General features: G+C 41.8%; 4 protein-coding genes across 11 annotated transcripts; 1 reads left to right on the plus strand and 3 right to left on the minus strand.

Annotated features, from left to right (window-relative positions):
- Window positions 1-2,089: 2,089 nt before the first annotated feature.
- Window positions 2,090-8,115, plus strand: LOC306715816 (troponin T, cardiac muscle isoforms-like; the record flags this gene model as incomplete). The annotated part of the gene is made up of 11 exons (XM_079186293.1): window positions 2,090-2,216; window positions 3,313-3,345; window positions 3,496-3,517; window positions 3,622-3,685; window positions 3,790-3,906; window positions 4,009-4,086; window positions 4,177-4,278; window positions 4,364-4,473; window positions 4,563-4,653; window positions 5,585-5,625; window positions 7,658-8,115. Coding segments are annotated over 11 exons (825 nt in total), but the record flags the coding sequence as incomplete, so codon positions are not given.
- Window positions 8,116-8,687: 572 nt separating this feature from the next.
- Window positions 8,688-18,445, minus strand: pkp1b (plakophilin 1b). Its single transcript, XM_079156954.1, has 13 exons — window positions 18,154-18,445; window positions 16,869-16,963; window positions 15,772-16,193; window positions 15,527-15,668; window positions 14,309-14,516; window positions 13,556-13,724; window positions 12,062-12,179; window positions 11,550-11,726; window positions 10,757-10,927; window positions 10,381-10,534; window positions 9,982-10,165; window positions 9,726-9,810; window positions 8,688-9,310 (listed from the first exon to the last, which is right to left on the minus strand). The coding sequence occupies exons 1-13, from the start codon at window positions 18,347-18,349 to the stop codon at window positions 9,236-9,238; spliced, it is 2,196 nt and encodes a 731-aa protein (XP_079013080.1). The 5' UTR covers window positions 18,350-18,445; the 3' UTR covers window positions 8,688-9,235.
- Window positions 18,446-20,502: 2,057 nt separating this feature from the next.
- Window positions 20,503-34,541, minus strand: smpd2b (sphingomyelin phosphodiesterase 2b). 3 transcript variants are annotated; one of them, XM_079156957.1, is made up of 11 exons: window positions 34,043-34,541; window positions 26,704-26,818; window positions 26,498-26,594; window positions 26,233-26,309; window positions 25,234-25,327; window positions 24,093-24,182; window positions 23,919-24,001; window positions 23,589-23,721; window positions 22,979-23,083; window positions 22,686-22,869; window positions 20,503-21,854 (listed from the first exon to the last, which is right to left on the minus strand). In XM_079156957.1, exons 2-11 carry the CDS (start codon window positions 26,751-26,753, stop codon window positions 21,430-21,432), a joined length of 1,338 nt encoding a protein of 445 aa, XP_079013083.1. In that variant the 5' UTR covers window positions 26,754-26,818; window positions 34,043-34,541; the 3' UTR covers window positions 20,503-21,429. The 3 variants fall into 3 exon arrangements, with proteins under 3 accessions (XP_079013083.1, XP_079013082.1, XP_079013081.1); XM_079156956.1 differs by lacking the exon at window positions 34,043-34,541 and adding an exon at window positions 29,356-29,474; XM_079156955.1 differs by lacking the exon at window positions 34,043-34,541 and adding an exon at window positions 27,809-28,027.
- Window positions 34,542-43,718: 9,177 nt separating this feature from the next.
- Window positions 43,719-59,858, minus strand: tead3b (TEA domain family member 3 b). 6 transcript variants are annotated; one of them, XM_079156961.1, is made up of 13 exons: window positions 59,726-59,858; window positions 52,616-52,680; window positions 51,657-51,719; window positions 48,773-48,784; window positions 47,639-47,764; window positions 47,490-47,530; window positions 47,235-47,291; window positions 46,735-46,784; window positions 46,487-46,623; window positions 45,471-45,644; window positions 44,774-44,917; window positions 44,523-44,675; window positions 43,719-43,929 (listed from the first exon to the last, which is right to left on the minus strand). In XM_079156961.1, the coding sequence occupies exons 1-13, from the start codon at window positions 59,730-59,732 to the stop codon at window positions 43,816-43,818; spliced, it is 1,143 nt and encodes a 380-aa protein (XP_079013087.1). In that variant the 5' UTR covers window positions 59,733-59,858; the 3' UTR covers window positions 43,719-43,815. The 6 variants fall into 6 exon arrangements, with proteins under 6 accessions (XP_079013087.1, XP_079013085.1, XP_079013086.1 ...); XM_079156959.1 differs by having other exon boundaries at window positions 46,487-46,636; window positions 46,733-46,784; XM_079156960.1 differs by lacking the exon at window positions 48,773-48,784 and having other exon boundaries at window positions 46,487-46,636; window positions 46,733-46,784.
- Window positions 59,859-71,412: the final 11,554 nt, after the last annotated feature.

Below are 71,412 nucleotides of genomic sequence, written 5' to 3' on the forward strand. Positions count from 1 at the left end.
AGTATCGTTGCTTCGTAAATCAGAGGAGCTTGAGACACTCCTCTGTGTATTTGCTGCACACAAGAGGAGGTTTACAAGGATTATTTCTAACCTTCCTCTTGTCTGCCAGACTTGAGTTGCTGAAACCTTTTGAGAGGAATAATCCTGCACTGTTCAGCCTAGGTTTGGCCGTGTAAAAATAGACAATGCAAGTCCATGGAGGAGCCTGTTCTCCCATTCAAGTTAATGCCATCTGCCATCTGTTTGCAGGTATGTGCCCACCCATTGTAGACGTGGGTAGCTTGCCGCCATGTGATCCACTACTGGGTTTAAAAGCTTATGGCCCACAGAGGAGGGCACAGTATACCATTCCCCATTGAGCCCAGTCTGAAGCACACATCGCACTGTCCGGGTAAGTCTGTGTGCTCTTCCTATGTGTTTTTAATCAGTAAATTGAGACTTGGGTTCAATTTAGCGTCATCATATCACCTCAGGTTGCCGTTGGTGTCACTCCCTATCGTCATTGGACTTACTTGTGCAGGTGCTGCATCCTAAACATGTCCGACACAGAACATGCCACGAACGAGTGAGTAAATGGATCGTTTCTGTAAAATAGAGAGTGATAATAACAAAGTGATGCCGGCACCGGTGGAATCAATTGTAACAGAATATTTTTGGTGTGCGTTTTTTTTCTTCTTCTTTTTTTTCAGGGGTCAACGTAAGTTTTTCGGTTCAAGATGAGTCTTCACAGTTTGTATTTGAAGTGTAGTGAATAGGCTGCAGTCTCATGCTGACTGGCTAGATGCTACACAGCTGCTTCACCTGAAAAAAAAAAAGCATTAATATTGTGTCTATGCTGCATGTTTAGCTTCCATATCAGAAATGTCCATGATCATGTTAAATATGCATGTGAAGTACATTGCCACTTACGAGGATATTGTTGTTATGTACTTTAATACAAACAATATCCATGAAAACTGCTTCTAAATCTAAACTTTAAAGAGGCTGGTTGTATTTTTTCTGCAACCTCGTTACCTGCTTTACACACTTGAGTCTTGCATTTATTGTTGCTTAACACACTGCATCTGCTAAGCTGCTGGCTTCACCATACAGCATACTGTATTTTTGGCGCGTTGGTGCCACTGTAGAAGCAGCTGCCGTCCTTGAGCTCTTTGGCTAGATTGACCTTTGTCCTCTCAGTCAGTCCTCTCTATCTGAGACTGGAGACTGTTCACTTTGTATAAACATCCCAGTGGATCTGTCCTTCCAATTCAAGTGGTGCAACAGGTCACCATCAGAGAGGAAAAGGGCTGTGCCTCTATTTCTGTCTCCTTTGTGATGCTGTCCATGTGGGCCACTGTACAGCCTGGCTGTCCCTGAAACTAAGCGGCACCTGTGCCCCCTCTATGCGGAGAGGGATCCCTCTTAGAGAGCAATGTAGGTCAGCTTATGTTCTCAATATGGGACCTTGGGGAAGACAGCGACACATGCACAATACCCACTTTCATTTTTTATGCCTGTTAGAGGTCCTCTAAATGCAGGTTGGCTTACCTTCTTTGCAGTGGAAAGAGGTTGAGTTACCTAAAGGGACTCTGTCTAAAGGCTCTGTGTCACTTGTCGTTACAGAGGCCCACTGAGGAGAGAAAAGTCGAGAACAAAACATACAGCACTTTGAGTCCTTTGCAAATAGTGCAAAAGCTAAATGCAGCTGTGGGAAAGCTGGTGGCAATTATTTCCCTACTTCAGTGATATCCAAAATGTTGAGATGGTTGGAAAGGTGTGGGTGGAGGAGGGCTAGAGCCAATCCCAGCTGACATTGGGCAGAAGCAGGGTACACCCTGGACAGGTCGCTAGACTATCGCAGGGCTGGACAAAACATCCCAGATGGAATTATAAAATAAAAATGTGTAGTATATAACAACAATTTAAAAATACAATGAAAACATATGTGTACAAATGCTTTTCAAAATATAGCTGTAGGTTTTAAAGGCACTGTCAAAAATACACAGAAATAATTTTGAAATGAATGCTGTATGAGATTTGTTTGCTTGCTAACGATACATGCTTGCTTTGCACAGAAGAGGAGGAGGTGGAGGAGGAAGAGGTAGCAGAGGAGGAGGAGGAGGAGGAGGTGGAGGAGGAGGTGGAGGAGGAGGAGGAGGAGGAGGAGGTGGAGGAGGAGGAGGAGCAAGAGGAGGAAGAGGTGGAGGAGGTAGTAGAGGAGGAGGAGGTAGAAGGTAGTATTACTTATTCTAATATCTGTTTGCATGCCAGCTGTAAATAGATGACTTTATTCTTAACACACTGTTGTCAGCCATGCAGTCTAATGACAGTGTTAGGGTACATGTACAAAAATAATATATTGTCGCTGTCCAAGGAAAACCATGTTTCTCCAAAAACTGTTCATCAGGTGAGAAAAACAACCTTGTTCCCAACTTCATGACAATGCATTTCAATGCTGAGCTGCACTTCACACTCTAATTCATGAGGAGATTCTTGTTTTTCACTGGACAGTGATGATGATATACAAGTCTGGGAATATAATGTGATTCTATCTCTCTGTACTACTAATGTATCCGTATATCTGCTGAAAATTCAGTTAGTGTTTAAATTCCCAATTTGAGTTGGGCAGTAAATTTAACGCTTAAATACAAATCCAAAATCATGTAAATATTGCATTTCTCTGCATCTTCTGTTGTTTGACTTAAGGACAAATGACTCTGTTAGTTACTGGGTGGGGACTCAGGTAGAGACAACATATAGTTTATCTGTGATGATAATCTAAAGCCGTGTCCTCTAAACACACCTGCATTCCTCTCTGGATAAGTCCACCAGCACCGACAGGAGATGGTCGGCTATGTTGTCTCAGTCACAAAGCATTCGACTGAGGTCATTCCAAGTCCGATCATTATCGACAGCTTCCGTCAACTAGAGGCCAGCAGGATTGCAACCTGTGTCACTCAAAAATGACACTTAATAGCTAAAGTAAAATATTGGTAACCTAATTCTTTGAATTACTGAATGGATCCTATTCATTTTGTTTGGTCTCTTATTACCTTTTTTTTCTTTTTGTCTAATTCGAATTTCCAATTCATGTTGACTTTTTATGTCATGATATCGTGGTGTTTGTTATGTGTATTATTTTAACTGTATTAAATAATGATAGTAAAAAAAGATATTTGTCAGCAGTAATCCCTTACATCAAACTTAAACCTAATTTTGACAATCATATATACTTTTAAAATCTTACCGAGGATCACGTGTGTCCCCGTTCATCAGTGTCATAATCCTCTACATGTGTGAAACGTTTGACTCTGCACTGACCCTCTCATCTTTTCACAGATACTTCAGAGGACAATGACGCAGGTATGGACAGGTTATATAAGAAGTGTGTTGTGCAACAGTATATAAAAATGTTGCTCTGTGGGGTTTTTCATGCGTTTAATTTTTTATTTTTATACATTGCCTCATAAACTAAAGATTTGACTTCGCTGTTTCTTTTTTATGCGTATACAGATGAGGCAAAGCAGAAGTCAAAGTAAGAACAGAGTTTATATGTATTCAAATAACTTAACTTGAAACTAACTCTGTGAGAGACATATCAAGATGAAAAGATTTACATTTTTCCATTCTGCTCATCAGGCCTGGTTTTGTGCCCAGCTTGGTGCCTCCTAAAATCCCAGATGGAGAGAAAGTTGACTTTGATGTGAGTTCATCTCAGTACTGATCAAAGTTGCACCTGCAAGCTGTCTTTTTTGGAAGGCAGATTATTGCATGAACTCAGAATTCAACTTCTTGCTATAATTTCAGGACATTCATCGAAAACGAATGGAGAAGGACCTGACTGAGCTCCACACTCTGATCGACTCTCACTTTGAAAAGCGTAAGAAGGAGGAAGAAGAGCTTATCACCCTCACAGATCGCATTGTATGTATTTTAATTCTAAGATCAAGCGCTGTCTTTAAGTCACATTTTGATATTAAGTGATATTGTTTTGGTCGGAAAAATGTATTTTCTTTCCTACTTTAGGAGACACGCAGGTCAGAGAGAGCAGATCAGATGAAGATCAGGGCAGAGAGAGAGAAAGACCGGCAGAACAAAATGAATGTACGTATACGAAGACGGATAACATCCATATGTCACACATCAAAATACTGTAAACTAAGTGATTAAAGGTACCATAATGTTTTCCACCAGGAAGAGAAAGCGAGAAAAGAAGGGGAAGAGGCGAAGAAAAAATCAGACGTCGATGCAAGGAAGAAGATGATTCTGTCCAACTTGAGTTTCACTGGATACCAAGTGAAGATTTTCATTATCTTTAAAAATACACAAGCATACTTTGTAGATGTACAGAAATGGCTTCATGTGCCCTCTTCCTCAACAGCAGACACAGCCTGGCGCGAAAAAACCAACGGAGAGGGAAAAGAAGAAGAAGATTCTTAATGAGCGACGCAAAGAGTTAAATGTCGATCACATGAAAGAGGACAAACTCAGGTAAAATTACAACACATGACAAAAATTTCCCTCATTTCATTACAAATACCCTTGCATGATCGATCGCTTTCTTGTCTGTACTGATGCAGGGAAAAAGCCAAAGAAATGTGGGACTGTGTTCGCCAGCTGGAGGCCGAGAAATTTGAACTTCAGTATAAGCAAACTAAGCAAAAGTATGAGGTAAGGTATCGCGTCATCATGTGTAGCGTATATCCCCAACCTGTTTTGATTCTGGGATGCAGGCCAACATATAAATAGACCATGACAGAGAGCTTTATGGGAACACTTACTGACGTTATGTTTAAGACAATATCTAAATGGTCTGCCAGTTTATCAGTTATCATAAGTGGAATTCACCCAAAAATCAGTGTCTGATAAAGACAAAAGAGTAGAAGAATAATTAAAGGAGGAGTTAGAGGTTTTATATACAGTATATATATATAGCCTACCTAGACTGCTCTACAAAAGCAGAGAGACAGAAACAGGGAGGAGAAAAGAGCTACGTTTTAGGCTAGCTAGCCAAACAGTTTAAAGATAATAGTATTATTAATATAAGAGAAGTAATATCAATATCTTACCTCTTAGTTCAACTCAAAGTTCAACTAACAATTTGTACAATTAATTAATCTTTAATTTGAGTAATTCAAATATGTGATCTAAATGTGGTGCAACCATTCCACAAGAGTCAGCATTTGAGACCGCTACTCTTAAGCTAGGCTAGTTCAGCAAGTGTTGGCCTACTTTTTTTTCCTCCATCATAACGATGGGGCTCGACTGAACTCATGTACGTGGGATGTCAAACTGAAATACTAACATGTAAAATCACCAAAATGAATTTCTCAATTATAGAGAACAAGTTAGGAAAAGGTTGATAAATGTAGCTTCAGCTAACGCTAACTGTGGCTATCTCACCAGCTAGCTTTAACTTTAACAAGCAGTAGGCACATTTTAGGCTTCATGCTCTTTTTTCAGACACATTTCTGTGGCATAATACATTTTTAAATGGTAAAATAAATGTAGAAAAGTCAGATTTTAGACTTGGCCAAATATTTGCAAAATTGTGGCTTCAGTAGGCTGAATGTCAATACATTTTTTAACATCATTTCCACAGATCACGGTGCTGAGAAACCGGGTCACTGATCATCAGAAAGTGTAAGTCTATTGTATTATGGATATTCACATGATTTTAAGTGCTTTCTAACACTTGTAGGCTACTGCATGAAAGCAAGAAGTAGTGCTGTGGTTAATGAATGCATTTTCTTTGTCCCGAGTGTGACGAAATATTACTTCTGTATAAAATGCAGAATATCGCCTCTTTTCAGTGAGATGTAAGCAAATACATTGAATCTCATGAGATAAATAAATAAAACGTAGCCCCATCTTTACCAGTTGAAATAGAAAAAAATAAACACATTTATGCATTAACAATTATAATCCAGTGATATAGTAAACATAATGAGTAGTTTTACTTTTTGTATGTTTTGATGCTCATACTGTTGTTCTACTATTGATTAAGTCAAATTTGAAATGCCTGACTTTTACTTGTAACAGAGTATTTCTGCACTGTGGTATTCCTACTTTTACTTTTGTGAAATATCTGAGGAGGCTACTTCTTTCACCACTGCAACATAAGACATCTGACATCTAATATTTATCTTTGAAACAGAGGATCTTTCATCAAGACTGGTAGAAAGAAAAAAAAGAAAAAGCATACAGTAGATTTGAAAAGGCAGAAAGTAACTTAATTCAGGTAATCATTAATTTCCTGTTGCCAAGTCTGCCCTGATGTAAACCTTCACCTGGTGACCTCATTAAGTTTCCACCTCCTCCTATATCAACTTCCCCTCAGCTTCTCTCACTACACTGATCTCTGTTTGTTTGAAGCGGCATCAGTTGCAGCCTGTTTGTGTCAGCTGCCCGACAGCAGAACTAAAGTAGCCAAACAGGACCGGGAAAACAAAAAGGGGCAAACACACGAGAGGAGTTTAAACAAAGGGCAAGCTATCTGAACACCATATATGCACTCCGTCTTGAAGGAGAGATGGGGTTTAAATGCAGGTACAACAGCTGAGAGAGCTTATAACTGCTATATGATATCATCTGTAGCTCACAATAAAACAGTGACCAGAGCCTGCTGCCATCCAAATCATGTGGATCCTTCAGTCCTGATGTAGCCTACAATCAAGGATCAGGCTCTGAACAAAACTTAAACAAGCTTATGTTGTTTTTCCTGCAGAATATGACATTGCTTTTGCAATCCAGTAATACTATAATTCTGTAACTGATCATTTCAAAGAGGAATCCCTATGAAATAGAGGCTTGAGTTTTTTTAATTTTCAGATAAAAAAAGTCCTAATTCATGTTCAGAAATTGTATCATGTCAAACAATAAAAAAACATAATTTGTCCCAGTTTCACCTATAATGTATAAATATATGTGCTCATGGTGAAGCTGCAGGGATCAGGTACCTCGGTAGCAACAGCAGATAAAGATAGCAGTCAACTATTTGGTAGCAAATCCCCTTACAACAGCAGACAGCTATGACAAGCTCTCAGCGCAGTATCTGAGGCCAGCAGCAGAGCTCTGTGGAGCAGTGGTTCCCAACCTGGGGGCCAGGACCCCTGAAATGAGTCATCATGTCAAATCATGTTTATTTTTCTCTACTATTTGCTATTTTACAATTAGGAACCTGAGAAAGGAAAATCTCTCTTTGATAGAACTTCTCACAACTCATTGACTTGCACCTTGTCATTGGGGGTGGATATCGCTTTGTGGTTAAAGATTTAGGTCAACTGCTGTACTGGAATGAACTGCAATTGGGCCAGACTTAACATTGACCTGACGAGATTGTAGAAAATAAAAAAGAGAGATTTTGGTCTGCAGTGGTTTCATGCAAGTGCGAGAAAACGTCTAATGGCCAGATTCCAAACTATGAGGATAAATTGCTGCAAATAAAGGGTTAATGACAATAAAACCATAAAGTTAAGACTTTTAAGAGAAGGCTTGTTTCTGGTCTCATGATGTCTGAAGTTTCCTTTCTGCAAAAACAATTTCCCTAAAATAATTTAAATTTCAAATGAAGCCAGAGTGACTTATTTGCGCCACAAGAAATAATAACATTTCTGAAGTTCATTAGAATCAAAAGAGCGGTGAGACACACAGCTAACTTTTACTTTATTCTCAGATCAAAGGGTGGCAGAAGCAAGCGTGGCCTGAGGAAGTAACATGTGACGTCAACCTGAAGGAAACTGCCAACACCTGACAATAACCGCATCATAATGTTTTTCTAAATACTTGAACATGCATGGACAAAATGACAAATGCTCTTAATTATGGTATCTGTGAAACAAAGTGCATGCTGAGTTCATCTGCAGGAATGTAGCAGAATAGTAGTAGCAGACTGAGGTGTTACAGCTTGTGATTATTAAACAGGGATTTGACAGGGGATGTGTAACCGATTAAAATGACTTCACTGAAAGGATACCACTTTGACAAGATTTACAATGTAATCCTAGTTCTATGTCTTACCACCAAATCATTTTTAGACTAAAAGTGAAGTTGAGACTAATTGATTAGTTCTTGTGTGTACGAATTTGAGGTTGCAATGAATTAAAAGAAAATCTTTGTTTAACAAACCAGAAATGGTGGCCTCTGTCTCTTAAGTCTTTAGTTCCTTCACTTGTGGGAACTTTTTTTTTTAAACACACACACACGCACACACACACCTTTTTTTATAAGGACAACTTGTGTTTGCCAAATCCAGACAGCCTTGAGCCGTGCTCACTGTTGCCATACGAGACCATAAATCTATCAGAGTGTCAAATGAGTTAAAGTGTCACCCATGATCCCACAATTCACTTTTGGCCGTTGGGTGAATTACGTGGTTTGAACTGTTGAGGTCCAAAGTTCAAACCCGGTGAACAATTACATAATACACCGAGTGCGACAACAGCTGCAGCGTCTGGCCCTAAGAACTTGTTCATAAGCCTCAGAAAATAAATTAGAAGGGTGGAGTAAACAGAATTTGAAAGATGTGTTGCTCATCTGCCCAGAAGCATTTCAAACTCTGCAGCCAAAAGCCCAGAGGAGGTGTGACGAGATGTGAGTGACGTCTAATAAAACTCTATTATTTATTCTGTACAAGTGACTTTGACAAATAATAAACGGATAATTAATTCAAGTTCACGAATTTAGTGACACAGTTACAGCTTGGGGAGTAGAGCTCTGTCAGCTTTATTAATTTCACTTTTTGGGGACATTACAAATATTTCAAGATCGTACACATACATATGAAAAACAAATGGATACATCACCAACAAAAATTATCAAATATAAACACATATCACTGCTTAAGACAAGGTCACTGATTTTATAGCAAACTTATAAACTATAACAGAAAATGTCCTCCGTTAGCAATATTCATTTTACATAATCTTTTTTAACTTTTTTTTTTTACATCCGGTCACGATGTTAAAAAACAATCTTAGTGCAAAATGTAATCTTAACCCTCGAAAAGCAAACAATGACTGTCTAGTTGCTAACATGTTGCATCTTGGCCTTTCTTTCCCACAAAGGAAAAACAACCGTACGGTATTTACAGGGATACTGCCTGTTCATGGAAGCGTTATGTGGACACATGTATTACAACTGTAAGTCTTTGTGATGTTAAAAAGGAATGTCGCTCAGCCTCAGTGGATGTTCAGCAGACCTTCAGGGGAGTTTCTCTGTCAAAATGACTTCCAGACGTCCGTCTAAGCTGCTGTTAATCGACAACTTGAACCGACCTGTGTGCCGCCGTGGTGATGTCATTCACAAACGAGGACTTACTCATCCCTCGCTGCAGGAGAAATAGTGAAATGACAAATCAGTGCACCACCTCAGTAAACACACTCAACGTACAGTGGGTGACAAACCAGTGCACTTAACTGCACTGTGCTCATGGCGCATTTCTCAATAACACGCTTTGAGTTGGAGTCAAAAAGGGAGTCATGATGCATTGTGCTAATGTGAGGTCGTACATGTGCCAACAGAGCGACACTGAGCTACTTGATTCCTTGGCCGTATCGCTTTAAGAGCCTCGCTCACATTCAATGGGAATTCCCTGAGAACGTTTCCTGAACCGATCTTTCTCCCTCCGTTTCTCACAAATACCTGTCAGAGGCGTTGACACTTTCGAGTTGAAGGTGCGAAACAGAGAGGACACACCCAAACCCTGACATGTCTCGTCACTCGGGGTTTAAACTTCAACTCACCTTTTTTAGGACGCTTTGTAAATCTTTTTCTGACCACATGTTGTGGAGCAGCAGGCCTGCAGCTTTGCTGGATTTGGGTAAATATCTTTATGGAGGGAAAACAAATGTTAAAGATCCGTTTGGACTTCTAACATGCTAGAAATATAACATGTATGCAAATTATATTCCCGGTGAGTCATAGGTAATCCCCGTATCTTGAATAATTGTAGCTTTTCTTAAGAATACACATCCTCTCTCCGCTCACATGAAACCTTACCCATTCTTGCTGAGCTCTTTCAGTGAGTTAATCAGGTTGGAGTTTAACAGGTACTTGGTCATCGCAGGTTCCGTCATAAGCAGGCAGTTAGAAGTCTGGCAGGCCATGGACAGCGTGTCGTCAGACTCATTTCCTTCCTTGGCTGCGCTGAGGATGCCCAGTAGGTCTGGGAGGGCTTTACGAGCTTCAGTATCAGAGCAAACAAAACCGACAGTCTGTTTAACACAAGCAAACACTTGTAAAACCAAAGATTATTGTTGTAATGCATTTCAAGGTACTGACTCAAATCTGACATGAAGCAAAAAGCACTGTAGATTCTAAATACATCTGAGTACTATGCTTAATCATATTTGTGTTTAAAACAAGCAGGTGACATGGTTTTTGTGCCACGCGTCTTACCTATGGTGCTGTGCAAGTTTGGGTTTTGGGTCAGGTTTCGTACCAAAGCCACTGCGTTCCTCTGCATGTTGACGTTCTTTGATTTTAAAAAGGGACCAATAACTTCCAGGCCATTCACTTTCTGCACAATGGTCTGGCTCATTACACTGGAGACCTGTGAAGACAAAAAAACATGTGAATTCAGGAAAGTCTGAGTGCAAGCACATACCGAAACATACATATATAAAGTTGACCTAGAAGTTTTAATGGTAGGATCAAATATTTACAATGATAATTACAAGGTTATCCAAGCTAGTCTCCATGAGCTACAACTGCTCGTTTTCTTTTTTTTTTCCTGGTCGGTGTGTAACAAACAGCACAACTTATTTTTTCTTACAATGCTTTCTTGTGCGGTGAGGTTCTGCAGGGCTCCACAACAGGCCTCCTGTGTTTCTACTTGCTGGCTCGTCTCAAGCAGAGACAGGTAACTCTGCATAGTTTTGGAGTGGATCAGCAAACCGGCCCCACTAGGTTGTGGATCCTCAACAACCGGGAAGTCAAAGTGGTGCTGGACAAGAAAGGGGGCAGAAATGCTGAATTCGTGTCTGTGTGCAGGACAAGATGGAGGAAAGCTTCTGTGTTTAATGACAAGGCAAGAGGAGATTTCTCAGTTGAGAATGGATGGATGGCACGATTTTACTTTGACTATTCTTTTTAATTTCTATTTGTGTGCCGTTGATATGATGGCGAAATGAATAACTAATAAATATTAATAATCAAAATTTCACTGTAGGATTTCTGGAAACATATACGATGAATCTGAATGATTCATGGGAGGCCATGTCATGTCATGGGAATGCAAACATGCAACACACTGAATATTTTGTTATAACACAAAGCGAAAGGTAACGCCTACTGGAGTCAGAGCACAAAGTCTCGCACTGTCACTCCAAGTCTATAAGTACCGGCACAACCGCCATAATGTCGGTACAGTTACTAGACAAGTCACGCTGAGGAGTAAGATTAATGAATGCCAGACACACTGACAGATTCTGTCTAGACAAACTGAACCCTTGTGGGAAGTGTCTTAAAGTATTTTCGCCCGAACCATCATAATTCAAAGTATCCCTTGGGCCCTGTTCTACATCGGTACGCACACTCGTCTCTGTCGGGCACCCTCCTCGTCTCACCTCGTGTTCTGACATTTTGCCCTGGTTACTGAAGCAGCCGGTGGGGCCGGTGTCGCCCTGGCTGGGTCCCTTGTTGACCGTCTTGGTCAGCGCCGTGATCCTGCTGAACAGAGCCGGAGCCTCGGCCTGCAGCTGGAACGTCAGGTTGTGAAGGATGCACACGCAGTTTTCCACAGACTGTTTCAACAACACACGACATAAGGGCACGTTTAATAAGACTCAAGACACTCAAATAGCAGAGAGATATTTCGCCACTAATAGATCTATGGTAATGCTGTAAAACATAAATAATTGACTAGAGACGGGAAATGTGCCTTCTGTTGCATTAGAACCGCTCTGTGCAAAACTACAATAGTAGTTGGCAAACTTCAAACTGCAGCTCCCTGCTATTATGATGACTGCTTTTTTTCACGTTCCACTTGAAGGTGTGACATGTGAAAAGAGGGTGGAGACAGAGACACAGTGCAGTATGAATAAACATATTATTTTCTCTCTCTCTCTCTCTCTCTTACCTTATCGTCTGGTGTTCCTGCATCCACGCAGACTTTAATATAATTGACCAAAGAGTCGACCAAACCTCGACATTTTCTCATCGCCTGTCTGTTGCTTTGCTTCGTGCTGCTCAGGTTTCTGTTTGAAATGAAATATCACATGTCAAACTTCTGATCCATGAAAGAGGTATTCTTGGCAAAGAACTCACATTCTGTTTCATGACGAGTGACGACCATAACTATTACAGTCAGTGTGTAAATGTAGTTATGGAAACACCATGGCAGCAATGCAGCAATTTCATTGCCTGATATTGATTTCGCCGTGCCTTAAAGGTCAACAATAGTAATCTTGTTCACTCAGGGAAATGAATAAAACAAGTCAAGTCAAACAACTACAGCTTTCCCAGAATAATACGGGAAATCAGTCAATGTTTTACATAAGAGCCGTGTGTTTACTGATGTAGTAAGATAACTGACTAACATGCGGATATCACCTGTGCCTGCGGTTTGATTGATGGTGATGTTACACATTTACATTCACAAGTATTAAAACACCTCTGCAGCTCCTTTTTCTGTTTAATTAAAGCATCAACTCTGACAGAAAAGCGTATTTATAGGTGCAGATGGGCTTGTAAGGTTTTGGGAAGACATTGAAGGCATAAAGGAATAAAGTTAATATCAGTGGAGACACAAGATCACACCATGTACTAAAATGTCCTTAAAGTTCAGTCAACATCTCTGAAGGCTGGGCTGGTGTTTTAAAATAAATTATTTTTGTCTAAGTGTACCTAATAAACTGGCCGCTGAGTATATGTCTTATTGTGATGATATTCAAACTTAGTAAAATACGACATGTATTTCTCACAGAGGTGACATAAAAACAACCTTCGACTGTGTCGACAAATTTACATTTGTACTATTTATTTATCCTGGTCCCAGTTTACAATGTTAATTATAATGGTACAGTCATCATTCGCCTTTTTCCAGAGAAACATCTGCCTTGAACTCCGCGCGCCTGAACATCGTGTTAACCCCACCCTTTGTAAAAACAAGGCAGATTAAGAGCGTGCGACCGAGAGTAGTAGTAGTAAAAGCGGTAAAACTACTGCCATCAGTAAGCTCATAGTTTGCAGTATCGGTCAGTGCTCCAGTGTCATTTGTCTACATTCACATTCAATATATTGACTAATTCAGGCCTTTCATAATGTTGGAGCAAACCGATACTGAACCAGTTTTCTACTGACTTTTCCCTCATCACAAATCTTTTATCATGCACATCATCATATTCATATGAAAATAAATCTCGACAGGAAAACATTCCTAAAAGCATGTTTTACACAATTCCCTGGTGCATGTTTGATATTTACAGCTGTTGTGATGTAAGGACGTCATGTATAAATATGTATTAATGTGTCTACTGCTTGGTCCAGAGTTACACATAGAAGCTGAGCCTTATGACAGCTGAAGCAAACACACTGGCGTGATATCAGGTGCTCGGTTGGATCTTCTGCTTGCCTTAGACATCCGGTGGCATTATAGAAGACCTCGGGGTCCCGGCTGCTACTGCTGGTCCGGTCGGGACCTGTTGTGTACGGGAGGATCGCACGCTCCATTAAGACAGGCAGAGCACTCTTTAGCAGGTCTGGCTTCACGCTGTCGACGGAGGACAAATTCCACAGAAGACCTGGAAGGAACATGAAAACCTCAGCTGTTTTTAAATGTATTCACAGCACTGTGGGAAAAATATAAAACATCATTGGGATGTCAACTTTATAGGTTCAAGGTGTGTGAACATTTTACTTTTCTATTGCACGTTTGACTACGGGAAAATCTGAGTGTTGACCTGGTAACTGAAACTTGATCTTTTCCCGGATGTTTGTAATGTTCAGATTCAATCACAGTAAAATCATTTAACACTTTTCCGCCTAAAACAACATTTAGCTTCATCGTTAGAACAGCAGCGAGGTGATTTTGGCAATATGCTTCCACACTTGGCAGAATGAGAGCACTCAAGAACAGCTTAGTGATTGACAGGAGGATCTAAACAGGATTACGTATGCAACACACAAGTGGCTCTCTGTCTGACTTGTTTGCATGGATAGGTGTGTGTGTGTGTGTGTATGTGTGTGTGTGTGTGTGTGTATGTGTGTGTGTGTGTGTGTGTGTGTGTGTGTATGTGTGTGTGTGTGTGTGTGTGTGTGTGTGTGTGTGTGTGTGTGTGTGTGCACACTTATGTGTCGGGTTGCATCTTCCAGAGCTAACGTGTACCTGTCAGCTGTTTCTGTATCTCTACAGAGTCCGTATCTCTGAGCAGAGCCGCAGCCTCCGTGACGCCACCCGAGCGATGCACCTGCTCCTTGTTGTTGTTGCTTTTGAAGGACAGGTTACGGAGGGCAGCCGAGGCCGTCTGCCTGACGTGTAAACTGGAGCTGCGCAGCAGATCCACCAAAGGGGGGATCCCATTGAGCTCCAACACCTGTGAGACGAGAGGGCTTCGGGAGTTAGCGCAGTAATAATTTACCTTAATCCAAATGATAGGGATTTGCTCAACATGAAGCCTGTATTTTCTATGACGGATTACGATGAGTTCAATGATACTTCACGTCAGCAGCAAGGCTGCAATACAAACGGGAAAAAGCGAGCCACAGCCAAAGGCCGGAGACCCCCAGGGACCCCTAACAAACCCAGGTTTACTGATGGTTAAAGATACAATCATTAAAGGGACAGTTCACCCCCAACAATACGTATTTGTGCTCTTACCTGTAGTGCGATGTATCACTCTGTGAGTTGCCTAGTTTGGGAGATATTTGCAGTAGAGATGTCTACCGTCTCTTGAATATAACAGGACAACATGGCCCTCGGCAATGTCTCTTTTCAGATATCATGATCCGGTTACTGAAGATAATCCACAGACGTTGTTGTGAGCATCTTCATGCAGGAAATATTTTTATTTTAACCATAGTTAAAAACAACGTACTGTGAGCAGTACATTAAACTGCTCACAACAAATAGCATTACCGGTAAGAGGAAAGATATGTATTTTTTATTTTATGGATGCACTTCTCTTTAAGATTTTCATAAAACCAAAAAGATTAAATTAAGTGTTTTTGTTCATATTTAGGCTCAGCAATAGCCCATAAATACCGTTCTATCCTGTAATTACTTGTCTAAATGTTAGTGTTCCCTGCTGGAGACGTGCCAAGGCAGGATCCAAATTACAGATCCAAGCATGAGGAGCTCACGGGAAAGCTCAGATTTTATCTCACAGGTATCAGACACACTGTTTACCTTCACAGTGTCACAGCTGTATTAAGTTACTGCGAAATCAATCGTTTTGACTGTGAGTGGGCAATGAATGAATGTTCATTTTTGGCAGGACAGTACATTTACGACATTTGTCAGGATCTCCACACTGAGTGTGTGAAAAATGACGAATGAAATGAAAGCAGTGTGTCAACATGACATGAAGATAACAAGACAAACCACCTGCTCTTTAGCCTTGTCGTCGATGAAAGTGTTGTGCTGTATGTAGGAAGCGCCACAGTGCTGATATGTCTCGTCGTCGTTGGAAAGATACTCAACAGCCTCCTTCATAGTGATATCAGCAACTCCACTGTTGTCGTTTGACCTGTAAGAAAAAAAAAACAATGTAAATGCTATTTAAACACACAGAGGATGCAAGAGTCATTTGCTCAGTGGCACATTTGATTTGAAATTAGCGGCCAACTAACCCAGAATCGCCTTTGCTCAACGGAGCACTCTCAGTGACGGGAGACTTCGGGAGTGTTTTGGTCACGTTCACTTGGCTGCTTACGAACTGGCTGTTTGTTTTGGTCTGGCCTGTGCCGTTCACAGTGTGCACAGGCTGCAGTTGAGGCTGGGATGCGGTGTTCGTTACAAACTGAGTGGAGACCCTCTCTGTCTTGTAGGTGCCCCTGTTGGGAAGGAGCTTCTGCGGAGGAACGGAGCGCTGTGTCACAAAGCCTCGAGCGAGCAGATCAGAGTCGCTGCGGCTGGTGTTGTTTTGACCGACCACCATGGAGCCGAGAGGGGCGTGACCCCTGTTGCCCTGATAGGCAGTCGTGCTCTTCTGCACACTGGATCCCTTACCGTTGTTGACTACACTCCGGCTGAAGTTTTTCTCTTGGATGAGCTGCAGAGCCAAAGAGCACATGTGTTTGCAATGAAAGATAATCTTGTCTCGTGAAGGCTTATTTCACCAGCAACGAAGCAAAGAGTGACTGATATAAAGCTGGCAATGGAAAATGTAAATGTGAAAGAAGGTTTTGGTGTGCAGCCCTGTGGGTTGGTTATGCGACGGCTGGCAGCTTCTATGGGAGAGGCCGGTAAACAACATATTTTTGTGAGGAGAGAGAAAGTCTGGGTGAATCTGGAAACAGGTTTTTGAGGAAGAAATGGGAGAAAAGTCTGCTGAGGACAACAAATCTTTCCTATTTTTGGTATTAGGCCGCCACAATATGAGAAATACAGGGCCGTACTACGATTGATTAGACAAGCAATTTGAAGACACCATATCGGCTACTATAATGGGCATTTTCTTTACGATTTTCGGACACCTTATAGACAAAACAATCATCAAATAATTCCGATTGTTGTTAGTTTCTGCCCGAATCTATATCCAATCTATTTTATGGTGTTTAAACATTTTAAAATAATAACAACTCTAAGATATTAAGTTCTAATTAAGATCCCTCACTAAACACTGTCATTTGTGCATTCTTGTAAAATGATTGGTAGCTACGGCCCTGCCTCATTACCTCTGCGACTGAAGATAAACAAAACAATATTAATACGCTCCATAACTTACAGATTGAGAAAAGCCATTCCCCAAGAAGAGGCCTCCGTTAGATGTGCTGGACTGTGAGTTCAGAGCTTCTACGAAAACGGAGTCAAACGAAGGAGCTGAGGAGACATGAGGAAGGTCATCAGCTGTTATCATACACACAGTTCATGAGATCAATGTCTTCAATGTATGACCTTTGTTTAAGCAAACAGAAAAATCTGTTACTTATTCAGCTGGCGGCATGCCTGATCTTATTTTATTTATTGGACGGTATAACTTATTGCTTATTATACCTGTAAAGGTCACACTGCCAATCTTATTTCTATATTTATATTATATCTATATCTGTTGATATTGTTCAATCAATAATCACTTGTATCCTATATTGAGATAGAACTCTATTTCATTTAAAAATACGTTTTGACATGGTGGACATTCAAATAAAATCTACTAAATTAATGATTTTAAATTGTTTCATCCCAAATGTCAGATACAGACTGGTCTCAGGTTTCAAGAGTCTTCAGATTTTTTCTTTTTCTTTAATGAATTATTTTCCTGTAGGTAGAGTTAATGAGATTTCAAAACATATAGGCCAGGGCCATTAGCAGGACGTTAGAAATACAGAGTCCACCGACGACCCCTCGCCACCATAAACATTTGACCACAAACCAAAAAGAGGGTCCCTAAAACTGTCAATTATAAAGTTGTGTTATTACTGTTCCTATCTTATTTTTCTGCTCTCTGTTCAGTTACACTCCCCGTGAATTTAATATTCCAACATAAAAGTCTAGAAGGTTTTTAAAAGCCTTTTCCACACTGCCAGAGTGGGTGAAATGAAAACTTCCCCCAGGCTGTAAAAATATTCAAAACAAAAAAGGTGAAACGACCTCAGTTTCCTGCAGGACTGAGGCATATATATATATATATATATTGTTTTAGAAATAAGCAGTCTTGCCACGTTACTTATTTAGATTATTCTAAATGAGCTTTTAAATGAAAATGATCTCCACATTATATTTAAATGGAGCAGTTCTTTAAAAGAAATCCCCCTGAAAATCAACAACTGCAACAAGAGCTTTGTCTCCATTTTCTCTGAACTGTAATTATTGCCAGATTGCATCATCATCCCCCCCCCCCCCCCCAAATCCTAGAAAATTAAGGAAAGGTTCTACAAAGCATAACAGGGTTATGGATGAAAAATAGCTTACAGCAACCAAAAACAATAACAAGTTGTAATTGTATAATGTAAAACTCTCTTCAGTCCCGGGTTGTAGGCTATGCAGGGCCCTGGTGTATTGGCTGCTCTTACATGTTGGAGACAAAGAAGTAGATCCACTCCTGCTGCCGCTGCTGCTGGACATCCTCGACCTGGTCCTCCGGATAGTCTGCACTTGTTCCATGACGCGCTGTTGCGCTGATCGACCCTGGTGAACAGACGGCAGTGCCAGCGACGTGTCGCCCACATTCCCGATGGAAATGGCCGATTTCAGCGGATCCAGATTCATTTTGTTTCTGTACTGTCCAGGTGGTCCGACCGCATCCAGAGGTGGCTCGTGCGTAAAGCCAGTTACCTGTGGAGTGTCGGGAGTTGCCAGAGGAAATAAAAGCGCACCTTGCCCTGACCTGCCCCATTAGACCGCGCCCATGCAAACACAATACAGCACTCTCTACTGCACTTTCACTGGCTCGTCTTGGCAAATACCACTCCATCATGGAGCACATGACATATTCTCCATTGGCAAACAGTAGTAATAAAAAGTAACTATCCGCTCAAGCGAAACTATAAGGTAGTAACCTACTTTACTTGAGTATTTCAATCATATGGAAGAAATAATAACAAGACAATAAGTAAAGTCCCGCATTCAAAATCGTGCTCATTTAGAAGTGCAGAAGTATTATCAGTGAATCTAGAACTGGTTTACTGTCAGGCCTATGACATAACTAGATGTTGAATCCAGATGAATCAAAGCTATTACTTCCTGCAGTAGCTGGTTGAGGTGGAGCTACTTTACTTCATATACTAGGTAATTTAGTCCAGTGGCTCCCAACTCAGAGACAAATCTGACTTGAGATAATTAATGGAGCGGGGAAGAGAACAAACGTTAAGCTAAACAAATAGGAATTAATTTCTTGAATTTTTTTCGTGCAGATATTGTATAATGTTGCTGCTTTGGGTCATTCAACTGTTATAAAAAAACACAGCTCAAAAGACATCTGAAACATGATATTTTACACGGTTTTATGGAAATACAGATGCTGAAAAGTAACATCTGTGAAATCAATGGAAAGTAAAAAAATAATTTCCACAGTAAAAGTAAAAGTATGTAATTTATTAATTTAGCACAGTAATTAATTAAATGCACTAAGCTACTTTCCACCCCTTGTATATCTTATAAGAATGCTCTGAGGATGGCCAGTATGCTTACTGAGTACTTCTACTTATAATAACTATCACTTATAATACGTCAAATTCTCAAATTGTTTTGGTATATACTTAGGTAAAAGATTGAAGTACTTCTTCCACTACTGGAAACCAACAAGTCAATGAAGGCCTCATTCCCTCATGTTAACAAGTCATAAAGGCTACGACAGTCAAAATTAATCACTTGAACTATTAATCAAACGTCACACAATCAACACACAAAACGGACTACATTAGGACAGATAAGGGAAAAATAACACGAGAGGTGTAAATGTAGATAATAATCACGCAACCCAAACATAGTTCAGACCTGTTCACGGTGCATTTCATTCCTTCTTACCTGCCACGACTGCAAGAGTTAGAAAATGATGCCATCACATGACAGTACACTGCGAGGCAAAAATGGGATTCGTTTCAAGTATTTATTTAGCAAAAACGCAAAAAACGGGGTGATAGAATGTAATAGGATAATATGCAAGTAATATATGTGGGGTATGGATGAGTTCCCTTTGACCTACTTGGCCTACAATTTCACTTAAATGCCATGCAAGACAAATAAACAAGCCTTTAGTTGAAAATGCATGAGTAAAAGTAGGAAAACAAACATTACATCCATGACAATTTGAAAGGCCAGGGTTGCAGGAGAGATGTGTGGCAAACACCAAGTATTTCACTCAAAACAAATTCTATTCTGTCTACGACACACATTCATTATCCTCGCCTTTCAAATAACAATACTACATCAATCTTTTGAGAAAATCCAATGCCTGACTTTGGTTTGTGCAACTAAAGACTTAGCCTCAAGCTTATTTGCATATGGTTTAGTGTATCCTGATTTGCAAACAGCATGTGAGTTCATTGTGTTTAAGGGATGGCGCCGTGCAGTCTGAAATGCTTCTGCAACTCCAGCGATTTTGCAGCGTTCAGTTTTACTGCAGGCAATGTCACGGTTATGGTTAAAATTCTGGCCTGGGAAAAAAGATGAAATATGTACCACACCCATGGGTGCTCTTGCCCTGAGGGCGTACCTGTGCCAGCTGACATGTGCGATCTGGCAAATGTCTCTCCCAGGCTTTTGCCCACTTTGTCTTGTAATTACTTGTAAGAAAGCCAGTCTTGTGTCCCTGTTTGTAACGTGTCACCCGTCACATGTACTTACATCGCTCTCTAGTGGTGAATGTGTAAAACCCATCACACACTGACGTGACACATTTCTCCAGAGCCACAGAGTATGAAGTCTTTATTATTGCTTTCATAATCATGCCCGTCAGTTTTGGAATGAACATCAGGTATTACTTTAAAACTCATATACTTAAAGTTAAAAACTATCAAGTGCTTTTCCAACATCGAGGTGAAAGATTAAAGTTTAAAAATGTTCAGCCATTGTTCAGCTGCTGGTGAGTGATAATACTGGTTTACAGCCATTTAGATCATTAGGTAATTTCCTATCTTACATCAAAGGAAGTGGTTAGTCAACTAAGTGCACTGCACACTTTCTACAGTACATGATACACAAAGATACTTTGCAGTGCAGGACAGTGAACATGAGACATGCCGATAAAGTGACACTGAAAAGTCTTAACTGGTGCATAGGATCCTTGTTTTTAAGTGCCACTGGCAGCTCTCTACAATCTGTCCTGCAGAGGAGGAAAGGTGACTGACCAAAATGTAAATCTTCAACGTTCGGAGTGTCTGTTTCTTAAATAAATCCGCAAACAGTGTGGACCCACGACAATTCTGTCCAAATCATAAAAGGGAAGCATGAAAATTAAAAAACAGAAACAGCTGGTCCCGCTGAAACTACCGGAGGTTGGAATGCAGGTCCGACCTAGAGCTTAAGAAACACAAAAGGTCCCCTTTACGACCTTTAGGAACAGCAGCAGCACAGACGTTTGATAGTATGTAACAGGGAGAGTGTTTGGTGAGGTGCATTGAGGGTAATCTAGGGCTGAAAGCGGATGAAGACGAGTATATAAAAAGTACAAAAGAGGTCAAAGCATGTGTCCTGCACTACTTTCAGAAACGTTCTTTGGAAACTCATTCTGCAGTGCAAATCTAAATCTCAAGAGCATACAACACATTCGCCGGATAAAACCTCCTCAAACATCCATCTTAAAGCTCACTTCAAGGGCGGCCCCCCTCCCCCCCCGGTCTGCTCCTATTTTACTCCTCTGGATTAAAGGCGCTGGGCTCATGGCCCTCTGGGGATCTCCGCTGGGCGTTGTGGGGCTGAGCCAGAGGAAAACCCCTGAGCTTCTCTTGCAGACTTCCTACAGCCAGCCTCATCTGGTCCTCGGCCCCCTGAAGAGATTTCAGCTCCATGGTGTAGAAGAGGTACAGCAGAGCGGTGGTGAGCAGGATGGCGAAGCACAACGCAGCCAGCAGGTAGAAGGAGGTGCGAGGGAAAGGTTGCTCTGCTCCCAGGGCCAACCAGGGCACAGCGGCGATGGCCAGCTCCAGGAACAGCAGAGCCAGCCCCATCACTCCGGTGCGTGCTGCTGTGTAGCGCATCCTCTCAGCACAGTGCAGGCCCACTTTGACTTCAGTACGCGCCTCGGTCACAATGTCGACCAACTCGGCCACCTTCCCTGAAGACATGCAAGGGAGGGAAGACAAGGAGCGAGTCAACGATGATGATAGAGCAGTAAGTACCACAGAAAAAATGAGTTCACATGGTGTTAGCAGGTCTGTGAGGTTGTGTTTCAGCCCCATTCAAACAGGATTAACTTTACAATATAACATTAAATATTGAATGTGCTCATTGTTAACTAAACTCATCGTTGCGGACAGTGATTTTAGTTTTAAAGCTACCGCAAGGAACTTTCATTTTGTGCTGATTTTGGCGGTCCCTGTGGACCAACGTGGTAGTGTTTCCAAGCAGCAGATCCCCTTTAGAAAACCTCTCAATTCACTGCAGCAGAAATCTCACAAGGAACCTAACGTGGCATCGATGAAAGCATTAAGAATAACTAAATAGGAATAGACAGTCTTTCTTGCTGATTGTCTTGTTTACATGTGGGTCCTATAGAGGATATATTAAATTGAGACCGTGTCATAACCAGTTAAAAGTTCCTTCTTTAACCATGATGAAATTAAAGGATGTGGACATTCTGCAGGACTAGACCGGTACCTGTACCTAACAGCCCATCTGATTTGCTTTTACGGGATCTTGCTCTCCTCATAACTTTAGTGTCACTTGTCTTTTTCCCCGTCATCATATTGGTTCCCACATAGGCCTACACATATGTTGGTGTTAACATGTTTCCAACTGTTGGATTAGCAGTTATTAAACTTGTGACCGATGAGGGAACCATGAATGCCACAGCAATCCACCCTTAACCGTTGAGGTTCTTCAGTCTGGACCAAAGCGATTGAGCGACAGCTAGAGCTCCTCAGCTAGCATGGCGTAGCAAACATACCTGCAGCAGAGTCCCGGTTCTTTGACGTTCTTTGCCCGCCGCTGTCCGTCTCAGTTGGAGTTTGTGTCTCCACTCTCAATCCAGCGGTCAGAGCCTCGTGGTCCGAGTACGGGAATGGATGGTCGGGGACGGAGCCTTTGGTGGTGGACATGAAATCACAAGAAATGTCCGTTTTGGAAGATCCCTGGGAATTTAAAGAAAGGGAAATGCTTGGGGGGTCAAAACACATCACACATTCATCCGATGACTCCAACATCTAGATGTGAACATGAGGGGGTACACGGTTCACCCACCTTGAACAGGATGTAGTCGATTCGAATTCCTTTCTCGAAGGGACCAAGCTCCTTTTTACTGATGAAAGGGTTGTCAGCTATTAGAGTCATACCATCCTCACAGCCCTGAAAAAGAGTTTGTTTTAAAAACAAAACACGAGTTAAAGAAGGCGAAAGAAAACCTTACAACCCGACTCTTGCTTTCATAGTCTTGACCGTTATTACAGTTGTGATGACATCTGACTGCTTGAGTCATGGGGCCACAGTGACACTGCTCGATACAGAAGTTACAATTTTGCAGAACTACTTTCTGACCACCAAATGTTAAAGATAATATGATCACCTGACTTTTACATACACAAAACTTAATTTTCCTTTAATTAATATTAAAGTATTTAATCTGAAAAAAACAACCTTATTACCATTGTATTCAATATTGGGGTTGAACTATTTTGAAATAAATATGTAATAGCAATTATTTTTTACTGATATCTCAATTGCTATATAATTTGTAATCAGGTCAGGTCATGACAATATTTAATACAAATTTGTATTTTGACACAATTACTGCCTTTAACAAATATTGCAATTGAGAATCGCCAAGTTTTGTGCAGCCCTAGTCGCTACCTACGTCAAATTTAGCCGACTCTACATAAGAGTCTCGGAGTCCAGTGTAGGACATCAGTAGTCTGCTGCCGAGGTCCTGAGGGTGCATGTTGAGGTCGCCACCTAGAATCACCACATCTGCTCCAGCAGAGGTGTGGCTGATAGGCACAGAGGAAATACACCATTACCAAGGACACAAGCAAGATGAAACCTAATTGCCAAGTATTAGAAGTACACTTCAGTAACTCCAAACAAGCAACAGGTGAAGTTCACCTCAGAAAGATATGCAAATATACTCCAGAGTAGACAAATAGTGGCCCAAACTCTTTGTGCGGAATCAACAAAGACACACTACCGAACAAATTGCTGCAGCTCCCAGGCCTGAACCACTCGGTGAGGTAGATAAGAGTCCTTGTCTCTGCAGTACTCCGCATGCAGCTGAAATCAATACGCAGAGTCGGCAGCACATTGATCAATAACTGTATGTAATACACAGGCAGGGCTGAGAACAGACGTTAGGAAACCTCACGTGAGTCACGTAGACGTTTGCAGTCAGGCTGCCGAGTTTTAGGACCGCCATCCCAACAGCTTTACCTCCGAACCAGTCGCCATGTTGAGCCTAATTATTGGGAAAAACAATGTTATGTGAGACAGTTTGCCACACTGATGAGGATGATGTCTAAAGGTGAAGCTCTACATCGGTTGTCTGTATGTTTCAGAGTGGTTTTCACGGTTGTAATGATCACCTATACGACAAGCATGGGACTGTGCCCAAATGCAGCTTGGGACCCCTATTGGTCTCTATTAGAGGAAAGCTGGCTCTTTATCTTAGAGCTGCATTTCTTATCTCTGCTAAGGAGGTTTTGTTTTCAGTTCGGTTTGGTTGTCAGCTAAATTATAGAAAAACTACTGGCCCCATTTGCTGAACGGAAAAGTTTGCCTTCAGGGCTTTCTGCAAGAAAAGGTTTATTATAACCTCAAACATGATCTTTTCCTAAACCTGACCGAGTTAGTTTGGTGCCTAAACCCAAGGAGATTTCTGGCAGAATGCCCTGAGGGCAAACTTCTCCCATGTACAAAACTTGGTGGAACAGGCCAAGGAAGTACACATATTATTTGGAGCAAACATTATTTCTCAACGTGTGTAAATATTGAGTTATTAAATCATAGTGTTTTTTTCTATAAATGCAAATTTAACTCAAGTAATTAATTCACCTGCAACTGTTTTCGATAACAAGCTGCCATGTTCATGATGTTGTTTGGTTTTTTACAAATACATGTATGATATTTCCAATTTAGAAGTACATAATAAATGCACAGCTGAGATTAGCAAGCCACAACCACATTTTGACATAATTCTAACAGTTTTGGAAATATATACAGACATATAGAGTTTGTTGCACTTGCAGATTTGCACATCATTGGCCTTGGCCCTTCTTGTCTGAAATTGTGTATATTCTGTGCATTTACAGTCTTTTTTAAATTGTTCTGTATTGTAATCGTGTGTATATTCTATTGCACCGTGCATCTCTTGGTCTTATGAAGCGCTTTGTAACCATGTTGTGTAGCAGTGCTATGTGAGAATCTTTTTCTAACTCTTTTGTTTATCACTGTTCACTTCCATCAAGTCGTATTTGTAACGGACATTACGAAAGACTCTGTGGACTCACCATGTAAGGATAACCATTCAGTGAGTAGCGATACAGAAAGGTCTCATGGATCCTGTGCTTGGAGAAAATGGCCAGTCCACTGCCGATGACTCCACTGAACAAAAGAGAAACGGGACATTAAAAGAAGCTGCACGTTCCACACACCGGCTTCAGTAGTACGTGGTTATTGTCTAAAGAAACTGGTTCCCATTCAGATCTACATTATTCTGAAGTAAGTATGTATGTTGGGGAAAATCTAAATGACTAATTATAAGGTGTGCTTACAAAGTCTGGTGTCCTTATGTGATCCTCGTTGTGTGGACTTCCTCTGACATTAAGCACCACAGCTGTTTAGTCTATCCCAAAGAACACTCAGCACTGCTTGTAATGATAAATAGAGTTGTAGACGGCGTCACTACTTCATGGCGTCTTCCGATGATAAAAGTGACCTTTGTACTAGAACAAATTGTTAAAGTGTCCAGATACTTAGAATATGCTGTATGAAGGCAATTGGTGTGTGTTATGATTTTGTGACATATTGCCTGTGACACTGTATGTTTACTTAGTATAAATATCCAAGGCTCGGAGACAGATCTCCGAGCAGCCTTGATCCATGTATACTATATGTGAATCAACTCTGTCTCCTTCTTGCAAGAATAAATGGCCTGTTGTTTAATGATTTTTCATCGGTCTCGGGTGAATTTTTCTAACAATGTATGATATGATGCAGATGTGAGAACCTATCTACTAGAGATTACATTTGTGTGAGCTGCAAAGGGGATTAGAAAGGTAGGGCCTTTGATTAAGCCCAGTCTTGTGCTTTGGTATGGAGGTCAAGAAAGAATTAAGCCACTAAAGTTAATCCTTTAGGTACTGCCTAGGCTTCACTTATAATGTGGGTCTTTGGATCAAAGCCATGCAAGTACATTTTTTTTCTGACAGAGAGCCACTTCAGGAGCCTTTTGATAATATGAAATGTCAATCAGGAATTTTAATCTTGGATTGAAAAGAAGAAATTACCTTTTGAAGTGATGAGAGTGAGGATGACTACAGGCAAGTTTCTTCTTCAAGGAGAGATAGTCTTTCTCACTCCACACCTGAAAGAATGGATAAGTTACTTGAAAAGCCATCTCTGCACAATTAATATTGTTCATACAGGTTTACAAGAAGATTTATGACTTAAGGCAGGTTGGTCTTCATTGCAGAAATACATAAAAAACGGAGGTGCATGAGCTGAAAGAGTCAGTAGACAACTTTATAACTCTGAAAGATGGCATCCACCAACCTCTTGCAATAAGACAATATCATGCTCTTCCTTGCACAGCATATCTCCAATCATGGCATAGCGCTGAGGAGTGTGTTTGCTGAGGTAGCGGATCCCCCTGAAGAAGTAAAGGAAAACAGGGTTTTTGTTTACATTGTATTGAGACAAACAAACAAAAACAAAACAAACTGGTGCATTTAGAATCACTACAAACCACATCCACTGACCAGCAGTTCAGAGAGAAGACCCGGACATTGAGAGAGTCTGTGTTAGCCATGCTGGCAGAGCAGAGGATCAGTAGATGATGGAGTGTCAGATCAGGTGAGATGACTGGGACAGCTCCTAATGCGACACGTGAAATGGTTGTTGTTATTATTAATAAGGTCAATTGTTGTTATCTCATCCAACACACATTAGGTGGCATGTCTGAGTGCACAAAACGTTCCAATAAATACAAATTCTATTGTAATACAATGTTTAGTAATTCAGCACGGAAACTCAATTTGAACTGCAACTCTGGAACTTGCAGACGTTGATGTATTTATGGGATTGAGTATGTTAACTGACCCTGGCAGGCATTACTGTGTCATGCAGCAGGAGATGTTTGTTTTTCAAAAAGAGACAAAGTAAAGAGGCGGTTGCATTCCCTCCTTTCTCCCAGGAGTGCAACAATACACCGGCCCCACACAGAGTGCTGACAGGGCTTTACTGTCCGGAGAGAATAACGGGAAGCAGCAATGCAGTGAAAACCAAGCTGAAGAACTGATTGTTCATTGTGTATCAATACAGAAAAAGCAATAAATAAAATACACACTTTCCTTGCAATGATGAGGTTAATCATTAACCTAAAGCTGTACAAAGCATATGTCTGTGTTTACCTATAAAAGGAGTGTAGAGACAGTGTCGTAGCCATATTACATGTTAACGCCAGACACTGGACTTTAACCCAGAATGTGGTTACACTTACTGACACTATCTACACAATGTGGTAACATTTAGTCATGAGAGATTCCCTGGATGTAGCACAGCCGAGTCAGCATCATATACTGCATACGGTAGAGCACCCTGTCGTTAGCTTGCAGACCAGGTGGATCACGTGGTTACGTATGTATTATTACCACATGAGTTCATTATCATGTTACGTTTACGTTAGCCGTAATAATCGACCGTTAATCACTATAGGTAACTAGTTCAATGACGTTAAATGCTGAACAACTCTAGCTGTGGCCGTTTTACTAACGTTAGTCTCTGTAACGTTAACGGCTCCGGTTACAGTTGACTTGTTAGCAATATGGTTTATTTATGTAATAGCTAGCTAACTATTCAACTCACCTTACGAACCTGTTGACGTCAGCTGAAGTTAACTGGACCGTTAGACCGATTACTGCGCCGTAATGTTAGTTTAGCTTTGCAGCCAAAACACTTCCTTTAAGCACGCTAGCTAGCGAGCTAGCTATAAATGTAATCCTAGGTAATTATTATCGAAGGCGGTTGGTCAGCATCTCAGAACACCAACTCAGCGAGTTTGGCCACTACCATTGCTATGTGGTTTTCAGCATAAAGTCAGCGGGGATAAAAAAAACATTTGTGATTGACCTCCGGTTGTGTTTCCCTCCAAAGTAAAACAGGAACTTGAGTCGCGTCTGTATTTCATCGACATTACTCCCTGAGTAAATGTATATAAAACACATTTTTACTGAAGTAAACTGTAGCTGTGAATGATTTAGTTTTTAAAAAAGCAACTCGATTTTAAATAAGCAATAATTTATTGTGCAAAACTTTAATTCGGAGGCTTTTATCCAACATCCGGTTTTACTTTACCTAAATTAATATTCGTTTCCGGTTTGATTTCGGCAGCCGCAATTACCTCTGGGAGGTGAAGTTCTTTAGTCAGACGCTTGGCACATGGTCCTTAATTCAACGCCCGAACAGTATTATAACAAGCAGAGATGGGCAAAAATACATCAAAATGTATTTTGATACAAAATACAAAATACCCCCAAATAAATGTATTACAACAAAATACAAAATACTAGTGCCAGAAAATGTAACAAAATACATGTATTTTGTATTTAAAATATAGGAAATACTTTTTTTCTGGATTTTCTGTTTACTCACAATTTGGTATAGCAGAGCATTCAGGTTTATATAATGTACACAAAGCTCTGGTGAACCCCACAAAAAGGAAGAACAGTCACAGAATGTCAGTGTAACTAAGCAAAGCTATTAAAAGACAACAACTTGATTGATTGTGTATATATATATATATATGTTTGTATTAATGGGACTTAACAGCCCATAAACTTTGTTTTGTATCAACAAGAAAATATTCATCACATATGACATACAAGCTCCCAATCTCCCTCTTACTATAGCTAGCTACTCGCAGAGATGGGCAAAAATACATCAAAATGTATTTTGATACAAAATACAAAATACCCCCAAATAAATGTATTACAACAAAATACAAAATACAAAATACTGGTGCCAGAAAATGTAACAAAATACATGTATTTTGTATTTAAAATATAGGAAATACTTTTTTCTGGATTTTCTGTTTTCTCACAATTTGGTATAGCAGAGCATTCAGGTTTGGGCTATAATGTACACAAAGCTCTGGTGAACCCCACAAAAAGGAAGAACAGTCACGGAATGTCAGTGTAACTAAGCAAAGCTATTACAAGACAACAACTTGATTGATTATGTATATATATATATTTGTATTAATGGGACTTAACAGCCCATAAACTTTGGCGTTGTATCAACAAGAAAATATTCATCACATATGACATACAAGCTCCCAATCTCCCTCTTCTTAAATGATTCTGGCAGTCCCTTCAAAATCATTGCTACTAACAGCCCGTCACTCAATGTCTCACCTGCGTTTCTCAATGCTGTGATGGCGGTCTCTGCGCGTATAACATACTCCGTCACACTCTCACTGCTCGACTTTTGAAGCAAAGTCAGTTCTGTATACACACTAATTACGTGTGGCTTCCCTTTGCCAGCATAATAGTCTCTCAGAATCGTCAGTACTCTACTTTCCGCCCATCGTCTGCCGCTTCTCTCATTACTAGCGACAAACTTTTATCATCCAGAAACTGGATTAGCTCTGCGTATGCTTTGGCATTTTTCGTCTCGTAGGCTGCCGGTTCTTCATCCTCGGTGGGCTCATTTAAAATAGTATCCTTTAGCCCTTGCAACCGAAGATGGCCCAAAAATTTCGTCTCCCACAGTTCATAATTTCGCCTACTCATGGTGCTAGCATAGTATGCGAACTCTCACTGGACACGCGGTACGTTGCGACTTTTCTCTCGGTGGTACTTCGCTGGATAATTTTCTCTGGGTGACCCTGGGTAGCTCTGGATAACTCTGGGCCCATAACCTGTTAGCAGATGTAGATTGTACAGCAATGCTGGCGTGTATACCCAGTGCTAACCCGAATGTAATTACGGAGGAATAAAACAACGTGGGGCATCACTTCTGTTCAGTGGAACTCTTTTTTCAAAGTAAAACTTTATTGACACGTCACCTTCAGCACCTCTTATTGGCTGTTCTCTTTGTCCATCACACAGTATCTGAATTAACTCTATAAAGCCTGCATATGACAATACAAATAGATAACATATAATTGAGAACACATTTCTACGTGCAATGCCTACCCTGTGAACATTGGTTCCAGTGGCGGCTGGTCAATAGGGGGCCATGGGGCCTGACCCCACCTTGAGCCCCCCAAAAAAAGAAGAAAAGAAAATCCTGTGTTTTTATTTTGAAGGGGATTTTGTATGCAGCCTGTCTGCTCATCATCTCCGCTTGTGTGCACGGCTCAAAACGCGCAGCTAGTGGGGCTGGCCCCACCGAGGCGGGTCTATGAAGCAGTTTAGCCAATTGCTGATTAAAGATAGAAATGAGTGACATACAATTTACCCAATCAGCGTCCTCAAATAGATTCAGAGTGGGGCCAAAATGATTTGGCCCCAAGCTGCGCGTTCTCGTCAGGAGAAGTCTCCACAGGCGAGCGCGAGCGCTACTCCCCCAAGACCCGTTTGAGAGGAGAAGTTTTAGGAGAAACTACAGGCCAAAGAGCTGACCCCAGATAAGCCTGACCTCACAATCAGACAGCAGACTAGCGGGAAAAGGAAGCAGTACATGAAGCTTCTCTACTAGCTGTACCAGACAGGTTTGGCTAGCTGGATGCAGTCATGCTAATAACTTAAAACAATGGGAACAGATCCACGGACAGTTACGGGAGTGCGGGATGAGGAGGTAAGGAAACATGAAAAAAACAGGTTTGGGAGTGAGGGATGAGGAGGTAAGGAAACATGAGAACACCAGGGCACACATGAGAACTCTGTCAAGCTACATATTAGGCAAAGTGAACATCTTTTCTTCTACATAGTTGTCCTCAGTCTCATCTGCTTAACTTGGTCATGGAGGCATCAATATTTAATTGAGATGGTAAATTAACAGTGAAAACTCATCATAGCTTATATCTATATATGCATTTTATATTAATATATATATATTGAATTGCCTGTGAGGGTGACAAAAATAAGATGTTATTTACTGCTTTTTTTCGTGTTGGAATAAATGTTAAATATTTAACTGCAAAGTAGTAATGCGTGTTTGATACCTTAATTTGTTTGCATTAAACCATACTGGGATTTTCCACCAGCCGCCACTGATGTCACAGTTCCGTTGTTCTCATACTGCACACTCACTAAGATAGCAAGCCTGCAGTTTAAGTACTTCAGAGATCCTACAGCATCGTCCTCCTTTACTGGGACCCCAAAAAGAGGAATTTTAGGAAGCTTTCAATTAAAAATTAATATTTATACTAAGATGAGAGTCCACAATACCTTTTACATTTTAAATATTAAGCAGAGCATCCTTTGTCGCAAAATAATATGGACCAAGTCAAAGAAAAGTCATATTACAGTGTGTCTAAAAAGAATTGTATACAAGTATTGAAAAAAAGAATTGTATACAAGTATTGTATAACAAGTATTGTATATTGAAAAAAGTCATATAAAGTATGTCCAAAACGTTTTTGCCAAATCCATGCAGCATAGCTAAATTGCAGCTAGCTGGCTAACCTTAGCTTGCTTGCTCGCTAACGTTGTAGCTAGAAAAATATGAATTACTTCACAAGCTAAAAAAGTCATAGTTTAGCTTTAGCATGTCGAATAAAGTAATAAATAAGCCACAGTATAGCATATTGAATAAAGTCATAGTAGGCCTATATTATGTCAAAAAAAGTCATAGTAGTAAAATGTAAATTGGGTAATAGAAAGACTTATTATTATTATTTGTCTTAATAACTATTAACCACCAAATACTTCAGTTCAAAACAGTTTTAAGGTCTTAAATCCATCAACTGACTAATTCCCAAACTCAGGAGCAGGTGAGATTGGATGTTGCTATAGTTACCATCAAGTACACGGGATGCAATATATTAGCATTTGAATATGAATTTGCAAACATAGACAGCTTAACAATGTTAAAAGGAGAATTTATTGAGTTACTTGCAACAGCTTAAACTTTTGTTCTGACTTGTGACTCTGCAAAGCAATAGACACATTTTATTTGTAATATACAGTGTTATTTCATTACTGCTAACTGGTCATAATGTGTGGAGTTTTGTGAAAACTGTGCCATGGAAAACATAGTGAACGCTGGACTAGCAAATAGTGAATTCATAAAAGACATTATCTGCCCTTGAGAATAGAATAGAATGCTGGATGGAACACGCACTGTTCTCTGACTCGAATAAATTAGAATGTTGACGTGTCATCTTATGTATGAAGCCAGGTTAATATGCAAATTAAACTCAGTATCTTCCAAAACTTTACAGAGGACAGCCGGACAGCTCTGAGGCTCTGAGGTAGGCCGTGGGAAAACAACTGCTCATAATTTATAGTACAGTTTTATTTTATTTGACTGTGGTCAGACTTCCTGGGGGGCTCCCTGTTGACGTGAAGGTCTATCATCCGGCTAGTTGGCTGAGGCTTTTCAACCTATTACAGTCGGGTGTTGCCCTTTCATGTAAGCAGATTCATGCTCACTGTGTTGAGCTGTTTGGAGAGTGTCCTGCAGTATATGTTAACAACTACATTCTGGATAGTAGCCCATGGCTTCTCGGAACCAAAGGCTACCTGGGGGCAGGAAGTCTTTGTGCCAGTCTGCCTCAGAGCTCACTTAAAGCTTCCTGTGGGTCTGATGTAGGATGCTGTGGTAAGATACTTGCACCAAACTCCTGTCGTGTAAACCAGTAGCATATCTGACCTGTAACTTTGGATTCAGAATAGACTTTGACTGCTACCACTTTTTGTTATTTGGCTCAGGATGTTTGGTGCCACCAGACTGATTTTAGGATTACCAAATCCCTCCTTGAATATCAAATTGTTCACATTGATTATTAACTTAGTAGAATAAAAAAGAGCTTAGCTTACAGGAGAGAAAGAGAAATGTAGACATCTTTATTTAAAAAATATAGTGAAATTAAATGTATTATAGTCGTCATTATATACATATGAAATTCAAGCTCTGCATTTAACCAATCCCTAGCATATTGGGAGCAGTGGGCTGGGTTTAGTGTCTTGCTCAGGTATACTTCGGCACAGGACATGTAGCAGCCAAGGATGAAACCGCCGCCCTTGCGGTTACCGGACGACCCCCTCTACCCAATGAGCCACGGTATTTATAATCACACAGTTGTAGAAATGTTGTATAGTATGGAAAAAAACAACTCCACAGAGGACAGCTGGATAGCTCTGAGGTAGGCCGCAGCATATTTTCAGAACTACCCCCAGGTAGTAGCTGGCTTCTCGGAGCCAATGCTGACGGTGAGTGTTTGAACTGGGGGGAAGACTCAGTCGCGCTCTTGAGTCCTGCCAATGATAGGTCACTGTGTGGCTTACTTCGCTGGGTGGGGCAAGCCGCAGGCTGCCGTCAGCAGAGTGTAAAGATGGTCGGCCAGTTTTCAGTGCTACCTGGGGGCAGGAAGTCTTTGTGCCAGTCTGCCTCAGAGCTCACTTCAAGCTTCCCGTGGGTCTGATGTAGGATGCTGTGGTAAGATACTTGCACCAAACTCCTGTCGTGTAAACCAGTAGCATATCTGACCTGTAACTTTGGATTCAGAATAGACTTTGACTGCTACCACTTTTTGTTATTTGGCTCAGGATGTTTGGTGCCACCAGACTGATTTTAGGATTACCAAATCCCTCCTTGAATATCAAATTGTTCACATTGATTATTAACTTAGTAGAATAAAAAAGAGCTTAGCTTACAGGAGAGAAAGGGAAATGTAGACATCTTTATTTAAAAAATATAGTGAAATTAAATGTATTATAGTCGTCATTATTATTGTTATTATTATTATTATTATATATATATATATTGAATTGCCTGTGAGGGTGACAAAAATAAGATGTTATTTACTGCTTTTTCTCGTGTTGGAATAATGTTAAATATTTAACTGCAAGGTAGTAATGCGTGTTTGATACCTTAATTTGTTTGCATTAAATCATACTGGGAAGTTTGCTGAAATTGATTGGATGGCCCTACCTAGAACAGACGGCGGAGCAGAGCCTTGAGCCTTGACTGCGAAGCCTTGTGCCTTGACGCTGGAGCCTGAGTGTAGACGGCGAAGCCTTGAGCCTAGACGGCGGCCGCTTGAGCCTTGACGCCGGGAGCTTTGCCTTCATGGCTCCGCCGAGCCTGCTCGGCGGAGCAGCTCCACCAATCCGACAGGTTCCGCAGAGCATCAGGCTCGGCGGAGCGGCACCGCCGATCCGACAGTATCCGCCGAGCGTCCGACGAGCGGCTCGGCCAATCCGACAGGTTCCGCCGAGCGTTAGCCTCGGCGGAGCAGCACCGCCGATCCGACAGTCTCCTGAGACTGTCGGCTCGGTGGAGCTTGTCGGCATTGGCGGAGCCTGTCGGCATCGGAGGAGCCTGTCGGCATCGGCGGAGTTTGTCGGATTCGGGAGTTTGTTGGCATTGGTATAGGCCTGTCGGTTCAGTGGAGCTTGTGTGCCAGGCGGAGCTTGTGGCTCGGCGGAGCTTGTCGGCATGCCTGTCGGACTAGACGGCGGAGCGGAGCCCGTCGAGCCTGTCTGCACTTGACGGCGGAGCGGGGCAGGGTGGGGCGGAGCGGGATGGGGCGGGGCGGAGCCTGTCGGCAGTTGACGGCGGAGCGAGCCTTGACTTGACGGTGAATGGTTTACACATTTGCTGTGTTGTGCTTTTTAGAGTGTATATTGCTCTTCTAATTGTGATATGTAGAAGTGCTTGACGTGTTAAAACCTGGCCACAGCTCACAAATATATATATATATATATATATATATATATATATATGTAGCCAGGCGAAGTGGGGGTAGGAAGGTTTTTGTACTGTCACTTTAAGAACCGTGAAGCGTGAGCTACGCGAGAGGACTGAGTTCACGCGAGATGTGTAAATAAAGAGCGGGAATCAGAGGCTGCTGAGGACTGAGCTGATTAGAAATACCTGAACTACGGCTCAGCGTAAGTTACGAATAAATGCAGAATCACCTTGAAATTGGGGTTAACTGTTTGTTGTTAACTGGTGTTAAGTTGTACGCATCTGGTGTTGAGTTGTGTACATCTGCCTCGTTTAGAGGGGAGACGGAAGCTGCCGTCAGTTCCATGGGTGTGGATCAGAGCGCACAGGTCGATTGCTGATGAGGGAGTGAGGGAGTGATAAATTGTGTTCCTGTGTAAATGAATGTTATCTGCATATCTTGGAGAGTTGAACAGCATGGCCCAGATGCCGAGGTTCTTTGTTTCTGTTTGTCAGGAGGAAGCCACTACTGTTGTGTTTTATATGTAGCTATATGTATATCGTAACCTTAAATTCAGTAAAAATCAATGGTTTAGGTTTGCTGTAAATTGTAAAGTGCCTTAAAATCTGACTAATTAACGCTGTACTCTGTGAGTGCAGTCGGGGGGAAATAAAAGACCTGTTATGTAAATACACTTAATCAGAGCGTTATGTGCTAATTAGCGGAGTTGCGAGTTACAGGTTATGAAGGGTTTAAAACTCCAGGCGGGGCGCTCTAGCACTCGCCTGTACAAAGGAATGAGAAAACTGTAACTCTGAAGGACACGCTTGGGCAACTATACACTGATATCAAATCTTGGAGTAAACTGCCAGCTGAGAACAGTACGTACCACAGCTTGAGATAGCAAAACGTAGAGTCACACTTTGGAGCCTGTTAGGCTAGGCTTTCACAACATACACACACACTGAAGACGCATCGAAGGAGGATCCCGGACGAGAGCCAGTGTGAGCGGATATGCTCAGTGCTCCAACCAGGCCGTCGCTCTGCTAAAATCGATCCCGCCTGCAACTTGACTTTGACCAATAGGCTCCTCTAAGGAGAACCTACAAAACTTACCGCGCTGCCGTGTCCAAGCGCCTTTTCACGTTGCTCTCACTCGGAGAGGAATTGTTAGGACCGTGCACGTTTAACTGCTCGGCTAATATCTCTGTGATAAATAAAACTATTGCTTGAATCTACGTAAACGCCTCAAACTCAATTCGTTAACTTGTCTACACGACAGACCCACATAAAATCTAAATGTATCATCCTTTTAATTAGGCCACATATATACAGAGGGGACGAGTCAGGGTGCAGGACCCTGGTAAATAACATTCTTGTCTACGGAGAAGAGAACAACCTCATCCTCAACACAGACAAAACCAAAGAAATAATAATAGACTTCAGGAAGAATCCTCCCCCTCTACAGCCTCTTATCATCAAGGGGACCGAGGTGGAGAGGACCGACGGCTACAGATTCTTGGGAATGCAGGTTACTTCGGACCTGAGCTGGACTCCTAACACCACAGCCACAGTAAAGAAAGCCCAGAAAAGGCTTTATTTCATCAGGCTGCTCAGGAAAGCTGGTCTGAGCCGTCGCCCTCTCACCCAGGCCTACAGAGGACTGGTAGAGAGCACCCTCACCACAGGCATCACTGTCTGGTATGGCAACACCACACAGGCAGAGAGGAAGGCTCTGCAAAGAGTCATAAAGACAGCGGCGAGAATCACAGGGACAACACTTCCTTCCATGGACTCAATGTATGGGCAGCGCTGCCGGAAAAGAGCAGAGGGAATCATCAGAGAGATCACTCCACCCAGCTCACTCTCTGCTCAGACACAAACACTGCACCTATAACTTGAGGCACAGCAGAGCGGACAGCATCATCACCCACAGAACCACAGAATAATCCACTACGAGTAAAATACCTGCAATCAAAACCTTAGTCAAGTATGTTATTATCAGCAAAATGTACTTTATGTGCAGAAAGTAAAAGTACCCGTGCAGTAAAATGTACATTATTTGCCCCTGACCTGTAGTGCAATCTGAAAATCTGAAAAGTCAGAGTGATATCCAGTTTATCCAAAGACGAGGTTTGTAACCAATTATATGTAGAGATACAAGGGAGACTGGGTCCGCCCACTTACTGTCAAAAAGAAAAACTACTCGCGAGCGAGCAGGAAAAAGACTCACGAGCGAGCAGGTTTAAACTTCGCGAGCGACGTTTGCTCGCTGAGTGATATAAAAGCGCTCGTCAAAGTAACAGCGCGGCTGTTTGATTTTCGCTCGCGCATGGATCTGTGGAGAATTTAAGAATTAAAAGCATTATTTAGTAGAATTTATAGCACCCCTAGTGGTGAATGAAATTGTCACAATGATGAGAATGTAAATTATGTTAAGAGTCACAATATATTTACTTATGGAATGTAATATAGGTTTACAGGATGTTTACTTATAGAAGATATTATATGTTTGCAATAAGTTTACTTGTAGGAGTCTTTTAACATAATCATTGGAAGTGTTGAACCAAAGTACAGTAGGGGGTTCTGAGCCATAAGGCAGAGACATCAAAGGGGACACAGAGGTGCTGGACAAATGGCCAAGGAAGGAGGAGGAGAACCGGAGACGACGGAGGGAAGCAGACGGTCATAAAACAGCAGAGAGCACTCCTGGGTAACACCATGCGGCCGCAGGACAGAGGGCAGGTCAGAGGTGATGTCACAAGGGGTCCAGCCATTGAGATGAGCAGTGGATCGATGAAGGAGGCGTCAGAGCGATTGGAAGCCAATCACTGACCCCAGAAGACGGCCTTTGTGTTTTACGACAGATTTCGGACACTTTCCGACCATCAAAGGACATAAAAGGACTGTTTGCGAGGACGTGCGCCGGGCCATGGTAGTTCGCTTTGCAGGATCCGACTTGGTCGGGCCTGTGAGGGGAGTTGCACGTGGTCTCTGCTCTCGAGATGCATACTATCGATAGTGTATTATAGATTATAATTGTCATCATCAGTTTACAGTCGTCATTGTTTAATTAAATACTGTTTTGAATTTGGACCGGATCGAGTTACTTTATGATGCGCCTGCGCAGAAAGAAGTAAACACAGCAGCGGCCTTGCGCTTCCTCCACCAGTTTCAGCCTCAACGATCTCATTTGCGCTCTCGGATTTTGACAGTGATTTGTCTTCATATTGACTCACCATTCTGAATAATGTTTTAGTGCTTAGTTTTTACTCGCTCCCGTGTCCTCTTGATAGCTGGGTTGCAACTACATGATGGTTGAAAGCACTCATAATTATATGACAGTATTATTAGTACACCATAGCATATCATTATTGTAGAACATGATTAAGGTGGACTCATGATAAGAATAGAGAGAATCATTTATCACATCATTTATTTTCACTGCTTCAATTGATTGAATTACTGATTATGAATAATACATATACTAATATGCCCATACACAGATTCGCACACGCATATTCAAACTCCTAGTTGTATATGGTAAACTACACATACATGTATATACACATATATATAGTACATGATACATAAGCGCATACAGTACATATATCCTCATAAGTATCTATTAATTCGTATCAGTTAGATACTCTTTGGGCTTGTTTTTATCTACTTATTCTGAAAGAGTTGCGATAATAATTTTCGCTATAAGATCTCATTGGATGATGCGTTCCATTAAGCCTACTGCCAGCAGGCACATTTAAAGAAATATCATCTGATTGATTGGGGTGATGAGGCACTTAAAATTAACCTATACATTTTCCCAACACTTACGCATTTAACTTCCTCATATGCGTTCATGATCATCTCCTGCTCATCAGCGGACAAAAAAGAGGCTCTTTCTTTGAGTTTATTGGCCGTTGTACTGTTAGAAAATCATGGGTTCTGGTTCGAATTTACGAGATTGTTTGAGCGCGGATCAGCCTTTGAGGACCCGAGATAGCCTGACATCAATCATCGGGTTAATTTAAGCTGGATGATAGGACATTTGATTGACTTAGTTGAACCACGTACGAGGAAAGGGGCCCAAGCCAGAAGGGGGCGATAGCGGAGCAGCTGATGTCACCCACTCTGACCTCCAGCTGTTCTGCTTTAGGCAAACATTTCACACTGAAGTCCTTATAAGCCTCACAAATGTGCCTTCTGATACAAAATTGATAACTTAAAACAGATATTTAGTCCTTTTGCACGTTTAGGAAATACAACTTAGCTCCAAACACTAAGAGAGCCCTAAAGCTCTCTCATTCATTGTAATGTTATTTAGTTATTTCACATCTGAAAGTCTGTGACACATTCCCCTGCACCTCAGACAACAGTATGTTGGTTGATATATCTTCTCCTAAAGACATCTAACCAACATGTTTCATTACAACGGCTTACTGACACTATACTCATCTCTACATTTCAGGTTCTTTGGACTTTAGTTGGTGTTAATGAAAGAGGACACAGACAAGACTGAACTCAAAATACTTAAAATCGAACAAAGTGTTTATTCATAACAGGAGTATTCTGACGCAGCAGATCAATACGAGCTCGGACCTCATCAAAACTATCTGTGACAGCAAAGAAAAAGGCGCTCCCCAAGGGGGAGTCACAATGATTTATATGTTCTTAAGGGCATTTTGTGATTGGTTGACTATTGGTGGAGGCGGCTCTTGGTTTAAACTTTCTGAGGGCCTCATTGGTGCACAGGACGTCCGTCCCCACCGGCACACGATGAGTCAGATCAGTGTGTGTGTGTGTGTGTGTTTGAGAGTTCATTCTAAAGCCAAGGTCGCTTAACTACTTCTTAGTCGAAACTGTTATTTTGTACCAGGCAGTGGCAAGACCGGGGAGTACCTGGTTCCTGTTTTGTATTAGATAATGAGGGGGCCCTGCGCAGGTGGAATACACTGCCTCACTCTGTGACTTTACACTTAGAGACATATTATGATTACTGCACATAGCATATGGTTTAAGCTTCACTAAATGTGTTTACGAATATATAGCAGTGTTTACAAATATATAGCAGTGTGTGTTTACAAATATATAACATATTTGTTTAAGCTTATTCTTAATGTTTACATTGGCCAAGACTAATATTTAAAGGCAGTTTAAGATTTTATTGTCATGAACACTTGTATACTAAAAGAAGAAAAGTTCTAAACAAGTTAACAAAAAGAAACATGTTTAATAAAAATAATTTGATGTAGATTAGTTCAGTAGACACATCATATGTTCTACAATAAGAACATTTCATATCATTATGCCTTCAACACAGAAGCAGATCCACTCTGCTCAGTTTCTGGAGATTCTCCACGTGAAGTTGCTTTGCTTAAATAGCTAGCTACTCGACTGATAAGTTAACTTGCTAAACACTGGCTATGCACTAGCCTAGACAGCATGCTAGCGTCATTAGCATATTAGCATCGATCGCTCGCATGTTAGCATCGATCGCTAGCTTGATATTATAACCATCACCATGTTTATACAATAGGCTATGTAGCCAGACCCAGACATAAGTTACACATCAAGCTAGTTGACATCTGTCACACTCAGATACAATATTTAACTTGACAGACAATCTGTTGAACTTGAAGATCTGAAGACTGAACTCGTGAACTGTTTTTTGTTTCGTGGAGAAAGTATTTTGAGTATTTTAAATACAAAATTACTCCACTCTAAAGTATTTTGTTACAAATTACGTTAGATTTTTAATCGGCCCTATCAAATACAAATTACAAAATACTCAAAAGTAATTGAAATACGTATTTCAATTACAAGTAATAGAAATACTGCCCATCTCTGGCTACTCGACTGATAAGTTAACTTGCTAAACACTGGCTATGCACTAGCCTAGACAGCATGCTAGCGTCATTAGCATGTTAGCATCGATCGCTAGCTTGATATTATAACCATCACCATGTATATACAATAGGCTTTGTAGCCAGACCCAGCATAAGTTATACATCAAGCTAGTTGACATCTGTCACACTCAGATACAATATTTAACTTGACAGATAATCCGTTGAACTTGATGATCTGAAGACTGAACTCCTCAACTGTTTTTTGATTCGTGGAGAAAGTATTTTGAGTATTTTAAATACAAAATTACTCCACTCTAAAGTATTTTGTTACAAATTACGTTAGATTTTTAATCGGCCCTATCAAATACAAATTACAAAATACTCAAAAGTAATTGAAATACGTATTTCAAATACAAGTAATAGAAATACTGCCCATCTCTGATAACAAGTATTATCACTTAAATATACTTAAAGTATAAAAAGTAAAAGTACTCAATGTGCAGGAAATGGACCCTGTTAATAATATATTATTATACATTACATTATTAAATTGTCAATACTGATACATCAATGGATTTTTTTACTGTTTTGTTTCCTTTTCTCGCAGTTTAGAGAGGAAATCACGCTTTTAGTAACGGGCTACAAGCCAAAGGGGTTGGGAACCAAAGGTTTAATCTTTGGCAATTATAGTTCTGATGTAAAATCTGTATCTGAATCAGAAATTACAGTATATTTGTCAGATGAATGTAATGAGAAAGTAACAGACAAGGGAAATACTCAAGTAAAGTACGTACAAGAACTTCAAAATTGCACTCAAATACACTACATGAGAAAAAAGGAATTGTACATGCACTACTTTCTGTTACCTGATTATGAATTTTAGCTTGAAGCATTGTATCATACTTTAACACATAGGCAACTCTTTTGTGATTTCATTGAACCAATATCTCTGGCCCTCATGATGCTAAGCTTTAGCATCATGCTACACCTTGGACTCCATGGCACTCTGAAATATATATTATAAAGATAAATTGTGAAAGCCAACACTAACATAATATGCAGTTTCTATAGGTCTCTATGATATATCAAAGAAAAGATCCATCATGGACAAAACAAATTTACAAACATGTTTAATACGTTTTCTGGGGGAAAATGGCCCCAAAGGCACCATGCGTCTTTTATTGTTAGATACATTTGTTTGATTACATAGTCCAACCTCTACTTTGAAGTATAAAATTGCAATGCACAATGGTAACAAAGACAACAGTAAACCACCTTAAACCAAAAAAAACAAAAACAAAAAAACTGCCCACACCATTCAGAATATGACACATTAGATATCTCATTAATAATTATCAATATCAGCACAATCACACATTATTTTCAGTGAGGCATATGGCAAACACTGAAAGTCAAAATACAACAGAATCAAAACAAAACATGAATCTTGATAATGGCGAAAACATGTCTGTATAAAAGATAAATTGAGAAACCTGCTAGAGGAGGAGTGTTATTGTATCTAGCTTGTGAAATATGACATCCAAAGCCAGGTGCAATTATCCCACCGCACAATATCTTAAATTTGAACTTTTATAACACAATTGTCCAGTGAACCACACAGAGTAGACACTTGTCGAGCAGGATCCACGGGATGACAGTTCTCCTGTCTCTAATATGAGTCCTGCAATACTTTTAACATGTGGAAAATGATCAATACATCTCCAGTACCCCACCCTGCCCTCCCGCTAATTCTCTTCCAACCCTATAAATAACAATCAATGGTCATACTCCACAGCACAGAGACAATAGCTCTCATTCAAGACAATGATTTCGTTTGATTTAAAAAAAAAATATTTTATGTTTAATGTCAGTAAAAAAGAAAAAAGTCTTAAATATCAAAACTGAACTTTAATCAACGAATGCAGCTTCTCCACACATTACAACGGAGAAGGGTGAAGCAAATGAACCGACTTCACAGCATACAATCTCTTTTTTAAACAAAAGAAACAGTGATTAACTCCCCCCCCTCCCACTTAAACCATGGTCTCTGTGCTGAGTTACTTGAACACAAATATGAACAGAAAGTCCCCTCCCCTCCAAAAAAATACTCCTATGTAACACGTATTCCTTTAGCATCCGCTGACTCACAGTACAGAAACATTTAATTTTTTTTCAATTAGGCTACATAACTCAAGGCAGAAAATAAGCACTGCTGTCGCTTCACCTCCCCTTCTTGATCTTTTAAGTGCAACCAAGCACACGTCTTCAAACAGAGAGAATTAACAGGGGATCTCGTTAGGATGGCAAAGCCCTGGTTTTATGTCAGGCTAGCATTTTACAAGGCATCCCGAGTGTCAAAAGTCAGTTATAGATAGATGCTTGTAAGACCTGATTTTTGAACTGTGTAATAAAACGTAAAAAAAAAAGAAAGCAGAACCTTAATAGTACGGTAACACAATAGACCTTCTCCCGATACATGTAGACTGTAAAACTTGGGATGATCTTCATGTAAAAACAACGGGCTACATGAAAATGTGTTATCCCATCCCATTCCTCTGTGTGCCCAAATACAAAAAAACACCTCAATAGATGTAAATCTGAGAGGTTTCTTTCCAATTCTTTTGGACAAAGTACACCTGTCTGACTGTTTTCCGTTTGTTTAAAAACAAGAGGTAGTAAAAAAAAAAAAAAAAAAAAGGCAATCCAAAGTGGCAGGCAATGATATCATCTTTGGAGACAAGGCACTTGCTTCCTAACAAACCTACTGCAACAGAACCACTTGGCTCTGGTTTTCCCCTTCCGTGGTCCTGTTCTCTCTATACTATAAGATTCTTTTCAACACATTCTCATTCCCTCAGTAAAACATTTCAGGCTCCATCAATTACCTTGGCAAAAAGTGACCCACTTCATCTAAAGCATGTTTAAACACATGGAAAATAGCTGGTTATTCGAAAAATCCGTAATTCTTCAAAATGTATTTGCGTGTCGGCACGTTGAGATTCGCTCTTTTTTTTCCCCCTTGCAAACAAGACTTTTTAAAGCATAAAATGTGTCCATGTTAGTTCGGTCTAGCATTGTTTGAATGTCTGGGTTTTATTGTGTTTTTTTTCCTGGATGGTTGAGCTGGTCGAAGAGAGATTGTGTCACGCTTTATTTCTGGCTTTTCCAAAAACCTCCCTGAGGAGCCGTCAGTCTTTAAGAAGTCTGTAGACGTGATACTGAGCTCCGTGTTCACTTGTGGAAACCTCAAAAACAAACGCTATACAGAGCAAGGTCTCCTGGGTGTCGCGGTTCGTCACCACCTGAGGGGCAGAGGGAAAATGTAAAGTGAGAAACATGAAGCAGCGCCGTCAGTTTAGAAATACTGCACTGAAAAACTGTTAATCATTTCTTAATAAGGAATATTTAGACATTTTAGGAAATGCTGTTATTGCCTTTTTTTGGCCGAAAGTCAGATGAGAAGATTGATACCAATCTCGCATCTGTGCTCTAAATGTGAATCTAATGCCTGCAGCTGATTAGCTTAGCATAAAGACTGGAAACAGCTAGCCTAGCCCTGTTTGAAGGTAGCAAAAGTCTCCTACTATCACATCTAAAGCTCACTAATTAACACATTATACTTTGTTTAATACGTACTACAACCAGTGTAAAAACAACTAATGTTGTAGTTTTAAGGAGTATTATGAGCCTAGCTAGCCTTTTCCCCGTTTTCAGTCTTTGTGCTAAGCTAGGCTACACTATGCAGCTGCCGGCTGGAGCTTCTTATTGACCGTACAGACTTGAGAATGGTATCGATCATCTCATCCAACTCTCGTCAAGAAAGCGCATGTTACATATATTTCCACAAACGTCAAACTGTTCCTTCAACAATCCGATAAAACCGAGTGTGTGTTACCTGTAGGATAGTGAAGTTTTCAAGAACACTGTTCATCATGTATTTTTCAGGCAAGTGTTTGAGTTTGTGGATAAAGTTGATCATGTACTCGCACATAGGAGAGCGGTGGATCCTGTAAACACACCTTCCTCCCTCCAGGCGGGCGTATTCTGTCTGCAACGCGCACACACACACACACCCAAGTTGTGAAAATGAGAAGCCGTATATCAGTTGTTTGAGAGAAGAATACAGAATTGATTGCAAGCTCTTACCTCTACTTTCTCTACAACTTGCTTGCCAAACGAGCAGACTTTGGTTGAAACAGTGATCGTCATGTTCTCGAGGCTGCTGTATTGGCTGCTGACTCCGTAGAAAGAACCGGGGCCGTCCTGCATGCCGCTGCTGTTCAGGTCGGCCTGCAGAGGGGAAACATTTAGTCAGATTGGTGGTGACGATCACATACTTGGATGTAACTTAAATTTCCTCGTGGCACATGGATTGTGGGGTTGCAAGAAAACATTTTAAGGTCTTTTTAATGGTGCTTTGTTTCCGTGCAACGACTAGGCTTTTAGGCGAAAACATAATGTGTGCAGAGACGGTTTCCTAATATAGAGAAATGTACATGATGAAGCAATCCATTGTGAAATGCCTTCTGTATCTGTTTAATCTTGAGATAACATCACTTTGATAAGAAAACCAACTCTGTGTCATAAGAAAAGGAAGTAGTTTGCATACTGTGGTTTGCATACTTTGCTGCCAAATTGTGAAGTTAACGGTTATAGAAGTGTTTTAACTGATTAAACCTCCATCGGTTGGCATTGTTATTGTCTCCCATTGTGCTAAAAGGTTGCACATAAAGATGTCACACTTTTTCATATTGGGGTCATGTTAGGCATGAACCAGACAAAGTGATATACACATGCACAATAACAACTGATAACTGGTAGATGATAATATATAACAACCCACCCAGAATTTAACTAGGAAGAAAGCGTTCTGAGGGCCTTTCTCGTAAAGCTCCTTGAGCCCGCCCTTCTTCTCGGGGAACTTGTCGTAGATCTGCCGGATGTCCACGGCCTCGAGGAGCGGGTCGCTGTACGAGGGGTTGGTCTGTCCAATGTGGACAAACAGGTGTTTGCTGTACTGCAGTGGACAGAGACAAAAGAAGGAAGGACGTGGTTAAACTCAAGAACATCAGCTGCAGAGCTTAATATGACACTGTTCACGTTTGAGAATAAGGAAAGAGAAGAGAGTATTGCATTACGTTTGTTGTGCATTAGGTATCAGATAGTTTTACTACATCAGGACACTCCAGACAGGGTAAGAGATGCTGTCAGTGCATGGATGGACTGTGAGACAACAGGCCCCTGAGCATACGCATGTAAAAGCCTCCCACCACTCCAATATAGGAGCAAGACATCTACACTTCCCATTTAAAGTTGTTTTGCATCTCTTTTGGTGACATTATGCAGTTGAATCAGAGCTCTAAGCTGCTCCTGCTGGTTCAGAACCTGCTCCTGGACTTTAGTTTTTAGTTCGTGCCACAGTAGATCCGCACTGACAGTCCTCTACACACATATTATGCTAATTACAACAACGTTCTCTATGAAATGTTACAGGACACATTCAAAGGAAGATGCTGAGATGCTGGTTCTGCTTTCTTAAAGCATAGATATATTACTGATTGTGACTTTTACTGTATTTCCATAAAATGCTACTGTGGCTTCAGTATGTTGTTCAATATGAAGGGAAAAAAATACGCAAATATTGGATTGGATTTGATTGGCACATGCCAGTATTAGTAAAAGTGTCTATTTGAATAGTCACACTGCAGCTATTTGGCTATTTTAATTGGCAATAATAAGCTAAAGGGCCCTTTCTGGCCCAGGGGCCCCCTGACCCCTCCTGGACCTACGAATGGTAGGCCCTTTCAGTAATCCATCCCTGTCTGTATTTGGGGAGCCCCGTTGTACATTTTCACTCACGTTGTCTGGGTCTCTCTGGACCTCCATGAAGGCTGAGTACTCCAGCATCCGCAGCTTAGAGGAGGCGATGGTCCGGTCCTGCCACACCGGCACAGCAGTAGCAGATGGAGGAGGAGGAGGTGCCAAGGGCTCATAACCTGGATGGCACACACATACACACACACACACACACACACACAAGCATTTATAAAAATAATTTCTGGTTTCATTTTTGAAAAAATTCTCCCAGGTTTTTATTTGATACTTACTTGGTTGTGGTATCGGACCCGGGTACGGGGGCTGTGCAAAAGGTTTGATACTGAAAGACAACGAATGGTTCAGTGAGACAATGAGCTCTACTTTACACAGATGTTCATGGCACATGGGTCCTTCTATATTTGTATTTATGATAAATATTGTGAACTGTTAGTGTCAAAGCGTAAGCATGTGCTTTTGCACCAACTAGGCGTAAGTCCACCTGCTTCAATGATTCTTAAAGATGCAAAATAGCATCACTGAAGTGTGCGTTTACTGACAAATCTAAGAACACTAAATATTTAGGTTTTAGTGCTTTTTCAACGCAAGACATCGAACACTAGGAGGATTTATCTCCCCTATGTTTTTTTCCTCAATCAAATTTGAAGCAGTTTGTTTGCTCGGTGGTGGGTTTTTTTTAATCAGTGCAGGAAACATATAGTACAACACAGTGTGCAAAAAGAGTTAGTTCTGCTTTGTGCTCACAGCTGGACCTCGGCTAGGGGGAACTTACGCATGGCTGGTGCGGCCAAGCCCAGGAGTCCTTCCCGGGTTTAGATCTAGAACCAGCCTGGTGTGCAAAAACGTGATCCGTTAAACATGCCCTGCAATACCCACCCGATGTCAAAGCAAGGCCCCGCGCTGACTCAGTCACTCTTTAGTTACGCTTTACTCATCTCTAGCACATATCTCTGTCGTCGGATATCTAAGTACGCCCTGATGTCACCCCACAAACATCTTGTGGGTTCAGTAGAAAGCGTTTACTTACTCCTGAGAGGGTCCAGGCTGTCCTGGGAGAGAAGGCCAGAACTGGAGAGCAAGAAAACATTTGTTAATTGTCTTTGTAGGATTTATTTGTTGAAAAAAAAATTGAACGGAATGTTTTTGTATGTGTGAGAAAATGAGTGGTGGGCTAACTCTGGGTGGTTGGTAGTGGGCGGGAGGCAGTGGTGGAAGGTGATTCTTTATCATACTCGGGGAGACGATCTGTGCAGACGACAGCGCTGCCATGTTCTGCAGGGCTTTGTCCTTGGACGCCTGATCCTACAGGATGGAAGAGAGGAATAACGAGAGTCAGCCACAAGGTGGCCCTGTAACCTAAAGATGATCTACTGTTGAGTTAGAGAGTTGTGTATGGACGGCCACTGTATCTATTTGTATCTGTTTGATTAATACCTAAAACATCTAGATTCTGAAATGAATATAGTTAACAATCTTGAGGAGAGCGTTTAAGAGTTTTCTGATTAACTTCACAAACTTGGGTTTAGCTTAACAATCAATTAAAACACTTATTCTAATCATTCTCAAAAACGTAACAAAGCACTTTTTTTTGCAGCTTGACAGAATGAAGCAAAGAGTAGAACGCAGAAGATGAAGCCGCACCGGTATTTAAGCTCGGGTCACAAGACTAATTGGATGTCATTATGTTACCAGGATCACCACAGGAAAAGAGTATAAAGACAGTGCATTGGTTGGAAATACAGATTTGCATTTGCGTTGCATCGAAAGGTTTACATCAACAAATGAAATGACTGCTACGCGGATGAAAGCGGCACAATGTTGGTGAAACACAAAACAAAAGATATACAAAGCCAACAAATTCCTATCCGTGGTGCATGACACATATTTCATGATTTACGAAAACATTAAAAGTTTTAATTTGAATACACCAAACTATTCTAAAAAGCTTCCCCTTGCTCTTTTTTTTCATATTTGCAAAAAGAATGCACTTAGGCTAATTCTGCTATGACTTTGCAATTAAAGGACAGATGTCTCAGAAGCGAGACCCCGAATCAAAGAGCGACACCTTAATGCAAAGCAAGCAAGACTGTGGCTTTCCGGTACGAGACTGAGGGGATTACACTACATCAAGCAGGATGTGCATCAGTATTGTGTTCAAAGCGTGGCTGTTTCCTAACTAAGCATTGCTTACAGGGTAGTAATGGGGCGGGGACGCCATGCCAGCAGAGGGCCATAGCAAGGGGACAGTGCACTGGTGCTGCCAAACAAAGCGGAGGAGGGAAGCATATTGCACAAGTCAGATCCACTTACCAAATTCATCGCCTGAATCAAAAAAGAGAGAAACCATTAGTACGGTGCAGTTTCTAAATGATGTGTTAAGATGAGTTAATGAAGTTTTGGGCGACATCAAATTGCCTCTTTTGTTTTTACACTCTAGGCAATAACATACGTTTGTTTAGCGTTTTGAAGAATGCTTCAACACAGAGTTATCACGGTATTTTTTAACCATATTAATAATATTGGGTAAAACACATTTGCCAAAACTTTTGCAATACATTGGGTTATGTAAATTCATATATTACTGTATTATTTCATCGGACAGCAGTAAAAGGTTGAAACAATACACATTCATTCACGCAATCATCATCAAATCATGTATGACGACGACAAAAGCAAAGTGTAAGGTTGTGTGTTTCTTTTGTGGATATTCTTTCAGCAAGTTGCCCATTAAAACATCTGCACTGTATAACTGGGGAGCACATTGCTTCATAACACTGGACATTTCCCTCAATAGAAGACCAACAGAGGAAACACATGATCAAAAAAAGTTAAATTCTTGGAGGTTCATTGCAGCACAAGCCTTCAGTGTGTTACGTCAAATGTACCACAGTGTGCATCCATTTTAGCCGTCACATGTTTACTTCCTGTTTGTTCAGCTGATGCTGCAATTTCTCTTTATTCCCTAGAGGAAAGAGTCGCTCGTTGTCAGCCAACTGAACGTAGAGATGTTCTCTTTGGCAAATAAACTACTTTGGCTTGACTTCCTAATGCCTAGATTAATACTTGAACATGGCGTTGGTACTGAATGTACACTTTATTAATCGATATCTGACACTTAAAAGCTACAGGGGGGGGGGAATAAAAGGAACAACAGCATTGAAGTTCTGCCAATACTATCATCCACCTAAGGTGAACTCAGGAAGCATAAACACAAATGACTGAACTAAATGACATGCTGAGTGAACAGTTGGACATTGAAATATGTATTTGTGAAAGAGTTCAACAAGTATACATGAGCATGAGGCGATTGAAATGACTCATATTCATTTTTGCCACAAAATGTGTCAAGTCAAATATGTCATGTTGTGTGAAGGAGACAAACTGCAGATTGTTGTGTGTGCAATAAAAAGTAAGAAGTGAGGAGAATATGATTCACCCCTTCCAGCAGAGAGGATTGAAGTCACCACACAGAATATATGTCTACATAAGACATGGAAAACTGTCGGCAAATTGTCCACATAATATGTAAGATGAAGCGTGCCAATCAGATGTACGGTTTAGATATGCAGACCCCAACGAAACGACAACATGAAGAAAATGATCTTGGAAGAAGACATTTAAAAAATAAAAGAGAGCAGGGAGGATAATGTGACGGCCTTGCTTTGACAGTCCTGTGACTTCACTGGTGAGGACTTCTAACTTATGACCAGGGGAGGGAAATTATGGCTCACTATTAGGGGTGGGGTATAGTATAAATATATATATATATATATATATACACATATATTATATATTTCAAGCAAAATTTTCACTACAAAAGAAATCTAAAATCATTACACTGTACAAGTATCGCTCTTTTATTATGCAAACTATTAATATTGCACATACAGAGTTAACCATTTGGTAATAATTGCTTTATCAGTTCACAAAATTGCACTTTGTTTTGTGGACCAGTTGTTTCTGGTGCGGTCTGGAAAAAAGGTAATTGCGATGTTTGTTATCGCAATACTCAACATATCACAAAATGTTTAAACATCGTAATAGCATCGTATGGTGACTTAAGTGTCTTGATGATATCGTATCCTGGGGCCTCTGGTGATTCCCAGCCCTACTCGCTACAAACTTACACTTTGCATTCAAGATAAGTTTGTCATTTGCGTCACTGGATGAACAAGTTGAGTCTTCCTACGACAAAATAAGTTACTTGTGGATGCTGGTGTCCACTGCAGGATTAGTCTGCATAAAAGGGGTTAATTTAAGCTAAAGTTAGCACTAAAGAATGCCACATGTTCTGTGGTATTTACACAAGTCTGCATTATGTTACTGTTATTTTTTTTAAAAGCATGAAGACAGAACAGAGGGATTGAAAGAACTACAAGACACAATCAAAAGGTCGTCATCTGATGCAGATTAATGGGTTTCTTTTTCCTTTTTTTGTGAATGTTCAGTTTTATAAAACACATCACAAACAGACACATTAGAGGAACTAAAAGTATCAAAGTAGAAAAGAGTTTTAGGGAAAGAAGAAGTCTTAGAGAAGTACAGTCTGCTGCAGAGGCATGGCTGGCCCAGAGGACAGATACAGAGCTGGAGCAACATGCAGCTGAATGATCACTGGGCTCATCATAACAGCTCGTGTGGCATTTCCCTTAAAGCAGCTACGATACTGTCACTACGGAGTGGTGAGATTAGTCTTACGGTTTATGCAACTCTAGCGGTTAAAATGCTCTCTCTGCTTGTGCGCCGCATGCATGCTACAGGAGCAGGACTGTGGGTGTGTCAGAGAATTAACTCCTAAACAATGCTTGTATTATCTTGCTTTATCCTTAAACAGTGTGTGTTACTTGCCAAGCCCGCATCCACTTATCGAGCAGGAACCGGCCTCAAAGCGAGGACTGATAATGATGTGCACAAATAAGGTGGTTAGTGCAAAAGCCAAGCCTTTTACCAGCCCCGCCGAGCCCGCGGTGAAGCGCATACCTTTAGCTTTGACTGGATCTCGCGAGATTTTCTCCGGGCGAGAACCTGCAAGTGGCTAGAAACCTGCACAGAAGAATAGCCAAGAGGAGGGAAGAGGAAAAGGTGGCAGGGAGAGGAATAGACAAGGGAAGAAAGAGAGAGAGAGAGAAGCCGTAACCAAAGAGGAAAGAGACGCCCAGCCAGTGTTGCCGGGAGGCAGGTTGGTTGCACCTACCTTTATACCCGCCTGGTATTCACGAACTTTCTTCCGTGCTAACACCTGTATGTGACTAGAAACCTAAAGGGGTGTGAAACAGTTTTTGAGCATAAAAACAACATGCACTCACAGATGCATGCATGCACACACACACACACACACACATGCAATACGCGTGCAGACACACACACATACTTACAGAGATAACACACACACTGTGAGAGCTCTTAAAAGTTCATGCAAACAATAAAAGAAAATGAGGCTGGTCATATTCTATACTATTCTTATTAGCAATAAATCCCATGAAACGATCTCAACCACCAATGAACGGACCCAACATGTACTGCCTGTCTAGCCTGAAATATCTTATTATTATTATATTATTAGAGGCCTCCATTGCTGACAAAAAACACATGAATGAGCCTCACTGTTACAATGGGTGATATGTTTCGTCATTATTATAAACATTAGCCCTTCAGTTTATTGTGAGTCAATCCCACATACTTGCTACAAAGACTTTAATCCAGAGGGGAATTGTTGCTAAAAAACGACAAAATAAAAGTTGTGTATTAATCCACAGCTGAAAATAGTCCCCAATAAATGCACTAAATGTGCTAAAAACTACAGTAACAGCTGATAGGATACTGTGATGATGCCACAGGGTGGCTAGGTAAGTTGCTAGCTATTGAAAGACGAACTATCACAGTGTTGGTTTTGGTCTGTTTTTCATGGGATTTGTTGACAATAAGAAATATAAATATATAATAAAACCAGACTTATCATTTAAATAACTAGTAATCTACTTTTATTTAAAATCAGGCATGACATCAGGAACTACAAATCCTTAATAAAACAGTTATTGCTGTTATTAATGGCTTTCGCCCATCTGGTGGTGTATCTGTTATGTCTTGTACTGTCAGTAACTAAAACCAAACTCATGCATGATTATTCTGATCCAATCATCAAATCTCGTTCACCTGTTTTCTTGTGCGGGTTTTGCCCGTCCTCAGCTTGATGTACCTTGCTATCAATTCATTGCGACCTGTAAGACAAAACGAAAGAAAGGTCACAAACAAAAATAAGACGACATGACAGAGGATTTCATATTTGTACATGTGTGATAATACCCTGAAATGGCCAGAAGGTGGCACTCTTGCCATACGTTGCATACACGTCTCCCAGCAGCGTGACCTTTCCCAGAGCTCCTCAGACCCAAGGCAAACACACTTTTGTCACAGGTCACAGGCCATAATAACACCTCTGTTTCCTACAGGAGACCATATTTGAAATTCTCCTTCTTCTTTGAAATAAGGCCGCTATTAAAAGCTTGATTTTCTTGCTTTACCCCAAAGTTTTCATTAGCTCGTTTCACACCTACTTATTGTCTGCTCACGTGGCCCTGAAGCCTAATTATAGAGAGTCGCTTAGAAAACAGAACCGTGTTTTCCAATACATAACATCTACTCTCGACATTCTGCACAAACAGGTTGTGCAGGGAACAGGCTTCTTCTATTCAGGGCTTTCAAACGGCCCTCTTTACATTGAGCGCCGTGCACGACATTTCCAGCAAAGTTCAACTGGGATCAAACAAAAGTCATCTTCAGTTTAAAAGAAGTGCAAAAAGCATTACTATGTTGTCTCCCAGGCAAATCAGCACATCCGTCTTTTTCATTTCCTGTCTTTGCCAAGTCATGTTTACTGGGTTTCTGTGGTTTAAAATTGGGCCAATGGGAGAGGTTGAACCGCGGCATCATTACGAATAATGACCGAAGCGCTGCTAAACTTAATGACAGAAATTTTAACCGACAAAATCTGGTCAAGAAATGCCTTCTTGGACACACACAATAGACTGTATGTCTAGGAAGTTTCACAGTCTTTAGAGTATCCAGACACATAATGACAGGAGAAACAAGTCCTGTTTTTTCACACACTCTTTAGCACTCGGCCCCCAGAAGGCCCTGGTTAGTGCAATTACCATAAAAGTACTGCAGACCATCTCCAGCAGGCTTGCAGCGCTCACCGTACTCTCAAAGCGGTCGACCCGGTGGTCGGCCAGCAGAGCAGAGCTGAACTGTCTGCCGATACTGAGCTAGCCCCCCCCCCTTCTGCCCCGGGCCAAGGATGGACACGCCCGCTCCAGCGCCTCCGCATTCCTAGCATTCCTCTAAGCCTGTCACATCTGTGCTAGCCAGTCTGATTGGCCTGGGCCTGCGAACACAGCCAGAGCCTGGGCGAACACACACACACACACACAAGCACTTCCAGCTCTGGGAGAAGCATGGGGTTAGAGCCGGAGTGAGGGCCATTAAGGTTGGGGTAGGGGGTCGTCGGTTAGAGGGGGCAAAAAGGGGCAGCTGATGCTGTAACTCTTGGAGGAAACACAAAGCCATAACTGTCTCTGCCAACAACTGCCACCTGGCAGCAAAGCAGCCCCCTTCTCCCAAAACAACACCACCGTGTGACCCTGCACTCAACGGACAGCAGCACCTGCTGCCGGCCATCCCAGCAGAGGATGGCAGAGAAAGAACAATGCCAGTTCGACCCCCGCGCAACTGTCACTCTCAATCTCTTCAGCTGAGGAGCAGAGGGGGGGGGGGAACATTACATCTTCCCGACCACAGAGTTCTGCTCCGGATTTCACAGATATCTCGTTGCTAAGTACTGTAGCATGAAGTCCAGTTTGAGTCAGAGAGAAAGAGATAAGAACTTCTCTGGTGAGGTGGTCTCGGTGTTGTTGGTCAAATCGTAAATTCACAGCAGACCTTCAGGACTCCCCACATTGAGGTTCAGTAAACCCAAAACTAAATCTCTGCTTCACAATATTATGGAAAAGTTATTTTTTTTTTTTAAAGCAGGCCATAAACATTTTTTTGTAACTTGCTTTATAACAGAAAATACATTGTGTGGTATATCAAACATGTCATCTGTTAAACAGTGCAGTCCTGTGGTTGCGAGCTGAGATGATATCTCCACTTTTTCTCCACATCTGGTTGGTTTTGTGATATTTCGAATTGCAGCTTTTGTTTTATGCGACATACTGTTTCCTCCAGAGACGCCACTTTGAAGCGGCTCGGACAAATAACTCCAGTGTTTGATTTCAAAGTTTCAAAGAAACTTTTTTAAACAGTTGAATGTTCAAATGGAAACCGTAAGACACATTCTCAGGCACTACTTCTTCTGCTTTGTGGAAGAACACAAACTGGATCATGACAACCGTTGCAACACAGCCTTGATTTTTAACTGTTCCATCCCTAAACGCGCTTATTTACAAAAAAAATAAGAGCTGGCCAAAGGATTTTAGAAACACTGAAGTAATCGCTCCCAAATGCCTCATCCTCCACTTCACACTGAAGCATAAAAAACACATTTTGAGGGGAAACAAGCACTCAAGAGACTGTGTTCAAGCCCACTCTTAAGAACAACTGCTGAACAGAACTCATTCAACAGGCTCTGGATCAGTAAAATCAGGAGTTGATGCCCAGCAAACCTGTTGCTGGATGTGATTCGCTTACTTTAAAAACATAAAATCACCACCTGACATAGAATATGTATTACAAAAGTCAGGTCTTAAAAGCAGCAGCCTCACTGGTGTGTGCACATGCACAGTTTTATGTTCTACAGTGACCCAGTAGGACTGGTTATATCAGTGTCTTTTTTTTTTTGAGAGAATATAGAGGACATGATCTCTGTGGTTGTTAATGGCAGCTGCAGCCTTGGCAGCCGAGATCTGCTCAGACTTGACGTGGTGGAGGTCAGAGAGACGGTAAAAAAAAAAGTTTAAAAAAAAAGGGCTGGTCCCCGCAGCAGCAGGGGGAACATGACAGGTGCACACAAACAGACACGCATTCACAGCCTCGCTTGTCCTCGGCCTCTTCCTGCCCCACAATGGCCGTCTCTCCATCCCTCTACCCTCTTTTTGAGCTGCTTACGATCCCCTTGTCGATTGCTCAACACCCACTCAGATCGCTGCAGGCCTCCATTCTTAACCTCTTCCCCGACAGGACACGCCTATCTTTTTTTCTTTAACTACACGACCGCTGGAATTTTCCACTTCTACGCTAAGATAGTGAGCAAAAAGGTAATCTCTCCTCACTCCCTCCGCCCTCCTCCTCCTCCTCCCTCTCTCCCGCTCTGTCTCCCTCCTGAACCCTTTCTCCACCCATATTCTCTCCCCACCTCCCTTCTCATAACATTGAGGTAATCCTAAATTGCTAACATACTGCTCAGCCATGACTGAAAACATTCCTAACATCTCAGTGAGGGGGCTGACAGTGAAGGCCTGCTCAGTCATCATTACCCAGCGCTCAGCCCTCTCTCTTAGACCTCCACACACATCTTTTATTTTTTACACATCCACTGAACCTGCTGCTAATTCCTAACGCAACCTTCAAAGGTCAAAAAAGACATAAGCCTCCCTCCAGCACTAAAATCGTTCTCTTTTTTAGTACCCAGAATGCTTTGCAGTCGTGACTGCTGCAGGGCTGAGAGAGAGAGGTCTGTGTGTGTGTGTGTGTGTGTGTGTGTGTGTGTGTGTGTGTGTGTGTGCTTGGGATTTGACATACCTGTCAAGGCCATAAAACGCAGGAGAACAACATGTCAGTACAGCCCCAAAGCAAAACAAGATGGGCAACATTTTTTTGGATACACAAACTTCCTCTTAACTTCGGTTGTAAAAATGTGCCAACTATTCAATTTCACAGGGACCGAATGCCTCTGAGCCGCAACCAGTCTTTGGATTTCGGACACAATGTGTAAATTACTTTCTGAAAGAATATGAGTCGAAAACCAAAGGAATCAAAGCTTTGACGTTTTTTGAAGTCTGCAAGTTTGAGTTCCATTAGAAGATCGGTACCACTCTCACATCTGTCTGTTTAATATATGGCTACACCGGCAGCCAGTTAGCTTAGCATAAACACTGTAAACGGAGGGGGGGAACAGCTAGCCTGCGTCTGTCCAAAGGAATAGGAAAAATCGAAATAATTAACGTGTTTTATCTTTAACCAGTACGTAAACCAAAGTTTAAAAATGTAATTTTGTGGTTTTATGGGAATTATGTATCAGACTATTTCTTGGCAAGGGGTCCAGCACAAGGAATGTTGAGACATTAGTTTGGAAATAAAACCGTAAAAGTTAGTAAGAAATAATCCTCGCGAAGATGTTAAAGAGAGTAACTGAGGTTTTTGGTGCTAGCTAATAATATTGGCTAGCTGTCCAGTGCAAATATAAATCACTAAAGCAAACTGAAGGCATTGCCTCATACAGTCAAGTCCTAGTTTGGTTTAAAGCTATATTTGATAACTATAATAAAAGTAACTTCATGTCAAACTACCACTTTCTCTTGTACATGAGACCCGTAAATAAAAAAATCATCACTGCATTACTTATTTCTAAAAGAGAAACGTTGCCATGACCTCCTTGTTTTTACACGGCGTACAGAAGATGTAACTTGTTAATACTACATTACAGTTTTGTTCATGTTCTGGAGTGATTATTAACATGTGTGATTTATTAAAATAAAGTGTTTCTTTGAACTCTTTGTCACCCCTGAGCCACGTACATGACTGGTAACGCTTCTGGGAAGTCTAGACAGGTTTGAAGAGCGAAGAACACACATGTATCGAGAGTCATCAGCAAAAGGTTTCCCACCAAATGAAAAAAGCCCGGCAGAAAAAGTGGAATTCCCAATGGGATGGATGACTTGCCTTCCTTTAGAGGCCACTGAGAGTCTGAGACTGCAAGGTAGACAGTATTACACAGTGCAATCGTTAACATTCCCCCAACCTCACGTCAGGGCAGCTTTTAGATGTCTGAGGTAATCACCTTGTGAGACGGCTTCTTCTGGGGCATGCCTTGGCCCTGCCAGCAGAGCCTCAGATGACTTATTGTAAATGGAGAGGGTGTTTAGTGCTCTTGAAAAAAAGCAGGCCTCTAAAAGGGGTCCTGACAGTTTGTTGCTAAGGGTGCAGGTTTGTGCACGGCCGGCCTCTTTGTTGACATTCTCATGGCAAATGTATGGAGCAACACCGCACTGCTAAACAGGCCTGAAGAGTTACTTAGGTACATTTAGAGATGCCTGCAGTGATTTGTGCTGAAGGTCTGTGCACCAGTTGAAAGCATGCTGTGAACTAGTTCATTCTGAAATATATGGAATACGTTTACTCGTACTGTTTTAAGCATGTCCCTCAAGTCTGCTAAAAATGAACATTTTATCAGCATCAGAAATGCTTCCTGTAAACATGACATCATTGGTTTAGTCTGCTTTTCATTATAGATTGAGCCGTCAATTCATTTTATAATTCATTATTATTTTAGTCTACAAAATGTTGGAAAATAGTGAAAAATGTCTGTCTATCCTTGAGCCCAAGGTAATGTCTTAAAATGCCTTGTTTTGGAACAATAATCTAAAACAAAGAAAAGCAGCAAATCACCATATTTGAGAAGGTAGAATCGGCAGATGTTTGGCATTTTTGTTTGATAAAAGACGTAAATAATAAATGGATCAGAAAACAATGACTTCATTTTCTGTTGTCGTTCAATCACTGCTTGTTTTCTAACTACTACCGCTCCTTAAGGCACGATCAGGATAACAGAAGCAGCAACAGTGGCTGAGTTATCTCAGGTATGTGCTTGTCCTTGAATATCCAAATCTGCCTGACGAATGAGTGGATGGGATTCAATCTCATGTGAATCATGCCGAAAGAATTTCATCCGACGTCAAGAGCAGAAAAAAAACACCCAAATACACAAAAAAAAGAAAGAAAAGCGATTTAAAAACAAACACTAATGCTTGTAAAATATACAGCCCGACTGAGACTTCGGTGGCAATGATTGATGGTTTTTAAGGCCGCTCTGAAGATGGAATCAATTGCAGGTTTTTGAGACATGGTGGACAATAATTAAAGGGAAGGAAAGTCTTTACAAAGCATGAGCTTGAGGGAAGTTGAGTTACGATGGTGAAAATAACACAATTTCACAAAACCAAAAAGAGCTTTGTTGAGGACAACAGCATGTAAAACAGTAAAGCAATTCCTGTCAATCAACATTTGTTTCTGTTCAGCAAGATTTCCCAGCTTCAAATGCTAAATCTAATTAGTGGGAAAGTGGGATCAAAATAATGAAAGACAAACACGTTCAAATCCCTACACCTGGATGTCAGTGATTCTACCAGACCTTGCCAACATATCCATCTGGAGTTTTTCAGGGCATTAAAGGCTCAACACCTGCAATTTAATGAACATGCTGCAGGAAACAGCATAACTATTCTGAAACCATATGGATATTTAAAATCTTCAACATGCCAATGTGATGTTTTTATTCCTGAGTCTCCATTCACGCTGTGCTAATTATTGCCAATTTAAGCGAGCCGCCCGGCATCAAACGCAGCACTTCTCCAGAAACCGGCTCCAACCGGTCACCTACGGGCAAAAAGAAACCCCTCTCCCAGCGATACCGGTTTGTGGGGAAACATTACGTTCAGCGATAAAACACAAAGAGCTGGTTTTGCGACTGAAAGTGCAGCGTGGAAGAGAGGAGGCCGTAAAACTGTGAGCATAAAAAGGGGGCTGTAAAGAAAAACACTGGAGAGAAAAAAAAAGGCCGGTGTAAATCAGACGGAGAGGAGCGGAGATGCTCTCAGGACAGCCATAACCAGCTCCGAGAGCGCTGGTGCGACTGGAGGAACCAGCCCCTGGGTCACAACTCAACAGGTACAGACTCGTTAAAGAGAGCTCTGAGTGGAAAGAAAACACTCACCTCTGTGTCAAAGCTGTGACAATGAGCACAAGAGGAAGGAAAAATATTTTTCTAATTTCTTTTCAGGGCACTATATTTTTCTTTTAGCCACAACTATAAGTGGAATGTGTGGTATTCTCATTTTTCCCCATTCATTATGGGACTGATTTCCATTCAGATGTTCTTTTGTGTCTTATACATTTATAATATTTAATGTATTATATTTCATATGTCTTTGTATAGTTACAATTTATTTTTCTTTCTTTTATGGAGTCTCCCAGCGAAAGCCCTTCAACTCGTATAACCGGACTATAACCATCTGGATTGAATCTCTGGCTGTGATCCAGCGTACTCACCATACATCTTTCCCTCGTCCGACAGGATGATTTTCCTCCTGCCACAGGGAGGGTAGATGGCGAGGGCCTCCTGGAAGCTCTGCTCGATGTCCGGGCTCCACACGCCCTCGGCGTCCCCGTCAATGGCCTTGTCCTCGTTTTCCCCGTCCAGCCCATCTTCTGGGCTACCGTTGGCGCTCCACTCGTTGGACGCAATGGTGGCGGCTCCCCCTGGGCCCGACCCCGAGCCCCAAAATCAAAGGATCTGTGGGAGACCTGTGAAATAAGGATACATCAAGTTTTATTTCATATTAAACCCAACAACAGTGTTAACAGTTTGAAACACGGGTAGTTCAGCCTTCTTCGCCCAGTAAGCATGTTAAAGGATTTCTTAACTATCATCAAATCCCTTGACAACACCAAATCAACAATGCTTGGACAAATAATGTCTGTGCAGCCAAAACCCAATGTAACGTATTTGTTTTAGAGTGGTGAAGGAATGAGTCCTAAAATGGGGAAATTAATAAGGTTTCCCTTGGCTTAATGTTCATGCTTTTATTTAATGGGTTTTGGTTAGATGCCTGAAATAATGTCTGTGGTTAACACAAGTTGAAGAGATTTTAAAGTTTTGTTCAATGACATAAAATACATCAGTATCTTGTGAGTTTTGAAGAAAATCCCATTGGCTTTATTTGTCGTGGGAACCAGTGCGCTGCTAACTTCTGGTATTGACCTACAATAATACGTCATCTCTTCACCGCTCTACAGAACTCCATTGTTGTCTAAGTAAGGGATAATGTACAGCGAGCCGGTCACCATTGAGAAATAATCCCAGACAGGATGTGCAGGACCTCAATATAAAGCATTTCATTACACGGCTATTGTATTTATTTAGAAATCATTTTATTGCTTCGCTGTTTGCAGAGATCTGAACTGCTTAGACCGTAGAATTCCAAAGAGTCGGAATCGAGAATTTAACAAAGCTGTGTAATAAAAGCATTTAAAACACATCAGTGAGCCACATCGTCAATCCACCAGACACTATCCCGGTGATGTAAAAATACTTTGCATTAATTCTGTATTGATCCGCAGCTGCAAGTCCCCAGAAAATGTTGTCTTTACTCCTGTTTGAGAACCATTTTCTAAAAACTACAGTTGCCCAGCTGTTCTAGGAAATTCCGCAGTCTTTTTTAAGAAGGAAACTTTATATGTGTGACCCATTTTTAAGGATTTATGCCTCGAGTAGGACTTAATGGGCTTGGGCCCGAGTGCCACAGACGGAAAAGTCAGACAGTTGTGAGAGACCAACAGACGCATTGTCGGTTTTGGTCCGTTCATGTCATTTGTTGCCAATAATGATAAAAATCACCAACTTCATCCTTTGAGGCTTACATTGTTTATCTGATCTGAAAACAATCACCGCCAAGTAAAGAAGCATGCTGTATTCAACCATCATTTCATATTTTCTATGAGCAAGTTTCATGAATCTTAGAAAGCTGTTCTCAGGCTGCATCCTCTGCTGCCTTCATCTCATCACACTGAACTGGAATAACCAGTCAGCAAACATTAACAGGCCAGCGCACTGAACGGCTTTCTTATCGTTTCCTTGTTTTAAATTTATGGTTCAACGCCGCCGACATTCACAAGCACATTTTAACTGGATGCCTACCGGAGCAATGAAATACAAGACAATGTGGATTCAACTAAATTAAATATTATTTTGTCTCCAATTTAAATACCACCTTCCACATTGTGTGAACTTAATCCCTGTTAAGTTTCCCTACTGTTTTGATTCCTCTGCATCGGCGACAGCTGCGGCCAGAGGCGTGACGTTTTCGGGTTGTCTGTCCGTCCGTCATGTCCATTATCGTGAACGCGATATCTCAGGAACGCCTGGTGCTAATTTCTTCAATATGCCACAAAATGTCCTGCACTCAAAGATGAACTCATTTGATTTTGGAGGTCAAAGGTCACTGTGACCTCACAAATCACATTCTTTTGTCAAAACCAGGGGGCAACCTCCAGTTCTAAAAAGTGAAGCCAATGCGGAAGTGCTTTAAACTCGCATTATCTCTGCCAATCAGGGGACGACTCCTCTGGTTGCGAATAGACGTCTGATTGTATAGAAGTCTATGAGAAAATGACTTCTTACTTGACTTATTACCTCAATAAACATTGTGTCCCATTTACAGTCAAATAGACCATGAAGCAGGGTATGTTTTAGGGCGGGCTACCTTGTGATTGACAGGTCGCTATATCAGAGCCGTATACGGCGTCTCAACGTCGCTCCTCCAAACAAAGTCACCTGTTGCAAAAAACCAAGATGGCGACGGCTAAAATGCTGAACTCAAGGCTTCAAAACCGCAGTCCACAAACCAATGGGTCACAATGACTACGTTCACTTCTCATATACAGTCTATGGTCATATGATGTCTAAGAGGATCAAATGATGGCATTTTGAGCGGACATGGATGTAAACTGCAGCGTTACTGGTTGGCGGAGGCATACAACAACAGGGCGATAATTCTACTCTCCTTATAAATATACATACAGTGAATTATTTGTGCGTCTGCAAAGAAGGCCCAGAGCTGTGTGAGTCCATGTAAAGCATAATGAGACTGGAAGAAGGAATGTCATTCATCTATAGGTCACTACTTTGGCTTTCTTTGACATTTTGTTTTTTGCAGTCGTTACATTTTTATGAATAAACAATGCTAACTGTAATGATTACTGTAACTCCTCGATTTGATTCCTCTGAACTGGCCAAATGAATTCAAGCTATTCCATAAAACGAGGTTTAAAGACCTCACTAATCAGCGCTGGCCTCAAAGAATTCTTGTGGTCTGGGAACTGTGTCCCAGTGTGGTTGGCTTATGGCTGACTGCAGGCAAAGATCTTAAGTATTTTTCAAGCTGCCTTTTCAGCATCATATTGTTTCTGAAAGGGAAGTCTATGAGGTAACCACGATCCTCCCAGGATGCTTGTGTTTCTACATTTCTGCAGATGTAGACAAAAGTAAAGTATAACAGATAAATACAGAGAGTTTTATTACACTTACATTTAGAGTTTATGTGATATAATGATTTGTTACATTATCCCCTTTCAGCAGTTTTTCTTCAGTATGAGCAACATTTGACCTCTTTTATGAGGCTTAGCACAGTTAGGTCGTCAAATATTACCAGTATGGTTCTTGAGAAATAAAAATCAACCCAGAAATTAAGTTTTAGTCTTGAAATGTGATTTGTACTTCTAATTTTATTTGGAAAAATAATACCAAGCATGAAATATCTTCACAAAATCAGTGAAACTTGTTCTCAAGGCCACATGAGTCTGTGTGGTTATCCATTGTGTAATCACACCAAAGCTGTGCAGCCAAGAAGTAGTTTTATTTAATCTAGATATATTTATGATGATAGCGTTGATATCTCCCATAGGCTGCTCCTCTTGGTTCATCTCTCAGTATTTAGAAAGATTCATACTTTATAATCGCTGCGAGAACCACAAGCTGGAGAACGAGCAGAGGTGGAGGATTAGCAATGCTTCCTTTCTCTTCCCATCGCCATATAACGGGAATTAAAAAGATCAAAGACGAGTAGATCATATTCTACCACACACCGCGTACAACATAAAATTCATGGACGCCACTGAACTCAAACGAGAGCTTGATAACTATCCACAAGTCAAGCTGCTAATTTTAGCTGAGAGGGTATTGGTTATGGTGGACCCTTTGCAACAGGGTCACGGTGTTAAAACGCAACACTGAAACTGAGCACTCATCAGCAGCTCAAGTGATCCATGTCAGTCCGCACAGATCGCTCCCAATGATTAACAACATACGCCTAGAGTTAGGGTTAGTTTAATCATTATCTGCACCAGGGTAGAAAATGAAATAATTTTTTATGGTGCAATTTTGGGCTATCTTTGTCCCGATGTTTTAAATTTGGAGAGACTTACATACACAGTCACACAATTTTATTTGCCCCCCTTCAATTTTGCTTCATGGGGAAAACACCTTGAATTTGGGAGAAATTTGGCCTCATGCCCCTGATTATTTCTGATGCTGACTTGTACTGATACTTAATAAAGATCGGCACCCCAGAGACAATAACAAAGAATATAGAAATGTAAGTAAATAAATCAATTAATAGAATCAGAGCTGCAACAATAAGTAAATTTGTCGATTAATATATAGATTGGTATTTTTCAAGAAGGAAATGCCAAAAATGATCTTTTTTTCATTAGCTCCAACAGCACAAGATGACGACTTCAAATGTCTTGCTTAATTCAACCAACAGTCAAAAACCCAAAGATATTCACTTTCTTATCATGCACGACAAAGAAAAGCATTAAACCTTCACATTTGAGAAGCTGGGAACCAGAAACTAATTAAAATGTGTGCTTGAAAAATTACTAAAACAATTATTTAATTATGAAATTAGATTTGGACTAATAATTGTAATATGTCACCTTCGACTCTTTTCCTCAAGGCCCACATGTACATGTGTTTAAACAGCCATATCAACATTTACAGCTGCCGTTCTCCTGCTGTCAGCAGCCGGTTTGTTGGTACAAACTAAAAAACCAAACATCTTTAGGCACAAAGAGCCATTGACATCAACCCAAGTGTAACTCTTGAATACACACTTTCTTTCTCAGCCTCGAGTGCAGCAGATGCCCTTTGTGTGGCCGGGTGTAAAAATGTATTTCAGGCGGCCCAAAGTATTTCATTAATGAATGCACAGGTGCTGCGGGGCAACGGCTTCAGTAGAGCCGGGGCAACAAATCAAAGGCTGGTGGCAGAGTGAAGGAGTGAGGGAGGGGCGGCCGCTTTTTTGTTTATCTCCAATTATAGCAGAGAAAACACAGCAAAGCTCCTCTGCACTGCGAGCTGTGAAGCCAGCGGCGGTCCGGTGCAACGCGCGGATCCCGACGACCCCCGGGAGCTCACGGGAGAGCGTTCAAGTGAGGTGCTGCGAAAAGAGAGGCTCTTCACCGAGAGAGGGGCCTGAATTCCAGACATGTCCTTATTAAGAAAGGGCTGCGAGTGCTCACTGTTTCTCCTCCTGCCTCCCTTGTGTCAACCCAACGCCCTCCCTCCTCTGCCACCCCCCCCCCCCCCTCCACCCAGCGCTCAGAACGTCTCTACCCAAATAAGGACAGGAGACCAGGGGATGCGTGTATGGGAGGAGTGGGTGGGTGGTGTGGGTTGGTTGGTTGGTTGGTTTGGAGAGCAGAGGGGGGGGGGGGGAAGGGGGGAGGAGAGGGGGTGTGTATGTGGGGTGGGGGTGTTGTCCAATTTAGGCGTCCACTTTGGGGTCTGGAAAACAGTGGGATTGTTCCAGCTGGAATGCAACATCAGCAGTGAACACGCTCAGAGCTCAGACTAGAGGCAGGGCATTGTCAGCAGAGCCGGGTTTTTTCAACACATCCTCTAGTGGAGTCACAGGATCGGAAATCTGGACGATAGTCGTCATAAAATTGAGCGGTAAATAAAGCTACAAAAAGACAGTTTTATGGACTCAAATGAAACAGCTTGTTTGTCTCAAGATGGAGGCCGTTGGGATTCGGCTCTCCGACGAGATTTAATTTACTGCCGGCACGTCATTTGAGGAGAAGAGCTGTTGTAATTAACATATTGATTACATTAGAACAGCTGTTTTGAAGACACTGTATTGTCTCTTTGAGCCAAGTTTGGTTGAGGAACTCACAACAGAGAAATGACTCACACAACAAAATAAACTGCAGATTACACCGAGCTGCTCAAGCCAACACATACAGTCAATCGAGAGGAAGCAAATCTGCAGCTTTACCTCATTTTTCAGATTCTCAAATGGAGGATTTCTTGCTTCTCTCCTTTTTTTTATCTGACAATACATCGACTATCTTTAGGGTTTGGGGCTGATGGCCAAATTAAAAAAAGAACATTGATGACACAAATTAGCCTTTAGAGCGTTTTTCACTGTTTATATACAAACCCAAATGAGATTAATCGAGAAGATAATCTCCAGTTTAATGGATAATGAAATCAATTGTTGGCTGCAGGCCTCGTCCCAAGCACAAACCTGTGTGCAAGATTGCCAGATGGGAGGGTTTATGGAAGGATCTCTAATGAATGACACGCTGTTCCCACATTTGAGACAAAAGTCCGGGACACACCTCCCCTCCTGCTCTTTGGGAGTCAGGCCACGAGAGCAACATGCTACAGAATTCCAACGTGCAGCAGGAACAACCCTGCAAAAGCTTTATGCGCCTCGCACGTTCATTCAAACGCCACCATTCATGCACCGCAATCCCTCTTCTTCCCGTGTTCCCAGCCCTGACCAGAGCGATCACATTGCAGTCGGTTTTCAGGCTTATCTCCGCTCCCGACTCCATCCACGAACCAACCAGAGTTTATTGGCACCGCACTCAGTTTCCCTTTTTTTTCCTTTTTTTTTTTACTTCCTAGACGGGATTGTGTGCGGTGAAATGTCCCAATGAATTCCAGTAATTCTTCTGAGTCACTGTGAGGCTGCCGGGTCACATGGAGGAAAGCTGTTGGTATTACCTAAACCAGGAAAGGGATTCCATCGCAGGCATTTGTCAAAAGGTGCCACAGAGTGTAGGAAATCCCTTACAAACACCTAACAGGCAGGAAAACAAACAAGAGGCTAGTGAACAGCACGACATTCACGAGTCGACACTGATTCACTCAGAGAGAGAGGATTTTTTTTGTTTTTTCTTCACATTGCCACATTTTTATTCCTCACTTTTATCTTCCACTGAACATGAGCTCATCTTGGTGCTCTCAGACGCACCAACCAGATGGGTTTCTACTTACGCAGTGGAATTCAAAGACGACAGTGGGGGGCAAGACCTTCAGTCAAAACCACTCCGTCATGTCTCGTCGTTTTATTAAGGCCTGATGGCAACATCGTTTCTCCAGTCGTCTGGTGAGAAAGGAAGATTTGTCGAACCTCCCGACGCTTAAGACCAAACAGGAAGGATCGTAGGAATATATATTCAGAGACTAAACATCCCGCCGTGGGAGCCAGTAGTACGAGAAACAGCAGAATGTGCACAGTATTAGACAAAAGTGTTATGTTTTTCGCTGTTCATTTAATTTCTTTAGTTCTCAAAGTGATTCCTAACTTTAACTGCGGTTTCTCAAAGCAACTGAGGGACCCCTCCTCGAGAGCAAAACAAAAGTCAGAGAAACTTTTTTATTTTTTTATTTTAATGATTTCAAGACAGCCTGCATTAAAAAAAAGACCTTTTTGATGTTACTTGTTAAAAGAAATGCTGTAAATACCAAAAGGCAAGTCAACAAACAAACGCAGACAGAAAAGAACCGTCTGGTGCAGGACGGAGCAGGAGCATCAAATGACAAACGACTCAAAGAGGCCACCGTGTTTGTGCACCTGGTCCATTGGACTGAAGCAGTAGGGAGACACATTTGGTGCTTGGTGGTAAACAGAAAACTGATACAAAGTCATTGGGGAGCTAGTGTCGCTCATGTCTGCAGTGTCTCTCCGGGGCTTTCGAGTGCCGCCAACAGCGATCGAGCAGCTTATCTTTGCTCCACTGTACGTCTACTCGAAACAAAGCAGTCACCTGATTTAACAAGTTCAAATAGTTAATATTTCTTTTTTTCTGGAGATCAGACAGTGTAGACTTGTAGATGTCTTGAAGTCCTGGTGGTAGTTTTTTCACTCTATCATGGTTTTTCATTTACTGACTGTAGATAACATTGGGCAACTTAAACCTGCTTAAATAGTTTTTTCTGTTTTTTTGCTCTGTTTCGGTCTCCACCATCGCCCGAGGGAAATATCTGTCTCTTTAGCTGCTAAATGCTCCGTCATGTTTACCAGGGAGTTGCTAACCGTGTCTATCTGCTATTTGGTGTGAAGCAGGTCACATACAGCGAGTTTATCAGAGGTCTTTGCTAAGAACAAGGATTTAAACTGAAACAAAACGAGTTGAGCGCGGTTCACAGAATCAAAACAGTTAGCTCAAAGACGTTCCAATGTTCTGCAACGCTACGGTGATAATCCTCCTGTGGGTTCTTCACTACAAAAGGAATCCTTTCATGTTACACAGAGTCATTAACATATAAACATGCTTTCAGAATTAATAGTATTTCAGAAACAAATCTTTAATGTCATTTCTTGGTATCATGGTAGATTTCTGGTCGTATCAAACACACGGTGGAAATCAGCCTCCCTCTCTTGTCCGTAACTCTGCACGCCCGCGTTACCATGACTCAATTCTACTGACTCATGTCGCAGATTGTTAACAGATTCCCTTCAAATCTGTCTCTTCCACCGTCGAGCCATCTAGCCTGTTTGTGTTTGCCTCTCCATCACATGCCTACTGGCATAATGTTTGCACCTCCGTCTGTTTGTTAACCGATGCGCTGCGAGATTTGTCCCTTGTCTTTAAAAATGCAGCCTTTTGTTAGGCTGCTGCTCGAGTTGGGACACTTGTTGGCAAAAAACAGACCCCCGCTGGCAGCCGAGAGCCCCCCCCCCCCCGGCTAAGCCGAGAGTTAAAACACACCTCCACCAAACACAGTAACAAATCCACAGCCTGAAACTCCTCCACACGTCTAAGGTTGAGGGGTGCTCACAGATGTCACAGAGACATCCCCCCCCCCCACCCCCCACACACACACACACACACACGGCGACAGCCACACAAACGCACTCTTGACAGGGGAAACAACAGGACTTGGTGGCAGCTGCTCTCTAGGGTCAGATTACAGATAAAGAAAACATTTTAGGGTCCAGGCCAGGAAAGCTGCACTCTGACGAGAACTGGAGACGCCGCCTTATTCCTCCTGACACACAGATACACACTCAGATGTATTTTCAGCAAAAAAATGCACACGTTAAACCTCATCACTGATCCTAGGAAATGTAAAAGGCGACGAGCTGGCTGGAGTGTCTGCTCAAAGTTTGCCGCCAGTGCCTTCTTCAGACTCATGAAAGCATGAGCCTAATCCCCCCCCCCCCAAAAAAAATAAAAAATCCCCACCCTCCGCTCTCCCTCCCGTGTCTGTGTTTGGCCCTAATAAATTCTCTCCAGCTCCTCCAATAACTTCCTCCTACTTCCTATCTGGCACGGCGCTCAGGAAACAATCAGAGCTGAGAGCGAGAGGAGGGCCCGGACGGCCAACAGCTCACACGGCAACAGGGCAGAAAGCGAGGCGAGAGGGAAAAGTTGAGACGAAGAAAAAGCGCGCCCACACGCACGTGAACACGCGCCACATGCTCCCCTTGTCAAGTCAAACATTTGCAGTTTGATACCAGCTGCATGCCCAAGAACAACAATAACGCTCAGAGCGACGCCTCGCACGCAAGAGACGAGGATGTGTGAAAGCGATCCCAGTTGGAAGAGTCCGACATATATTTGACGCTACGAAGTTCACCGCAGCTGATTTCTATTTGTTGTTTTTTTTTAGTGAACAAATCTCACCGCGTGGAAACAGGCTAACTCACTTTGAGGTGAGGAGAGGTTACTGGTTCCCCCCAAATGAGTCACTGATGAACGGGTACCACACGTCGAGCCAGAGCACGAACCCAAGGCCCGGTTCATTCATTCACTGTTCTGTTTGAACGCCTATGTGGTCCAGCCTGGATCGTCACACTCTCAGAGAGTTAAGCCTGAATCCAGCTGAGGAGGGAAAGACTGACACAAAACGGTTGGAGTGCGCCAGAGTGCTTCTCTCTGTTTTTTTGTTTTTCTTACAGCCTGAATCAGCATTTTATTCGGAAATTTTCCAGAGAAAGCAGCAGAGAAGCCATTCTAGCCTGAATTGGTCATTCTGTGGTGAGGGGAGCGGTTTGAAGCCATAATCTGTGAAACCTTTAAGACATGCATAACTTTTGCAGCAGACTGCGTCAGCCAATAACTCATCCCACCATATAAATCGTGGAACAAGGCGATAAAAGCAGCCGCGGCTTTGATCGGGGACATGTAGAGGAGACTTTCAAGAGGGAAAATTATGATTAGACATAAAAAAAAAAAATATGAACCGGACAGAGGAGACTCATTGTACCGTTGCACATTTAATGTACGTCCACGCGCTCATAAAGGCCCGATCACCCACAAAATCACTCGGGACACCTGTGTTGTTTTATATTAGGAGCAAAACAAATAGCTCTGTGCTGCAGAGGGAGATCATCCCCCAGCCCAAAACACTCTGAGCAAAAGGATTAAAGGGGTTTCACATGAGTGCCCTTGGGTCACTGGAGCTCCAGTGCGACAAACAGGCCTCACACACACACACACACACACACACACACACACACACACACACACACACACACACACACACACACACACACACACACTCGTCTCTGAAACAACAGACGGGCTCAGTGAGCCTCATGCTATCTGTAATGGAGGCTGGAGGAGCCACAGACGCTGGCGCACACACACACACACACACACACATACACACACACACACACACACACACACACACACACACACACACACACACACACACACACACACAGACATTTCTTCCTCTTTTACAGCACATTTGTGTGGAACATCACTCCTGGCAGTCGGTCGCCAGAGAAAGAACAACTACGACGTTTAGCAACTTGGGGACAACCGATACAAAGACCATACTGTTCTAGGCCACTCCCCGGCTCCTCCCCTGAGCGGTCCGAATAGCAGGCCAGGAAGCTTATCGGTTAAAACCTCATGGTTTGGAGGATATGTCAACATGTGCAGCGCATTAACGTGAATACAATGTTGATCGATTGTGAAGGCTGAAGAAACCGGTGTATGTTTAAAGATGTTTTTGGCTGGTGCTAGAGCATGCAGCATTCAGGTTGTATCCCCGTAATAAACAGCTCGAAGCACAGCGTGCTCCTCGACAACACAGCTTTAACACATCCGCTGCTGGTTACGGCGTCAGGCTGCATATTGTCCTCCAGATTGCTATCGATGCCCTTCTGCCGAGAGCTGCAGGCTCTTCTCTGAGGCCCTCTGTGTGCTCGCCACGCACACATAAGTGGTATTTGTTCAGATCCGGGCTGACAGAGGGGCAAGTGTCCACCATTTGGACGAGCACTTCTGGGGATGGTGCTAAAAAAAACAGAAAAAGCGACCAACGTCTGCACAAATGGGCAAAAAGCTCATTAGCCGCCCTTCTGTGGGTTTAACACAAACGGGTGAAGCCGCTTCGCCAACAAACGGTCAACAGACCTGCAGCCGAGCAAACACTCGGCAGAGCAAAGAAGGGATGCACCCTTTGCTGGAATCGGCCGAGCGCCACATACGACTTGAAATACCTTCGGCGTCTCGACAGATTGTGGTTAAACTTTTTTTTAAAAAGCGCAAACATCGGAGGATAACATATTCCCCCCCCCCCCCCCCCCCCACCCCCCCCCCCCCCCCCCCCCACCCCATGAAGAGCACACATGCTCATTAACTCTTCCTTTCCGACAAAACGGCCCCAAGGAACACAGCTGGGGAGTAAGAAGAGAGAAAACGGCCACTTTAAGGGGATATTACCCCGAGTAATCTAATTGACCTCCATGACACGAGTGAAGCTGTAAAACTTTCCCTTCGCATTTAACTCTCACACGGCGTTCATGCTACATCCACAACGGCTTAGGAACATAAAGTGCGTTCAAGGAGAGAGAGAGAGAGAGAGAGAGAGAGAGAAAAAAGAAGAAGAAAAAAGAGACCACATTGTACATTGGGAGGCC

Source organism: Pholis gunnellus, assembly GCF_910591455.1.
Source record: "Pholis gunnellus genome assembly, chromosome: 3".
Lineage (NCBI taxonomy): Eukaryota > Metazoa > Chordata > Actinopteri > Perciformes > Pholidae > Pholis > Pholis gunnellus.

What these genes read in the sequence shown, in the direction of transcription:
- tead3b (XM_079156959.1), bottom strand. An exon ending in CCCACTACCAACCACCCAGA is followed by an intron (nt 47,531 to 47,638) that starts GTTAGCCCACCA and finishes CTTGCTCTCCAG; the next exon opens with TTCTGGCCTTCTCTCCCAGG. An exon ending in TCCAGAGAGACCCAGACAAC is followed by an intron (nt 45,645 to 46,486) that starts GTGAGTGAAAAT and finishes TGTCCACTGCAG; the next exon opens with TACAGCAAACACCTGTTTGT.
- smpd2b (XM_079156957.1), bottom strand. Translation starts at nt 26,753, where the DNA reads ATGGCTAACACAGACTCTCTCAATGTCCGGGTCTTCTCTCTGAACTGC. An exon ending in CAAACGTCTACGTGACTCAC is followed by an intron (nt 24,002 to 24,092) that starts GTGAGGTTTCCT and finishes TATTGATTTCAG; the next exon opens with CTGCATGCGGAGTACTGCAG. An exon ending in GAGCTGCAGCAATTTGTTCG is followed by an intron (nt 23,722 to 23,918) that starts GTAGTGTGTCTT and finishes TGTGCCTATCAG; the next exon opens with CCACACCTCTGCTGGAGCAG.
- pkp1b (XM_079156954.1), bottom strand. Translation starts at nt 18,349, where the DNA reads ATGAATCTGGATCCGCTGAAATCGGCCATTTCCATCGGGAATGTGGGC. An exon ending in AATGCCACCGGATGTCTAAG is followed by an intron (nt 12,180 to 13,555) that starts GCAAGCAGAAGA and finishes CATTTCAAACAG; the next exon opens with AAACCTGAGCAGCACGAAGC. An exon ending in TACAAAGCGTCCTAAAAAAG is followed by an intron (nt 9,311 to 9,725) that starts GTGAGTTGAAGT and finishes TTTCTCCTGCAG; the next exon opens with CGAGGGATGAGTAAGTCCTC.